The sequence below is a fragment of the Mustela lutreola genome, chromosome 2 (genome assembly GCF_030435805.1).
Source record: "Mustela lutreola isolate mMusLut2 chromosome 2, mMusLut2.pri, whole genome shotgun sequence".
NCBI classification, from domain to species: Eukaryota; Metazoa; Chordata; class Mammalia; order Carnivora; family Mustelidae; genus Mustela; species Mustela lutreola.
This window is the reverse complement of record NC_081291.1, coordinates 142,956,443-143,028,531: the sequence shown is the minus strand read 5'-3', so window position 1 is coordinate 143,028,531 and position 72,089 is coordinate 142,956,443. Positions and strand designations below refer to the sequence as shown.

The window sequence follows — 72,089 nt, the reverse complement described above, 5'->3', positions numbered from 1 at the left end:
TTATTTGTGATTTATACCCTACCATTTTCTGAAAACATTTAACTTGTCTCATGCTGGCTAAATATTCTTTCCATATTTTGGTTACTTTCTTACTTAATGAGATGGTAGAATCCTGAAGGAAAAGGAAGACCAGTCTTAGATGTCTCTCTGAACTTCATTCTGTTTTTCTAACAGACATTTTCTGGCAAAGTAGGTGTTTTCACCTTGTCCTACTCATTGACCAAAGCGTGGTTGGAGGAATTTTCGGGTCAGATCCATTTGTGGCCCTATTTCAGCAAATGCATACTGACAGCCTACTGTGTGTCAATCCATGTACCTAATGTCAAGTGTAATTAGGTGAAGGGAATGCATATCAAAAGAGTAGGCAGACTGTTCAAGGTGAAGAAATAATTTATGCAAAAGGCATGAGGCAGGAAAGAGCTGGGCTGGTCTAGGGAAATGAAAGGACAGTAGGTTTAAGTTCTGTGCATGCAGGAGAGCATAGAATGAGATGAGCTTGGAGGGGCTAGTAAAAGTCAAAACATGCCTGGCTTTGTAGGTCATAGTAAGAAACTCTTAATTTACTCTCTGACTGTCCTGGGTGAAGAGCCTAGGACTGGGGCAAGGGTAGTAAGAAGTGTGTCAGAGAAATCAGTTTGGAGACCTGGTTTGGCTTAGACCAAAGTTGTAGAAGGGATATGAAGAGAAGTACATTGAGATTTATTGTGAAGGTAGGAAATAGGATTTATAGATGGATCAGATGTGGGAGAGGAGGGAAAGGGAGAAGTTTCTGGCTTGGGCAATTATATGAAATGAAACACCATTGCCTTGGAAGACTCTTAAGTTGGAAGACTGGGAAAGAACAGGTTGAGCTGGGAGGTCTTGAAAGGGAATCAAGAGTTTGGTTGGGGGTATGTTGTGTTTGAAATGCCTGAGAGATGTTGAAAGAGATGTCAAGTTAGTAGCTATATTTACAAGTCTGGAGCCTATTAGATATATGGTTGATCAGCATATACTGGTGGTTTTTAAAGATATAGTAGAGGAACTCCATATTTTAGAGATTGAAGAGGAAAATGTAAGGAGACAGAAACAGGGAAAGGGAGTAGAAAGGAAATCATAATGTGTAATATACCAGAGGTCAAGAGAGGAAAATGGTCAGCTGAGAAGTTTGCAGCTTGATGCTACTGAGAAGTGAGTAGGAGGAGAGTAAAGTGTCTATTAGACTGGATGCCACCAGGGTTACTAGAGGCCTTGAGTAGACAGTTTCAGGAATGTGAAGGATACTGAAGACAGACTGAAGAGCAGGTGAAATGGAACAAATGAGTTTGAGACAGTACAAGCAAATAACTCGGGGAGTTTAGGAAACTGTATAAAAAGGAAATTCAAGAATGACAGATTTGGGGGGGTGCAGATGGGGCTGAGATGAGCTAAATTTTTTGGTATGGTGGGCTGCAGGTGACCGCAGAGCATCCAAGTGAAAGGGTCTTGCAGAAAGCAGGATTATGACTGGAGAGAGAGTTTTGAAACCATCTATGTGTAAAGCTGGGACAAGAATCTCTGGCCCAGATGCCTTTTTAACGAACCCTATCCATGTTTAAGGTCCGACAGAAAAAATTCAGCATGTGATCCCTCTTCCAGACATTCATCTTGGACTACTCAGCTCAGCTAGTAATTACTCTAACCTCTCTCCAGAATCTATAAGCTACCTTAGTCCTTTACTTGGCCCTTTAGGGGTTTTCTGTAAATGAAATTTCTAGAGGTAGCATTTCTGGGTTGTGTTGTATGTCTTGAACCAAGATGTCGGAGGACAGCTGCCCCCTGTTAGGGACTATGGGGGGTTGTAGAAAAATTAATGAGATATGCTACCTCTCTCTGTTCCTTTTCTGAGTGGCATGTTCCTTCTGCTGGTTTCTGCAGCCTTTGCTAAATAAATCAGGAATTTAGACTCTTCTGGGTTCACCTAGTGTGATATCTGGGCCGTTCTTTCAATAATGGAAAAAAGAGAAGAGCTACGAAAATTAGAGGAGGAGGAGGGATTTTGGATGTGGAACCCATTACATATGACTGCCAAGAAGTTTCTTCAGCACTTTGATGAAGACATTTAAGATTCCTCATTGGAATGCTTTCTTATGAGAGTAGCACATAGATATATTTCATAGGTTTCTTTCCCTTTTTTCAAAATGACTTTAACATACACCTACTCTAAGTTATCATCTTATATGAACGGATTCATTTCTCAATAATAATTACAGAAGCCACTATGTGGGCTCACTACTCCAACAAGAACATAAAGTATGTGGAGAAACAGTGAACTTTTTCTTGTTCTAGTGACATCCATTGACTCACACATGGTTTCTCTGTGTCCTGACACTGTAAGTTCAGTGAAAAGGAGACAGGAACACAACATGGACACAATATAAGAGATGATTTGTAGTTCACCAAAAAAGGAATATCTTGTTACATTAGCTTCCTAGAGCTGCCATAACAGAGTGTCATAAACGGGTAGCTTAAAACAACAGAAATGTATTGTCTTCTAGTTCTGGAGTCCAGGAACCCAAAATCAAGGTGTCACTATGGCCTTGCTTCCTCTGTAACTTGTAAGGGATTCCTTCTTTGCCTCTTTATAGCTCCTGGTGGTTGGCCAGAAACCTTTGGCATTCCTTGGTTTACAGCTGTGTAACACCAATCACTGCTTTCCTTCTTAGATGGCATTCTCTGTGTCTGCAATGGCCTTTTTTTTTTTTTTTTTTTTTTAAGGACACCAATTATATTGGATTAGGGGCCTACTCCACTCTAGCATGACTTTATCTTAACTAATTACATCTATTTCCAAATTTTTGTGACACTATGTCCAAATAAGTTTATATCCTAAGGTGCTAAAGATTAGGACTGCAACATATCTTTTTCTGAAGAGACATTAAGTCAACACTTAACACTCACAACTTTTCTCAAGAGAGTGGTAGGGAAGGAAAGGAGGGAGAGAGGAAAAGTGGTAGTCACAGATAATGGCAGCTACTTGTCCCCATTCCTGTTTCCAGACCACTACTTTCTTACCTTTTTATAACTAAAAAGAGGGACCCCTGCTATTTGGCTAAACTACCCTCTCTTCCTTTTTTCTGGTAGGTGCTGTTATATACTGACAGTTACTTCTCTGCACTAAATATTGGGCAGTGGTTCTCAAACTTCATTGTATATTCCAGATCACCTGGAAACTTGGTAAAAATATATAGAAGCCCAGGCTCTATCCTACTTCAACAAGCCTGTCTCTGTATCTTTTAATGGCTCTCTAGGTGATTCTAATATACTCTGAAGTTTGAGAACCACTGGCCTTGGGCACATGGCCTGTAGTCTTTCTACCTCAACATTTGCCATCCACAAATGTGGATGTGACTCATCCAACACCAGGACTCTCATTTCTTGATCTCTTCCCCCTCAATGACCTTCTATTCCACTCCATCATAGCTTGCCCCTCCCACAGCTACACTCTGGATCTTGCCAGCATTATCTCACTAATCTGGAGTAATCAGTATTATAGGGAATAAGCTGCAATCCTTGAGGGCAGAATTATAAGGTAAGTTCTCTTTTTGCTTCCAATTGCCCTTTCAACTACCTCTCTAAACTAGTTCTTACTTTGTTTTCTTTGTTATTAGAGCAGAGTACTAGCTTTTCTGGCTTTCAGGTGATAAAAATTCTTCTCAGAACTCTCAGCCATAAGATAGTCTCAGTGCAATCATTAAAATGTTCAATAGAGTTTGAGACACATTCAAAGCTAAGGCTCCTCTCTCCCTTCATCTTATTACTGCTGCTTGCTGGAAAGCCTGTGGAGGGAGAAGGGAATACCTACGGTCAGTTCTTGTTCCTCTTCACCCTACTCCCAGTTCAGCTGCCTCTGTACACTCCAGGACTGGATCAAGAGGAGAGAGGAGAGGTTGTCAAAGTTTCACTTGGTTGTCATGGACACAATCCACCATGGGATGGCAAAATTCCATTGCTTACTCTTTCCTTCGATGGCCATTTTTGTGGGTTTTGAAGAGATGCTTCCTACTTGGAACACCCCAGTAAGCTCCCATGATGGAAGCAATGTCTCTCACCTCCTACTGGCTTCCTACAATTTCTTCCTCAGTCCCTGACCATCTAGTTCCCACTCCCTCAAGCTAGTCATGGAATCTGGGACAGCTCTAGACTGACTGGTTCCTGCCATAGGCCTGTATCTGGGCCGGGGGAAATACTCACCCACCCTTGCCTAGCTGCTGGTGGATATATAATCTGCTCCCAATACAGCCTTACATGCTTCCCACCTCATTCCCCTCACATACACCTAATTTGGTCAGAGCATCTCTTACCAGCCCTCACACTCTTCAAACTCAAGGAGGCACATTTGAAGGTCTTCAAATGTTTTCCTTAAAGTATCTTTCTCATGTCATTTGAGAGAGGAACACAATTCTCTTCACCTAGAAAAAAAAGAAAGAAAAAGCCCAGGTACTCCAAAAATTCTCCGAAGAACACTTGTCTTTCTATTTTTCAATTCCAATGTTTGCACACACTCCAGGAGGGTGATGGAGTAAGGGTCACAAGACTAATTTGACCATCTCTTTGCAGGTCTCACATAGGTGATATAATGCCTCATTATAGCACCTTTTGTTTTCTTCTGTCTTTAGGGCCTCAACCAAAACTAAAACATAAAGAACTCCAATTAAACATCCTGTTTACACAGAACACTGCTCCCTAATTTAGAAAATGGCTAGTTTGCTTGTTAAACAATTCTCACTAGGATCATTACTTGACCTCAAGGGGAACCTTCTCTGATTCATGGTCCCCTTTACTTTCTCTAATCACTAGCCTTCTCCTGCTTCCCTCACTGCCAGGTTAGATTTCATAGTCCATACTTTTAGTACTTCTTTTGCCAATACCATAGTTTCCTTTGTCTCTTTACCATTTCAAAACATCAGCCTTGAAGAACTTCAGTCTTGGATGAACTCAACAGCTCATATCCTCCATGCCTGCATCCAGGCAACTGTACACCATAACTGAGAAACATAAAAGGACACGTAGATATGACTATAATCTTCAGGTCACTAGCTCTGGCCTCTCAACTCAACACTGCCAACAATTCTATTATATTTCTTTGGCCAATTGGCTTTCTTGCTCTCAGGAAGGGTCACTTCATGTGTTTCCCACTGTTCTCAACCTTTAATCCCCTACTCTAGTTCTTACTCTCAGAAAATATCTCACCTTTTATTTCTTGGAGAATACAGAAGTCATTATCTTGTAACACCTTCTCCCTAGCAAACTTACTACCCAACCCACACCTGTACCCATCCTATTCTCTTCCCCTGCTATTAAAATAGAGATGCTCTTTAGTCTAAGAACAATTATTCTGTTCCTTTGGACCTTATTTCCTTCCACCTTTTTTGGAACTATACACCATTAATTATCCCTTCTTACAACTTCAATATCCCTCTTCTGGATTCTTATCAATATCTAAACATATTAAAAGTCTACCCCATCTTAACAAACCTGTAACAGCTTATACTGAAAAGTAACTATATACCACTATTGTTCTAAATATTTCATATATGCAAATTATTTAATCATGTTGTCCTATGAAATAGGTAGCATTTTTAATCTCCATTTGAATCCACACAGATTCAGAAAGATTACATAATTTGCCCAAGGTCACACAGCTGATGGATAAAGTGGGATTCAAACATAGGCAGTTTGGTTCCATAGCTTTTTCTACTCACTGGATACCCTGCTGGTCTGTTTTTATTGTCTGTTGTTTCTCCAGGTTTTTATTGCATTGTCTTATCTCCTCAGGAACTATTTCCTTCCCCCCTCCAACTTTTATTATGGTAATTTAAAAATTTACAGAAAAGCTGCAAGAATAGTATAATGGGTACCTCTATATCCTTTATGGAGATCCACACACATATCTAAGTATACAAACACATACACAGGTAGTTACATATGGCATGATTCATATTTCTGTTACCATAGTATACTCACTATAATTTTAGTATATGTGCTGCCGAAGCAAGCACAGCTCACTATAATTGCATAAAGTACAGCTTCACTGCTGGAGCTTCAATCTTCAAATCACCTTATAATTAACAGATGCCCATCATGATCGTTGACAGTGTCAAATCACAATACTTCTTTCAAAATTTGTCAGTGATTGGTCACTGCACATCTGTTATTCAGTTCAAGCACAGACAACAAAGCATGCAATTGTGTTGTTTCTTTTTCTCCCAGTGATAAATTCACATGACACTTTTTAAAAAAAGATTTATTTATTATTTCATAGAGAGAGAAAGAGAGAATGCAAGCAGGGTGGGAGAGAGAGGGAGAGAATCTCGAGCAGACTCCATGCTGAGAGCAGAACCCCATGGGGGGACTCGATTTCATGACCACAAGATCATGGCCTGAGCCAAAATCAAGAGTCAGACACTTAACAGACGGAGTCTCACATGACACTTTATGAAATAATATTTGAAAGAGTAATTGGCCAGAAAAGATGAAAGTGCAGGAAAGAAAAGTGATAATACTGAAAGTGAAATTTGAATCAAGCACAAATGGAGTTATAGAAGAGATAACTGGGAATACTGACACTGCTACTATTAGAAACACTCTAGATATACAGCCAGAGGAACTTACTGAATGCAGAGTTATCGAGATTAAGGAAGAAAGTGATTTTGATGAAAAGCTTAAAAATGTCTTGGAGGAAGTGACATTGGCAAAAACTTCACACTAAAAGAACTTTGAAGATTTCACAAATTTTAAATGCAAATGATAAAATGATTCAAGCTGATCCAAACTAGGATTATGACAATTTGCAAAGGTACAGAGAAGATGCTTGATCCAGAGTTTTATAATCAGAAAAACTGTTCAAACTATCCTAAGTTTTTCACAAAGAAATATAATACTTCAATTCTCAACATTTCTAATGCTTTAAATTCTAGTGTATCAAATAAAAATTAGTTTTACTAGTTTTTAAATTTTCCTACATTTATAACTGAATGTCATAATGTTTTGACAAAAATATTTATACAGGTCATGGAACAATGGTAATTTTTCCCACTGGTTATGAAAATAATTTTTCACAACTTCATTTTACACAGTCATTTGAATGCTGCACTACTAGAAAAGTGAAGATTGCATATAATTATAAGTATTTTTTCTTCCTGAACCATATGAAAGGACTCTAATATGATGCTTCACCCTTTAAATAGATCAACATGTATCTTTTTCCTAAGAACAGGGACATTCTTCTACACAATCACATTACCTCTTATTCTCAAAAAATTAAACATTGATACCATAATATATCTAATAGTCAGTGCATATTAAAATTCCCCAATTATCTTATTGATATCCTTTATAGGATTTTCTTAATATCCAGTATCTATATAAAGATCAGACACAGCCTTTAATTTCCTTTAATCTAGAACAGTTCTGCTTTTTTTTTTCTTTTCCTCTCATGACATTGATACTTTTTAAAGAGTTCTGTAAAATGTCCCACTATTTGTATTTGTCTGATTATTCCCTCAGGCTTAGATTAAAAATTGATGTTCTAGAACTTGTTCTTTCACCTGCCCTGCTCCTACTCCTCAGACAGGGATGAGGTAGTTAGCTATTGTGAAATTTCTGTAATGCTCTTCTCTCCATCTTATTCTTTTTTCTATCTCCTTAACCAACCAAAAAGTAACCAACAAATCCTCTTCTTTGCAAAAAACAAAACCAAATAACTTCACAACCAAATTCCTCAACCTTCCCATACTTGCTTAGGAATGACCAAAATTCGTCATCCATTTCTTCATTTGTTTGTTTCAAGGAGAGTCCCTCTTTTTATCTCTTGGTTACTCAAATGTCCATGTGATCTCAACTGCAATCAAAATCTATTATCAAGACTGAAAATTCTTAAACTAAAATTGAAATGATTACCATCAGTTTAAAGGGACACATCTCCCAGAGGATGATTTTGCCTTTTAGCAAAGTTCTGTGAAGAGGTATACCCAGGGCCTATCCAGTTCCCAAGGCATAACAGACACTGACATTTTGTTGAAGTGAATATATAGCACAGTGGGCAAAATGTCCAAAGATTTCCAAATCAAACTGTCTTAATTAAAGCACTTATTTCAGACTTATAACTGTTTCTATTGATAATAGTTTATACAAGAGAGTCTTGGATGACCAGGTAGGCATTTGAAAAAAATCTTTGAAATGCTCTTGCTTTAATCTTGGCCAATAAAATAACTCTCATAATATAATTATCACAGATGGCTTATCTCACCAACTAGTCTGTAAACTTGAACTCAAGGAAGGCATTATTACACATCTTAAGGTCTTGTTCTCCACAACTCCTAAAACATGCCTTATCTGCAAGTAGAATTCAGTAGAAGCTTGCTAAACTCAAAAACATTTATACGTATATATATTTTATAGGAATACTACATGGCTGATGATTTGTTATTTTAAGCGTGATCATTTGGTTAAGTTGGTGTGTGTCAGATTTCTCTATTGTCAAATCACCTCTTTCCTTTTGTTACTAATAATGTATAAGGAGATACTCAGAGACTGTGAATATCCTATTTTCTAATCATTGACCCAGTGGTGTTAATATCCATTAATAATTATTTTCCTTATCAATTACTATTTTGGTGGTTACAAACTGATTTGTTTAAAAGATTTTATTTGTTTATTTGACAGGGAGAGACACAGAGAAAGAGGGACGACAAGCAGGGGGAGGGGGAGAGGGAGAAGCAGGCTTCCCACTGAGCAGGGAGCCTAATGCAGGGCTTGATCCCAGGACTCTGGGTTCATGACCTGAGCTGAAGGCAGACACTTAATGACTAAGCCACTCAGGTGCCCCCAGAAAATGATTTTTTAAAGATTTATTTATTGTAAAGAAAAAGAGTACATGGATGAAGGGGCAGAGGGAGAGAGGACCTCAAGCAGTCTCCCCACTGAGCACAGAGCCTGATGCAAGGCTCCATCTCAGGACCCTGAGATCATGACTGGAGTGGAAATCAACAGTCTGATGCTTAACTGACTGAGCAATTCTGGTGCCCCACAAAGTGATGTTTTAACGTTATCAATCTATCTACATTTATTAATTGGCATGCCTCTGTAAAGATGAGTTTTCCCTCCGCTTGTTGTACCCTTGCCCTTTGCGTATTTTATCAACTCACAGATTCTTTTTCATTCAATATGTTATAATAAATTGCATTCCTTATTTTTATCATTCAAATTGCCCTATTTGGTCCCTCAGAAGAACCTTTAATCTGGCCTCTGTGTCCTTTGACATTTTCCATTGGTTTGTGAATGCTTATCTGGTTATTTTTAATTGAGTGTCAGATATTGCATTTAGATAACTGTAAAAATAGTTTGAGGCCTAGAATTATATTATCTGTCTCCAAGGAGGATTTATATTTGCTTCTGGCAAGAGGTTAAGGCCACTAGCAATTCTAGATCACCTTAATCCAGTTGGAGGACACGAGAGGATTCGAAGCTAGGAGGGTTAGCCTATTACTGGTTTACCATTATTTCCAGTGTATCCTTTGGATCCCACCTTATAGCCTATTGTCACTCCCCTCTGACCTTACTCAAACTTCAAATTTATATCCCTCCCTCTGTTAGTCTGTCGAAAGTTCTGCTTAGCTTCTCAACCACCTCTTTGGGAAAAGTGCCACTAAACGTTCTGCTCACCTCCATGGATTTGTTAACTTCATTCTTCATTTTAGCTCCTAGAATGATTTTAAAAATACTTTGTTAAAAAAAGAAAAACAAAAACAAAAGACAAACAAAAATATTTTGTTCAACTTTTGTGGGTTTTCTCAGTAAGAATGTAAGCCTGAATTACCAAATCAATTACTGGAAGTGAAAGTTCCCGTTACCACAGAGTTGACTTTTAAAAATAAAAATTTTGTCATGTCATTTTTCTAATTAAAACATTTCAGTGACTGCCTGTTTTTGGTTTAGACTCACAATCCCAAGTTCAAGAGTCACATGCTCCCCCAACTGAGCCAGTCAGGTGTCCTCTGCCTACTTTTCTTTAGAATCGTTTATTAGGCCTGAAGGTCTATATCCTCAAATCATCTCCAGCCACTCTTCCTCTTGCTTTCTACTTTCCAGACCCACTGGCTCTCTTCTGCATGCCACACTTTCACAATTCTGGTTTTGCACACACGGTTCCCATCCCCTGACCATTGTTAATTGTTCCCACCCATCTCTCTCTGATCAAGTTAATGCTTAATCATCAGAGCTCAGCCAAATGTTTCTTCACTAAAGAAGCCCTTCCTGGCTCCCCCAGCCTAGATTCATCTTTGTCCTGGAACCCTGCTCTTCTTCATCAGAGCATTTACTGAAGTTTGTAATTATATGTTGATTTGAGTAAAATTTATTTTCTTCCATATGCTAAATGCGGGTGTGGATCCTGTTCATTTTGCTAACCAGTGCCTGCCCAGCAACTACGCATAGCAAGTGTTCAATAAAATAGTGGAATGAATAAAAATGATCATCAATCAACAAGTCCTTTTCTCAGCCATTTATCTATGCAATTAGCCCATTTATTTCCACCACCAGGACTATGCTTCAGGTTTTGATGATGCAGCTGACATTTCCTGGTTTTTAACTTTGAAGTCCGATTTTTTAAAAAGTTTCAGTTTTCATTTTTCTTATGGTCTCATTCATTTCATGTCAAAAGAGCATTATTTTTAATCAAAGAAACATTATTTTTTGGTGACTTCCAAAACTTTAAAACCAAGAGATTACCTTGGTTTCAGTGTAAACATACTTAGCATTGAGAACAAGTCCTTCAGATTCTTGATTCTCAATTTAGCTAACTCATCAGAAAGTAAAAAATAAGAATTTCAGGCAGGTGATGAAATAAAAATGACATATCACATAATATTGTAAATATTTTCTTTTGCTTAATATAGATTTTCCTGGTAAATACCATCAGTTTTGCATTTGAAGATTAAAAAAAGTTGCTTCTTTGGAGTCTGTAGGCAAGAAGTCAATAAATAATGGGAACTGTAATTGATAATATGAGATTTTGTTTCAAAACCAAATTTATGCTTACATTACTAGAAACTTATAAGAGCCTTCACTGATTTTTTATTTTCATATTTTACTATGCTTGACTTGGAGTTGGCTATGTTTTCTCCCTCTAAACCCATAGAACATACAAATGTCAACTGTTTCATTTCTTTAGCCTCGGAGTAATTTCTTATTCAGTCAACTTCCTTGAATGGAATCTTCACTAACAAAGTTAGGTAAAGGAAACTGTAAGTTAGCTTAGGTTAAAGGAATTACAGTTTACCTCTGCTGAAGAAATGAGTAGACACACCAACATTGGACAACACCTTACTTCCAAGCTTTGTGAAAATAAAATTCCCTCTTCTGCAAATGCAGAATACAATCCAATACTTTTTTTATTTTATTTTATTTATTATTTGACAGAGCAAGACACAGCAAGATAGGTAACACAAGCAGGGGGAATGGGAGAGGGAGAAGCAGGCTTCCTGCTGAGCAGAGAGCCCAATGCGAGGCTTGATCCCAAGACTCTACTAGGATCATGACTTGAGTCGAAGGCAGACCCAAGTCTGAGCCACCCAGGCGCCTCAGTCCAGTACTCTTTAAAAAGATATACTTTCAAGATTCCTAACTAACTTTCATGTCAATTGAAGGAATCAAGTGGGGATATCCTTAGATATAGCAGCAAGCAGTGCTAGCTTCTCCCCTACCTTTAATCTTCATTATCCAACCATCTACTAACCATCTCCACTTAGATATCTATTACATCTCAATCTTAACATGTCCAAAATTACAGTTTCCCCTTGCTCCCAAAAGCCTGCTTCCCACAATCTGCACCATCTTAAAGATTGACAACTACATTCTTTTAATTGCTCAAGCTACAAAGTGACAGGTCATTCCTAGCTCTTCAGTTTCCCCTGTACCCCAAATCCAATTCAGCAGCAAATCCTCTCAGCTCTACCTTCAACATGTGTCCAGAATTTAATCACAACATCACTGCCATGGTTACCACACTTGTTCATTCCCTAGACTATTAACTGATCTTGCTTTTGCTCTTGCCATCCTACAAGTTCTGCTACACATAGCAGCCAGAATTAATCTTTTAAAATGTAAATTATATAGATTTTTATGTCACAGTTGAATCCACAGTCCCTACCATGGGCCTAAAAGGTATGTAATCTGGCTGCTTCTTTGACCTCTTCAGCAGAACTCTTTTGTTCATTCCACTCCAATCAAACTGGCTTTTCTGATTTTCCTCTAATATGCCAAATTTACCTCTACCTCAGAGCATTTGCATAGACTGTTCTGTTTACCTGGAATGTTCTTTCTCTAAATATCCTCATGGCTAGCTGCTATATCTTCTTCAGGCTTCTGCTTAAATATTTCCATTTAGGAAATGCCTTTCCTGCATGGCACATCATTTTAAAAATTCACCTCATTCCCTTATTCACAGCTTAACACCTTAGCCAGAGTGACTATATATCTCAGTTAATCCAGGGCAGTCCTTTTTTCATCTGCATTGTCTTGACATAATTACAGATGATTATTCTCAAAGTGTTCTTATTTGATAAATTATGTGGTTGTATACCCTTAGCATGTCTTATTTGTACAGCTTTCATCATCACCTGATACCACTTCTATCTCTTCCCATTAGAATGTTGATAAGAGTTGACCATTTTCTTCTCTGCTATATCCCTAGCCCTTGGAAATGCCTAGAACACATACTCAAATATGTGATAAATGAATGAATGAACAAATGAATGAATGAGTTGGGGTCATTAACTACCTGATTATCTTAAGTGTTCTCCTGGGAAGTAGGGAGGAAGAGATAAATAAAACATAGCTCCTATTCAATGTATAAGCTCCACCTGAGAGATTCTGTTTGAGTGGTCTTGTGTAGAGACTAGAAATATTTATTTTTAAAGTGGCTCAAGTAATTTTCAGGTATAGGTCAACCTGAAAACCCATGGCTCAGGAGTTATCTGCATAGTGGAGGAGTCAAATGAAAGGCAGGAATGCATCAAAACCATTCCTCTTCAGTGAATGGCAAGGGTAATCCAGTACCCAAATCACCACTTAAAGTTTGGACATCAATATGAAAACTTATACTATGTACATGATACTTCACAGTGTGGCTGGCCAGGACTACTGATGAGTTAAATTCCTAAATTCCATTGTTGTTACCAAGAAAAGTCTTGAGTATTGGCTTTGCAGAGCCTGAATGGCAAAAAGAGAAACTATTATGAGCAAGAATGTCTCATGATAATATAAATGAGGACAGGGAAGTTTCCCCACAGAGAACTGATTCTGGGACCTGATGAAATGAGCACTTGGATACAAATTATTTGCAATGAACAGCTTTGGAACCAAACCAATTAGGGTACATACCCTAATTATATCCTTAAGATAAACTCACACCAGTATAAATGCTGTTAACTCAGATGAATCTCTGAACATAATTTTCATCATCTTTAATTAATTGGGAATTCACTTTTTCAAAAAGTAAATGGCTTTTTCCCCTTATTAAATGTAGATATGGGGCGCCTTGGTGGCTCAGTGGGTTAAAGCCTCTACCTTCAGCTCAGATCATGGTTCCAGGGTCCTGGGATCAAGCCCTGCATCAGGCTTTCTGCTCAGCATGGGGCCTGCTTCCTCCTCTCTCTCTCTGCCTGCCTCTCTCCCTACTTGTGATCTCTGTCTGTCAAATAAATAAATAAATAAATCTTTAAAAATAAATGTAGATATACTCCAAATAGAAACAGCTGTGTTTCTTAACATGCTAAAGAATAATAACTCTAGATACTTCAAGAAATCTGCTACTGGTAATTCTCTCCTCTGACAATATGCAGTTAGGCTTAACTCCTCATTATATATTCTTAGCATTTTGCCTGTATACCTCTATTTTAGCACTATCACCATAGTGTTTGTTTATTTTTCTATTTGGCCACACCCTGGAAGTCTCCTTCCCTCCCTGTCTCCCAGCCCATCTCAAGTGTTTTAAAAGACTATGAGCTCACAGACACATGAAAAAATACTCAACATTATTCGGCATCAGGGAAATACAAATCAAAACCACAGTGAAATACCACCTCACACAAGTCAAAAAGGATGAAATTAACCAGTCAGGAAACCACAGGTGTTGGCAAGGATGTGGAGAAAGGGGAACCCTTCTACACTGTTGGTGGGAATGCAAGCTGGTGCAGCCACTCTGGAAAACAGCATGGAGGTTCCTCAAAAAGTTGAAAATAGAGCTACCTTATGACCCAGCAATTGCACTACTGGGTATTTACCCTAAAGATACAAACGTAGTGGTCCGAAGGGCCACGTGCACCCGAATGTTTATAGCAGCAATGTCCACAATAGCCAAACTATGGAAAGAGCCCAGATGTCCATCAACAGATGAATGAATAAAGAAGATGTGGTGTATGTGTGTGTGTATACATAAATAAATAAATACATATACACACATGTATATACATACACACACATACATACATACATGCACACAATGGAATACTATGTAGGCATAAAAAAAACAACATGAAATCTTGCCATTTGCAACAATGCAGATAGAACTAGAGGGTATTATGCTAAGCGAAACAAGTGAATCAGAGAAAGAAATTACTATATGATCTCTCTGATATGAGAATTTGAGAGGCAGGGCGGGGGGGTTGTGAGGGGAAAGGAGGGAAAAATGAAACAAAATGGGACTGGGGAGGGAGACAAACTGTTAAGAGACTCTTAATCTCAGGAAACAAACTGAGAGTTGCTGGAGGAGGGGGATAGGGATACAGTGGCTGGGTGATGGTCACTGGGGAGGGTATGTGCTATCGTGAGTGCTGTGAATTATGTAAGACTGATGATTCACAGACTTGTACCCCTGAAAAAATTAATACATTATATGTTGATTTTTTTAAAAAGACTGTGAACTCTTAAAGCTTACCTAGGGAATATCTTCAAAGTGAAGAATCCCTTGCTCTCTGAGATTCAGATTCAGAAAGTCTAGGATGGGGCTGGAGAATCTGCAGCAGACTTTCACAGGCCATCTGGATGGTCAGTTCACAGACTCTACTATAAGAAACAGACAGAAAGTAAGAACTATCTAAGTCATCATTGCATAACTAGTACCCGGCACACATACACCCAATAAATGTATTCTAAATCAACTGAATGAATGATCCAGAAAACATCTGCAGACTTCTCTGAGGGAATCATTTTGTATAGACCCAAAACCAGTTAAATCAAACAGCACTTTGTGTGCTATAGGAATTACTCAACAGGCCCAAAACTGAAGGGGAATTGAAGAGCATACTTGATTGTCATGCATCCTGTGACAGGAACAGTCCAGCAGATGATTAGGGAGTTGACAAATGCAAATCTTAGATAAACAGAATAGTTTATGATCTGGCATAAACATTTTAGAACTTATGCTATTCATATTTCATCTATTTAATTTTCTGCTAGGCCAGATATCCTCATCTTTCCCAGACAGAGGTGCCTTACTGCTTCATCAGAGGTGGAGAAAGATGAGTTTCAAGAAAGAGGACATTACAAAGAAGAAATATTTTTAAAACCTGAAATTGGTCCTTAAAGTGAATATTCTATCATTTTATGAAAATATGAATCTTAAGTGCACATTTATCAAAGCATGTTCATGTCTGAGTCTGAATGGGCCTATCTCTGAGCTTTGAATTAATTCACCTTTAATTTGTGCTGATTAAATTTCTTACCTTCAGTTGCTCTGACATATTCTCTAGCAGCATTTTCCAATCTTTTCCCATCAACATCATATTCAAAACCCACTTTAGGTAGATAAATTCCAGCCAAAATCTTTTCTTGTTCTAGAATCCTAAGAGTGCAGCACTCCCTCCAAGGGAAATAGGAAATCTTTCTTAAGTAAGTTCCAGGGGTTAACCCATTAATAAAAACATCAACACAAAATTTTCAATAATAGATTTTATGTTTAAAAACAGTAGTAATTCAGTTGCCTAGATAATAAGTTTCACTTTTCTTTCACTTTGACTATAATAGATACATGCAGTTATGAACTTCCTTTGAGTCAAAGAATTAAGTTGTCTTTATATAAACGTAGTCAGAAAACATTATAGCCTGGACTTACCACTCACAGAGAAGGAATTGCTAGTCTACCATTTATGCACATTAGCTGCATTCTCCATGTAATTTCACTATAGCATTGCTAAGAACTAAGGTGTCTGTTTTCAAATCTCAGTCTTTCATTGTGCTGAGTCACATTAGTCACTGTTTCCTTCTTGATGTGGCAACCAGAAATGATTATCCTTCTATCAGAAGGATGTTGGAAAATTAACTAATTAACTATTACTAATAGTTGTGAAAATAGAAAATAACATATTGATACTTATACTTCATAGCATGTATTATGCTAATGAAAATGGGAAGTCTGGGGTCACTTGAAATTTCAAGGGAGTAGTTCTGGCTTTTATATGAAAAAACTGTTCATTGAAAGTACTCTACCAAACTGATCAGCCATGCCAAGGCAAATGCAACAGACAAGGAAAAGAAATTACCGATAAAAGGAATAAATGGAAAGGAAATTAAAATATTTTAATGCTATAAATATATTTAAAAAGAATTAAATGGCTTAGGGCCATATATAAAAAGTATACACCTACATATGGCATTTATTTATTTACTTATGTATTCTTAAATTTTTGTTTTTAATTTGACACAGAGAGATCACAAGTAAGGAGAGAGGCAGGCAGAGAGAGAGGGGGGAAGCAGGCTCTTCGCTGAGCAAAGAGCCTGATATGGGGCTTGATCCCAGGACCCTGAGATCATGACCTGAGCTGAAGGCAGAGGCTTAACCCTCTGAGCCACCCAGGTGCCCCAGCATTTATGTTGCCAGGTATAAGTTTGTGCCTTTTGTAGTTTGAAAGAGTATTCAAAGAGGAGCCACTTATTCATGTACGTTTTCTTACAATATTTAATTCAGGAACTTGAATGTGATATATACTCAGTAAATACTTTTTTAAAATTAATTTATTTATTTTTAAGATTTTATTTATTTCACAGAAAGAGACACAGCAAGAGAGGGAACATAAGCATGGGGAGTGGGAAAGGGAGAAGCAAGCTTTCTGCTAAGCGGGGAGCCCTCTGCAGGGTTCAATCCCAGGACTCTAGGATTATGACCTGAGCCAAAGGCAGATGCTTAAGGACTGAGCCACCCAGGAGCCCGTAAATTTTTTTAAAGTGAATTGACAAGTTCTATGACAAAGAACCAGTGAGGTAAAACATCATAGTTACTTGGAATATTTGATGACTATTCGTTTAAAAGATTGTGCTAACATGGAAAGCTGCTTATAATATAGGGTTTAAAATATGAATATACAATAATCTTATAACAATAAGGGAAAAAAAACCCTTTTGAATAAAATAAGACCAAACACAACTGTAGCAAAGTGTTAAAATGGGACTTTAGAAGGTTCAACTATGGGTAATTTTTTTTCTGAGTAGCATGTATATATATTTTTTATTAACATATAATGTACTATTTGCCCCAGGGGTAGAGATCTGTGAATCATCAGGCTTACACAATTCACAGCACTCACCATATCACATACCCTCCCAATGTCCATAACCCAGCCACTCTATCCCTAACCCCCTCACGCCCCAGCAACCCTCTGTTTGTTTTGTGAGATTAAGAGTCTCTTATGGTTTTGGGCGCCTGGGTGGCTCAGTGGGTTAAGCCGCTGCCTTCGGCTCAGGTCATGATCTCAGGATCCTGGGATCGAGTCCCGCATCGGGCTCTCTGCTCAGCGGGGAGCCTGCTTCCTCCTCTCTCTCTCTGCCTGCCTCTCTGCCTACTTGTGATCTCTCTCTGTCAAATAAATAAATAAAATCTTTAAAAAAAAAAAAAAGATTAAAAAAATAAAAAGAGTCTCTTATGGTTTGTCTCCCTCCTGATCCCATCTTATTTCATTTTTTCATTCCCTACCCTCCACAATCCCCCCACCCTGCCGCTCAAATTCCTCATATCAGAGAGATCATATGAAAATGGTCTTTCTCTGATTGACTTATTTCACTCAGCATAATACCCTCTAGTTCCATCCATGTAGTTGCAAATGGCAAGATTTCATTTCTTTTGATGGCTGCAAAAGATTCTTTTGTCTTATGTCTTATGTCTCTTATGTCTTCTCTGTACTTCTTTTTTCTTTAATAGACCTATATTTCTTAATCATAGCATTTGGTATACCTGTGAAATTGGCAGGAAATGTTATAGGACTTGATGCATTACTTTGACAGCTCATATTTCTGACATATGGTTATGTTGCTATCTAACTGGTGGAGTTTGCATGCAAGAAAACCAGTTAGAAGATAACTATTATAGTTTATGTATTAGTTTATTAGCTAAGAACATGTCTAGCTACACATAACAGAAAACAGAAAAACTAAATTGGGGTTACAATGAGTTCCAGGGTAGACAGTCTAGGACTACCATAGCAGCTTCAAGATGTCATGAATGACACAGACTCCTATCTTTCTGTTCCAGAATCCCTAGCTTGTGGATCCCATCTTTATATTTCCCACATTATGTTCACTTTTGTTTTTGTCATGAGGCTCCATCTCCACCCCATGGTAGTATTCTAGAAGGAAGAAGAAGAAACGCAAGGTGTGTCTATGTATGTTAAGGAAAATAAATGCTTTTCTAGAAATCTTCATCATATGTCCAGAACTATATGCTATGGCTACTCATAAGTGTATGGGATCTTGGAAAATGAGTTTTTTGGTTAGGCACATTGCTAGCCCTCTGCCCGCCCACTCCCAAAGTATCAGGCTCTTTCTGAGAAGAAAGGGGAATAAGTAGTATCGGCTGCCCCTTCTCATACAAGGAATACATTCATCTCCTCCCTAAGAGGAACAATCTCAGAGTCTCGCATCCAGTTACGATAATGAGCTCAGAGGCCAGGATCTAGAAGTTCCAATGATATGGAGTACTCCCAACAACTGTGTGGCTCTTCATGCTCTGGCAACCAACTTTTAAAGAAGAGTTTTTTGCCTCAACACCCCTAAAATAATGGTAGATAGGCAAAGTACAGGATATTGGTAAAAGTCCCATTCAGGAAAGGGGAAAATGAGAAACACATGGTGGTCACTGGTCCATAAAACATCTCCAATCCTGTTGGATAATTAGAAATCTATGCCCTTGGTCAGTTAATCTGTCAGTTCCTGATTCTGTTCTATAGGAGGACCTTCCAATTCCATTTTTCCAGGGGTCACATTTGAAGTGGACCTTGTAGAAAATACCTTCTCTGGAGTAGTAAAACATTAACAGTCTGGGCAGCCTAGATCCAAAAGTCGTGAGTCCAGAAAGTGCCATTTTTCTCTTTGGGGCAATTGACATTCTGAAAGTCATAGTGGAAAAACTAAGAACTAGCTAGAGTTTTCAACTGCCTCAAGAGACATGGGTAGGGAATGGAAGGTGAAAAATTTGTGTTCAGGGCCTAAGGAAGAAAGACTTTAAACTGGAATTCCAAAGGGCTAAACTCTGGAAGTAATTTTAACTAGTAACTTTTAACTATTAATCCATGGAATAAGGTGGTCTACCCTTAATCCAAGTGACCCCCAATGAACCACACCTTCTTATATTTGTATTCATGGTCTCCTGTGGGTCCCTCCCATGTAGATGCTGATCTTGTCATATGCCTTGTTCTGGTGACAGACACATTAACAACATGATGCAAGCAAAAGCTTGCATATTGAGGCTTGTCCTCTTGGACTGCTTTCTCTTGGAACCCTAAGATTATCATGCTGTGAGGAAGCCCAAATGAATCCTGAAGACAAGGCTTACAGAGAAAAACTAAGGAATCCAGCTAATAGCCAGAACAGAGGCCCAAGACATATAGCCCTAGATGAGCCAGGCCCAGCTATTTGAACCATCCCAGTTGAGACCCTAGGCATCACCAAGCAGAACTGAGCCACATGCACTATGCACTCTCTGAATTCCTAAGCCAGAGAATCCAGAATCATGGGCAAATAAGAACTGTTATTCTAAATCACTAAGTTTTGGGGTGGTTTGTACACAGCAATAAATAACTGAACTACTACGAAAATAAAAATAATGTATAACTTACTGGTGGGAGAGAATAGAATTAAAAATATTTAATCCAAAAGAAGGCATGAAATCTAAGGACCATGGAACAGATTGAGACAAAGACCAAATAGTAAAAATGGTAGATTTAAACTTAGATACTTGCTTCTAGGTAACTCTATGTAGGGGTAGGCACAGACCAAGACACTGTCTTAATACAGCTGTTAAGCCTGAAAATTCTATCTTACCTATTAGTGTCTGAATTCTGTCCATATCATTACTATCTTAGTTGAATGGCCATGACTTGATGCAATTTGAAATAAGCCGCTGGGGAGGTACTACCCTTAATCTATTTTTTGCTGGTGTTTCACCCAATCTGGTTTTGAAGAGTTTAAGAAAGCTCAAAACCATTATCTCTACTACTACTGCTGCTTAGCTATTATTTTTACAGGCTTTCATGTTTTGTAAGGGAATAGTTGGCTTTTTCAACCCAGAAACTCTCCGAATTATGGAATTCAGTCGGTTTAGATTTCAGGCCACCGGCAGAGAGCATCTCTTCGCAAGCAGTGTTCCCTTCCCCTTTTCTGCCAGCTACTGGGGGATATAGCCATAATTAACTTTTTTTTTAAAGATTTTATTTATTTATTTGACAGAGAGAGATCACAAGTAGGCAGAGAGGCAGGCAGAGAGAGAGATAGGGAAGCAGGCTCCCGGCTGAGCAGAGAGCCGGATGCGGGACTCGGTCCGAGGACCCTGAGATCATGACCTGAGCCGAAGGCAGCGGCTTAACCCACTGAGCCACCCAGGCACCCAGCCATAATTAACTTAGAGCAAAAGGGTCTTTCTTCTCCGATATATAGTGATTATATGAATCTAACGTAGTGCCTCTACTTCCATCACTGAAATTCAATATAGGAAGGGCATTTTATAGTCCAGAAACTATAGCAAATTCACATGCAGTGTATATTTTAAACACGAATACATGGTGTTCTGCAAGTTCCATGAAAAGAGGCATGGCGTCCGAGTTGATCAGGGCTGTAGCCTAAACCTAGCTGCATGCCTGGCACGGAACAGACACTCGACAAACATTTGTTGAATGAATAAATTAGTCATTACGGTACTTAAAAGCTTTCTAGAACAGATTCGCGCTTCTACTGTCAAAGCCCCAAAGCCGAGTTTCCTTTCTGTCAGGCTACGTTCCCCCTGAAACAGTCGCGCTAGCGACGGCGGCAGACCGGCTGCCAACTCGGGTGCACGGCTGGGCCACCCGTCAGGCTTGGGGCGGGCGACCCCGTCTGGCCACAGCGGCTGTAGCAGCCGTTTGCCTCCTGTCGGGGTCCCGCGGCGTCAAGGGCAAGAGGCGTTTTGTGAGGAGGCAAATAAAGCCAACCGCACAGAAACGGCTCGTTCTGTCTCACATCCTCTCTCGGGTGCCCGGGTTTCCTCGGAACCCAGTGACCCTCCGTGTGTCTGCGGGTAGGTAGAGCCTGCCCCACGCGGCCCACCCTTCCCCTCCTCACAGCCGCGCGCTCCCCAACGCGCGCAGACCTGGACTCGCCGGTACCCAGCCGGCGCGCGGAAGGACACGCCCCCTCGCGGGAACACGCGGCCATCGCACGCACACTTCGCGCGCCTCCCTGCAAGCGAGCGCGCACGCGCACGTGGGGCGGGCCTCCTGCGCGGCACCCACTGAGCGCCCGGCCCTCTCACCCCACCCCTCTTCCCCCGCTGCTCAGGCTCCGCCTCCGCGACGGGACAGCCGAGAGGAGGCGACCGGAAGCCACTTTAAAGCAGAGCTCCCGGTGACAGGCGAGAGAGCTGGTTCGGCAGTGCGGTCGCGGCTTTCTGCACTCCCGGCGGCGGAATGGCCCGTGCGCTGCTCGTCGCGTCTCCGGCCTGCGACCCTTAGACGCCCAAGCCCGCTCTCCGCGCCAATCCTCCCGCCGGACGCTACCAGCGAGCCGGCGGTGCGGCGGCGACTCGGCTCCTGCGGTCGCTTCTCTCAGGCTGCTCGATCAGGTGAAGGGCTCCGGGTGGGCTCTGAGGGGCGGGCGAGAGACCCTAGCTGGGATGGCGGGCGCGGACGGTGGCGCCGGCCTCGCAGCCTTTCGGGGGATCTAGGGTGATTGATATTTAGACTGTGCGTTTTCTTCCTGCCGAATTCATTCGGATCCAGTCAGTATCGGGATGGGATTGGCTTACACTTACTAATCACTTACGACCTCGGGCAGGTGTATAAATCGGAGGGAGACACTGAAGGGTTTAGTCGCGGTCGCCGGCGTCTCCGGGTTCCCACTTGGTCTGGGTGGGCGCGGGGGGCGCGTCTATGCGGCCTCCCCCGCCGGGCGGACCCCGAGCGCTCTGAGGCGGAGGAGCAGTTCGCAGATCGAGGGGCCGGGCACGGCAGCTGAGGGGAGCCTTCCGGCAGACCCGCATTCCGGCTGCAGCCCAGAAGTTTGCAGGCTGTTTTCAGATCAACTTTGAAGGCGCAGAAGTGTTCGCCTGTTTCCTCGCCGCCACCCCGGGAGCCGCCGACCGCGTTTCCCCTTGCACCTCTCGGCTCCTTTCTGCGAGCCTCCGAGACTGGCAGGACGATCCTGTCGGGAAGGTCTGTTGAGGAGGCGAGGAAGAAATTAACTGTGGAAGGCGCCGTGAGGGGCTTCTGGGATGGAGGGAAGCCTGGGCGGGGCGGGGGGCGCTCGTTGGGACCAGGCTGCAGAGAGGGTTCGGGGGCGCCCGGGTGCCTGCCGAGGGGCATTGAGGGGGTGGGATGCTCGGGAACGCCGGGAATTGGCCGAGCCGGGCGGCGCCTCAGCTGCGCTGCGCTGAGCTGAGCGGAGTTGGCCCGGCCCGGGGGGCGGAGCTGCGAAAACCGCCGCGGCCGGCAGGAGGCGTCTGTCGGACCCGGGCTCCGCGTCCCGGAGTCGCGTCGCGGCTGGTCGACGAGGAGTCCTGAGTTTGCAGATGGTGGTGTCCGCGCTCGGTGCCAGGGGCCGGGAGTCCCGGAGGACTGGGGACATCACGAGGCGAGGGGTGGAGCGGTAGGTCGCCTGCAGCGGGGGACCGGAGGAAGTGTCCTTCCAGTCTATTTTTCTGTTATGCAAACTAATTGAGGAACTAGGTTCTAGTGACTTCCCCACTCCAGCCACTCCTCAGTTCTCTTTCTTTCAGAGCCTGGCGGAGGGCAATAACAAGAAAAGTTATAGTGTGTGTGTATGTGTGTGTGTATATACACCTCCAGTGTCTCTTTTCCCTTGATTGGTGGTGAGAGGAATGGCGTGTGTGTGTGACCGCGCGCGTGCGCGCGTGCGTGCATAGACACGCGAGGGAAGACACAAGCGGATTTAGTGTGGTGGAGAGGGAATACCACAATCTGTGCCAATTGTGCCTTGAGGCAAGATCACCAAGTGATGAATAATAACGCCTGGCTTGGCTGCTTTCCAGTTGATTTATGTCTTATGTCAAGTCCCTCCTTGTGAAGCTTTCCCTAACAATGCCAGCTCACACTGAACTCTTTCTGCCTTTTTCTTTTGTACTTACCGTGTGCACTAACACCTGGTTATATACAGTTGAGCATTGAAGAACAGGGATTTGAACTTTCCAGGGTCGCCTATATGCGGAATTTGTACAGTACTATGAACATGTTTTCTCTTTCCTGCAATATTCTCAATAACATTTTCTTTAGCTTACTTTGTTGTAAGAATACAGTATATAATACATATAACACAGAACGTGTTAATCAACTGTTAATTCTGGTCGGCAGTAGGCTGTTAGTAGTTAAGTTTTTCGAGAGGCAAAAGGTTAAAAGCGGATTTTTCCAGGGGTGAGTTCCCTGAACCGTCCCCACTCCGGCCTAGTTCAAGGGTTAACTGCACTGTGTTTTTGTTTATTTCTGAGTTTGTTCATTATGAATGTTCTATACATAGATTCATGAATCTCTCCAATGAGATCTTTAATACTTGTTATTCTGGGTAGTCAGTTTTATCATTCTGTTGTTGACCTATAAAGGCTAACAGAACTACTCATTTAACAGGTGCATTTTCTTCAGTGATTCGGTTAAAAAATATTATAGAGCACCCACCGTGTGCATTGTACTCACATGGTACTGATCACTTGGGAGGAGTATTTGATGAAGTCATGGGCCCTAACATCAATGATCTCTTATTCTTTTGGTCAGTTGGCCAAGAGAGAAGATTAATTGCTCATCACCATCTCGTACAATGCTTAGTAAATATTTTCAGAATTGGTTAATGAATGTTAGACTGTGGAGAGAACTGTCATTTTACAAACTTTTCTTTGCTTTTTACTTTAGGTTTTAGTTTTCTGATTCTTTGAAAACAGCACTTTTTTTGGTCTCAGGAGTTCATTAGGAAACACACATTTGGTGTGTGTTTTTTATTCTTGTATTATTTTTCTATAACATGCCTTCATTTGTTTTAATAGATAAAATCATATATGTAACTTTTCTGAAGACAAGGATAAGGAGGCCCTTTCTAAATTATGAAGTTGTGTTTTGGTTTCTAAGACAGCGTGTAGTGTTTGCTGCTGATATAGCTTCTGTTGCTAAACAATCAACTGGTATTCCTCCAATATGGTAATGTTTGGGGGATTGTAAAAGTAGACCCTTAACATCCTTGGGGAATATATTGGAATTTAGAAACACTTCAACATGCTCCTGGCTTTCTCCTGTATAACATTTCAATTGAGAGCCCCTGTTTCTTGACTATATCCTCATGCTTTTAAATTCACTCACTATTTAACTTTGAATTTTATCCTTCATTTGGTGAACTTTTTTTAAAAAAAAAAAAAAAAAACAAAGAAACAGGTTTTGTCACCTCCTGGGATTGGTGATAAAGAAACAACTGTGAAGAGAACCACAAAGTAGATATGTGGTTTCCCTGTTGTCATCTGTTAGCCTCACTTATTTTTACCCCTCACCCCCCCACCACACTCTAGACTTACAGTAAAAATTCATACCCCAGCAGAATTACCAATTGTATATTGTCCACAAATAAATGTCAAGAGCCTGTTGGAAGGTTTACCTTTACCTGCTCTGGGTTTTTGAATAGCCTTAGCTTCTTTGGAGCCTTAATTTCTCAATAAAATTTAAAATTAACTCATAAAGATGAAATATGGTATAAGACAAGTGACCTCACGGACTTAGTCACAGACTGAAACAAAACATTTTGATGAATGAATGGGAACCAGTTGTTGTCAGCTTGTAAATGATCATCTTCTTTTCTTTCCTGGTAGGATTTTTAGACTCTGAGGAACAATTGGAGCTAATCCACACCATGGAAATGGAAACCACCGAACCTGAGCCAGACTGTGTAGTGCAGCCTCCCTCTCCTCCTGATGATTTTTCATGCCAAATGAGACTGTCTGAGAAGATCACTCCATTGAAGACTTGTTTTAAGAAAAAGGAGCAAAAGAGATTGGGAACTGGAACCCTGAGGTCTTTGAGGCCCATTTTAAATACTTTGCTAGAATCTGGATCACTTGATGGTGTTTTCAGATCTAGAAACCAGAGTGCAGATGAGAGCAGCTTACATGAACCTATTGTGAAAAAACCCCTGGAAATCAGTCCATCATGTCCACCAGCAGAAAATAGTATGTCTGTTCTGATTCCTGATGGGACAAGTGTTGGGGGCCAAATACCAGAAGCCCATCCTTCCACTGATGCTCCAGAACAAGTGGTTCCAATCCAGGATCACAGCTTTCCACCTGAAACTCTTAGTGGGACGGTGGCAGATTCTACAGCAGGGCACTTCCAGACTGACCTTTTGCATTCAGTTTCAAGTGATGTTCCTGCTAGTCCTGACTGCATAGACAAAGTTATGGATTACATTCCAGGGGTTTTCCAAGACAATAGTTTTACAATCCAATACATTTTGGACACCAGTGATAAGTTGAGTACTGAGCTCTTTCAGGACAAAAGTGAAGAGGCTTCCCTTGACCTTGTGTTTGAGCTGGTAAACCAGCTACAGTACCATACTCACCAGGAGAACGGAATTGAAATTTGCATGGACTTTTTGCAAGGCACTTGTATTTATGGCAGGGATTGTTTGAAGCACCACACGGTCTTGCCATATCATTGGCAGATCAAGAGGACAACTACTCAAAAGTGGCAGAGTGTATCCACTGATTCCCAGGAGCACTTGGAAAGATTTTACTGTAATCCAGAGAATGATAGAATGAGAATGAAGTATGGGTATGTATTTATAACTACTTTAAAGCTGTTAAATTCTATAGAGAAGGTCAAGAGGCTAAATGCTTAGTAGGGTGGTTTCTTTAAGTAGTAATCTGACAGGTTTTATTCTTTTGGCTATTTACTACCCTGATTTTTCATGCTGGTTGAATGCAGACTATTTACCTAATCAGAAAATGAAGGTTTTATGATTTGAACAATTCATATGTCACCCTGTGCAATATGTATATGCCTGAGAAGTTGCATATACATTGAATACTGTGAATCAGATACTGTTAATTGCACAAGAGAGTTGGCTTTTGAAAGAAAGTCTAAGGTTAATCTTATAATAGCATAAATGATGAGTATCAAATTTGTCTGTTTTAAATATTTGCATATTGAGTAGCTTCTGTTTTTTAAAGGGAAATAGTATTGTTTGGAGATTATTATGGCACTCTTTCCATTTTGAATGGCACAATTTTTCTGGGAACTTCTTCCCAAACTTCTGAATCATGTCCAAACATGTTAACATTTCTTTTAGTTTCCTTAAGCCTTTTTACCGTTAAGTTTATTGTTCTATTTATCTTACAGATAAAATTTTTCTGCAATTCAGGCTGTTTTCTTAGACCTGAATAATGAGTTGAAGGGAAAATTTGTTAATAGATACGTTTATCATTTAAATAAAAAAGTTATCCTCAAGTTTTTGTATGCAAGGCATGTACATAAATAATCTACTTCTTTTAAGTGTGGATGCCCAAGCAGTAGTCACTTATAGGGAATTGAAATTTCCACATCTCAGTTTGTATTTAATTGAACATAAAAATGAAGAGGAAAATGATAGTTGCCACTTGTGAAGTTGCTAGTGTAATAATTGAGGTATAGTAAGCATTAATTTTTATTTCTAGTTGTTTCCCCTGTAGTATAGGAGTTAAAATATGTGATATTAATGGCTATTTGTCTATGACCAAGAGAGAGGGTTAAAATTATATGATAGGAGAAGAATACATCTGTCTGTGCTACCTGACTTGGGAGACAATGAGGGCGACCTGACAACTTCACAGATGATGAATGGCCTAATGATGATGAATGGCCTGATGCAGTATGGGAAGGCATGACCCATAGGAAGGAAAAATACGCTGGTATCGTAACCCACAAGTCCAAGAGAAACCCTTTTTCCCTCTTTTAATTATCTCTTTGAGAGAGCAAGCATGCGAATGGGTGTGGGGGGTTGTGGGGGAAGAGGGAGAGAGAGTCTTCAGCAGACTCCATGCTGAGCAGGTAAGGTCTGGAACTCGTGACCCCACGATCATGACCTGAGCCTAAACCAGGAATAGAGCATTTAACCGACTGCACCAGCCAGATGCCCCCAAGAGAAACACTTTCTTCACAGTCCTCTTTGTCACTGTTCACAGATAACTTGAGTTACACTAACCCAGGTGTCTGTGTCTGGAGAGTTAGCAATCAAATGGTGTCAGTAAACCATTTCTAAGTTGTTTAATTTTGTTAGTCTTGATGTTAACCCGTGTTCAACATAGTACCCGGGCATTGCTGACATTGTAGAAATGAGTTTTGTGTTTTATTTTTTAAACTTGCTCCCTTTTAATATTAGGTAAGTGGTTTTCTCTTAATATTACATTATTTCGGTTGTATAGTACACAGGATCTTTGTGTGTCTTTAGCAACTTAATTATCATGAAACTAGAACTCTGCATCTTGTGTTTCAAAAGGAATGCATGGAATAAGATAAGAGACAATATAAGATCCAGTTTTAAGGCATTATTATATAGGAGCCATTGGGATAAAAGTAAGATAATATCAAGAATGTAGCTTAAATCATGGGTAGCTCAGTTGGTTAAGGATCCAACTCTTGGTTTCAGCTTAGGTCAAGCTCTCATGGTTGTGGGATGGAGCCCCCGCATTGCGCTCTGTACTCAGTGTGGAATCCACTTCAGAGTTTCTATTCCTCCCTCTTTCCCTCTCCATTCCTTTCCTCCCCTGCCCCCCAGTAAGTAAGTAAGTAAATAAGTAAATAAATAAATGAATAAATAAAATCTTATTTAAAAATGTAGCTTTCTAATCATTAATGTATTATTTTGATAATATCAGGTAGTCAAGATTCTGTCTTGCTTGGGTCACAAAATTCTTATGTCCTGTAATAAAACTAAGTACTTTTAATTTTTTTTTTTTTTTTAAAGCAAGCATTGGAGAAGAGAAAGATGTTTTCCATTTTATCTCAAAAATCTTTTAAATAAGGTATTGTCCAAAATCTGTGTTGCCCATGAGCAATTCTAATTGGTATATCAGGGTAATTAATTTTATATATACTTTCAAAGCCACTGTAATCCTTCCATCTCCAGATTGCAAAACTGCAGAATAGTGGCCTCCCACTTCACTCTTATGAAGCAAATTTCCAGTCCACTGAGTACTTCAGCATCTTGGTACATAAAGTTACTTTCTGAATTGGTCTGGAAGAAACTAGCTGGATTATTGTCCAACACATTATGTTCTGTTGCCATGAGCAAGGCAAGACAGGTATTTCGATCTCAAAAGAACTCTTAGGTCAGCAGCATGTTGGGTATTTTATTCTTTAGTAAAATTACTAGGCTAAAGAATTAGGCCTAGATATAGGCCTATCAGTCAGTGTACGTTGTTGGATCAGTAATAAAGTAGTTTGGAGTGAGTGCTTGATTTCCAAATCTGTTTTAACGAAACTAATGTTCATTTGACACTTGAGAGGAAAAGTGTGAGTGAATTATTGTAATTACTAATGCTGCTGCCACATTGTTAGTGGTAGTGGTCCTGCTCTGATAAAAATAGCAAAAAGTATTAACAGTTAATTATTAGTAAAGTGAAGTTCTCAGAGACAACAGTAAGAAATACAAGATTGTAGATAGCTAAGTGTCAAAAATTAGGCTTTTGGGAAGTTGACCTGTGGTCATTGCAACCTGGTTTTCCTTGTATTCCAAAGCGATGTTGTGTTTCCTGGCAACAAGATGCAGATAACGGCATGTTGAGCCTTGCTGAGAGATTCACAAACAAGCTGGAGCAGCCCAGGTTCACATGGTTACCACATTATTTGGCTAAAGCTATTAATCTCTGTGGTCAGGCCTGTAAAGCTGGTCTATCTGTACTGATTGCACATAACCAGGAAGTGTGTGTTCAGCTGTGTATATGCCCAAGTCTGGCCCAGCAGTCTTTGGATTCAGAAATAATGAATGGCAATTGTTTATCCCATTTGTTTTCAACAGTTTATATGACTTGGAAAATGATTATATACCATATCCCTGTCACTTCATTGTGTGGAACTTGGGGAAAGTTCAAAGTTCTGGGTCTCTAGCAGAGACAGAAGTTCATAGTTTCAAACTGTACAGATAAAATCCTTTGTTTTGCAAATGTATTGGGTTTAACATCTAAATTAATCCAAATTAGATCTGCAATATTCATTTCACTCCCAAGAATGAAATTAGGAAGTTGAGCTACGTGAGTTCACAGGTCTCTTCCAACTCTTTAAGATTCTTGGGTACTAAAAACCTTAAAAAAAAATAAAAAAGGATTTCAATAGTAAATGCTTATTTGGTTCGTTGTAATGAAATAATTTTAATTATTCTTTGCAATTTTGTCTTTAGCCCAAAGTATGATACAATCCCACTGTCCTTTCTCACTCTGCCCTTATATATCTCCAGATGTTTATTGCTGACATCAACTGGAAACTAGTTGTATGTATGAACTCCCCATATTCAGATGCCAAGGCTTCTTTTGCTCACGGGATGGGCTTTGGAGAACTTCCAAATTCCAAATACACAGTTAAGAAAACAACATTGGATGTTGTGTTTTCGATTAAGAAAACATAGTCTCTGACAATTTAGGCAACTCATCCTTAGTAGAAAATGATACTAAATGGCAGGACTAAGCAGTTTTGAAAGAGCTTTACTAACTGTGTAGAATACTGTTGTGGATAATTGAAATTGTGAAGGATGTGCATATTTCTCTTGAGCAACTGAGATCACCACTGCTTTTCATATTACATTCATGTTAAAGTGTGCCTGAATACAGAACATTCTTCTAGTTATTACCACCCATGAAGGAAAGGCACTCTGCAAACTTCATTTGTAGGTAATCTGTAGGTGAAAATAAGTCCCAAGTTAAGTGATTATTTCTAATCCTGAATTCCTAAAAGAGGGGGAGGGTGAAGAAGAAAGTACAAACTAGATACCATAGTTAATTTTGCTTGGAGGCCAGTGTTCTTTTTCTCCTCTTTGGGAATTAAAGCTTATCAATCAATATGAGAGGGAGTTTTACTAGGCTATATGGTGTTACAGTCTTACTTTGGAGTTCTTTTGATTGTTAATTGCTCTTAGAAGGTTGTTGATTTTTTTTTTTTTTTAATCTATCCAAGAGACAATACCATTAGATGCCTTCACAGGAACTTAGTGAAAGAAGACAGAAGTGTTATTAATGGTAATATAGAGCATATGCTGCTATTTTCTGTTTGACTTGCAGAGTGGATTATCTAAAGTAGAGCAAGCTCCTGACTGAACTATACTGGAATAGTTAAATTAGCCAAGTTCGCTCTGGCCTGCACAGCTGTGATGATATAGGAACTAACTCATTATGTGTTATTGATAACACTGGAGAGAGGAGAACAGCTGAAACTTACTATGCCGTGTGACTTTTTGGTATTTCTTGAATATACACAGCTGGATGAGTTTGAATTTATTTTAAAAATTCCTGCCTAAGAGAAAGAGAGAGCTCCATAAGCAAGAACTGTGTTTGAAGTGACTTTCAAAATGTGTGCCTTCTGCTTTAGGATAAAGCAATCCAATGAATTATTTTTTGTACCTCTTTGTGCTCTATTTACATATGAAATAAAACTAATTGGCTTCTGTCTGTACTAATCCAGCGAAGTTACTGGGTCTGTGTAGAGCTATCGTGGGGATCAATAGCAATCATCCATTTATTCCCTTTCTGGGTGTTTTTTGTTTGTTTGTTTGTTTGTTTTTTGTCTTTTTGTCAATAAGCAGATTAGACTTTTTGAAGCAGCTGTCACCTGACTTCAGGTTGGGGTCAGTCTGTCTCTGAAGTATTTACTAGAATTAAAATGAACCTTCAAAATGTCAAAGATGTATAACTTTTAAATCAAATAGTTGAAGGAAATAGCTTAAGGTTACCTGGCCATCCCTAAAAATAATTACATGATACAGTATGCATTTTCTTGAGTTGACTCTAGAGTTTTTATGTTTTATTATAAATGGAAAAAATAAGTGTGCTCCATTCATCATTTAAGATTTCATTCTGTGCATATGGACATGCAAACACTACGATTTGATTAACTCTACTATGTTCCTATAAATCTGTTTCCTATTGTTACACTAGAATTTCTAGATTCTGGATTCGCATTCTGCCATAAAGCAGGTAAATTTATAAATTCCACCGGTGTATCTCTGATCTTAGTTGGTGATCCCTTAGTTTTATATTGGGCTTGGAGGCTCTTTCTAAAGGGTTAAACAGTACGTAGCTCATACAAACCTGGGATACTCAAGAAATGCTACTAAAATCCAGCCATTTGAGATTATGACTGATTTCCTCTGACCTCTTTTTTTCTTATCCTCTGATTGGAGACCACTAGATTTTGCATCCTTTGATTGTAATAATTTTTATCACATTAGAACCTGAGGTCCTCTTAATGTAGATCAGTAACCTTTAATAATTACTAGTGTCTTGTTTGAGAGTTACGCTTTTCTTTTTGTGGCAGGAAAACTTCAGTATATGTATCATTTTTGCAAAGGAAAAAACATATTTTGAACTATAAGATGATTCTTGATTATTCCAGCACAACTTTATAAGGCTGGTTCTGGTAATTAGATACTGGTAAGTTTTACAAGAAATTCCCTTCATAAAAGCAGCAGAATTTCTCTTTTAAAATAAAACTGGGAGTCTTAAACTGAAGTGAAGTGAATATGAGTGATTTTATATCTTTTTGGAAGATAACAAAGTGCAGAGGATTTAGTTATGTTCTGTTTCATTCTGGGTTTGAAATTTTTGAGTAATAGCCTAAGGTCTTCGGTTGAACCATACTTTGCAACACCATAAGCACAAACTATACAAAAGAATAAAATACTTCTGAAGTTTACCATTTCTAGGAGCAAACAAATTACATTTTAGATATGAAGAACCTCTTTAATAAAATGTATTATTATATTTATAGGTTACTTATGATAGTGCTTTCTAGGGGCCAGGAATTATACTGCACAGACTTGTGTCTGTTTAAAATCCCTGTAAGTGTTAAACCTAGTCCAGCCCAGTCCCTGACACTTGAACTATAAGCCTTGATAATTCCTTGTTAATGGGGGAATTAGAAATTGCAGTAAGTTCTGAAATACATTTTGAAATCTGGGGGAAAAAAGGATTTTGTGCATAATAAATTCCATTTATTCAACTTGCTAGTTTATAAGGTTTATATTTGATTTGTGCAAAATTATAGTTGCAGTCGTATGCTAACTATAGCCACTTCTGTGATCAATAACTTAAATTTTAGAAGTTGATGATATTAATGAACCTCTAATTGTGAAATTTAAACAATTCTCCTTGCTTACCTAACCTGTTACTGTTGCTAAGACAAGCATAGAAGGGAGTTAACTAAGCATTCCTATTTGCTGTGTCCACACAGCAAAATGGTGTCTGTCTCCTTGATCTTTCTCTGCTATATGCTGTATACTTTTAACACCCGCTTGGCCAGTAAAGAACCTTTACATGGTCATCACAATGAAAGGGTATGCTCTTAGTGAGAATGCCAGTGACTCTTCCCTTTCACATTTTACAGAAACCAGTGATTTGCAAGTATGTGTGCCACAGAATGTGCCAGGAGTATATTAGAATCTCCCATGACTAAGTTATTTGAGAAGGAGTTCAGGAAATTTATACTATTTATGCAAATGGATGTCCTTTATTTTGGCTCTATTGCTTCTAGGAAGGATTTGTTAATTCTCTTTATGTGAAACATAGCACTTCTCATATGACTGGAAAATATGTTTAGGGCAAGCTTAGAGGAATTTCTCTTTGTTAACAATTTTTTTTCTTTTGGGGGGTGTCTGGGTGGCTCAGTCAGTTAAGTTTCTGCTTTTGACTCAGGTCATGATCTCAGGGGCCTGGGGTCAAGCCCAGCATCAGGCTCTCTGCTCAGTGGGGAGCTTGCTTCTCCTTCTCCCTCTGCTCTGCTGCTCCCCCTGCTTGTTCATTCTCTCTCTTTTTCTCTGTGTCAAATAAATAAATAAAATTAAAAAAAAAAATTTTCTTTTTGGACTGAGATTTTTTTTTTTAACTGTCCCTTCTCATTTAACATATAGCCATAGAGTTTGGGTGACCTTTGCTTGAAATTTTTATCAGCACTGAAGAGTGGGGGAAGAATGGCAGGGATAGAGGCCCAAGGGTGAATTTGCTTGCACTGTGTATGCTCTCAGGATCTTGCCTGCACCTTGTGATCTTCACAGCTCCTGCAGCTGATCAGGGCGTAGAGAGGGCAAACGGCACAAAATACTCTAAATAATTTCCTGCTGCGGTTGGTCTTTGGTTTCTGACTGCCACCTGGCTTTGCTCTTTCATTTCCAGGCGTTGAGAGAATAAAAATAAGCACAGGAGAAATAGATTTGCCTTCTGAGGTAATAAAAAGAAAGATATCCTTGAATGGGGGTAGAATTTATGAAACACAAGGCACTTTGCTTGCTTAAGACGTTTGATTGTCCAAATGCTGCCACACATCAGAAGCCTTGTATAAAGGATTCTACAATTGATTTGTTACCAAAAATTTAGGCTATCTTAACTATTGATAAAACTGAATCTGTCAGAGAAACAGATTGGCTTCATAGATTCTTCTCCCCCAGAAAAAGTTACTGGTTTAAAGCCATATTGAAAGGTTTTGTGGTCACAGTTTATGATATGTACACAAGAAAAAAGGTATCTCCTAATATGTTTTCTGTAGGAAGCCTTTTTTTTTTTTTTTTCTTTAAGAAATTTGCTTAAAACTCTCAGGAAGTGTTGAATTCTCTGTATGGTTAGTTTGCATATATTCAAATCTCTAGTCTTGAGAGCTTCTTAGTCATCTCTGGGTTTCATAATAAGCCATCGAAGTGTATATTTTTAATTTGCTCATTTCAATTAGTTTATCTGTACTAAGTGGGGAAAAAGATAAGGCTAAGTTGAGAAAATTCTGAATAAAACCCTTTTATAAAGAGTTTGTAGTTTCAAAAGTTGATCTATAAATTAATAGCCTGTATTTTCTCCTGGTGGTTATTAGAGGATTTATTTTATGATAGTTGTTTATAATTATAATTTCATTTATGTGTAAATGAGTTCTGAGTTATTTGTGGTTATTTGAAAGCAATTATTTTAAGGTAATTTGAGCATTTACATACAATTGACTTTGTAATCAAGGAGGAAAACTGTATAAGCAAATATATTTTAGCCCTCTTCCAATGCTGTTTAATTCTATATTCACAAAATTTAATCAATCAGTATGGTGCCCTGAGTACATGGCAGTTTATATTGGCTACTTTGAGGTAAGATAGAAACTTCACAGTTCTAAAAATATTTCACTTAACAAATGGGATATTCACTCATCTTCATAAAAGGCAGTAACTGCATAATTTAAGGCAGTATAAGGTATGATACACATTTAAAAAAAAATCTGTTGTGTGCTTTCTATCCCAGCTATTGTAGAAATTAAGTTTCAGTTCCTCTTCAGGCCATGGTTGAGAAGTATGTCTCACTTAAGTTACCTTCTAGGAGCCTCAGGACATGTGACTGAACTTGGCTAAAAGTTAAGGCTGTATGACATTTCTGATGTCTTCAGAGTGCAAAATTTAATCCCATGCCTCTGTAAATAGATAGCAGTGAGATTTTCTGATCTCTTAGGTGTAATTTTTATTTATGAAAGATTTTTAGGCTTACCACATCTTATTAGAAGGTTCTTTTGTGTTCTTTCCTTTGATCTGGTAGTTTTGTAGTAAAAGCAAACAAAAAGCCCAACATAACAAAATTTAGTAGGTTCTTTTCCTCAAGTAGATATTATAATTTGCTTTTAGTGGTTGCATAGGGCAGAGGGGACTTCAGTGTATGGTATTTTTTAGGGTTTAGGAAGCACTTAGGTGTACTCAAATGTGTCTTGGTATAAAGGTTTTTGAGAATAAACTATGTTATGTGTTTGTTTAGTTCTTCTCATGCTTTTGGGGAATATAGAATTACAAAAGCTTAAAAATGATATTCGTTCATGTAGGGAATCTGCCTTCCTTTTGTCTCCTCTTATTTATCCTCTCATTTTTATTTCACAGTGTTCATTTCTATAATGACTTTAAGACTACAGTTAGGGGGTGCCTGGGTGGCTCAGTGGGTGAAGCCTCTGCTTTCGGCTCAGGTCATGATCTCAGGGTCCTGGGATCAAGTCTCGCATCGGGCTCTCTGCTCAGCGGGGAGCCTGCTTCCCCCTCTCTTTCTGCCTGCTTCTCTTCCTAGTTGTAATCTCTCTCTCTCTCTCTGTCAAATAAATGAATAAATAAAAATTTTTTAAAAGTAAGACCACAGTTAGATGTCTCACAATTTGTAAATTAGCCATGGCATTTAACACACAACACAGATCAATGTGATGCTAGACAGCATCCACTCACTAACTTGGTGCCTTCCCATTCACCTGTTTCCAAGATGTCTCAGGAGGCACCAAGGGAGCAGTCAGAATTTTGTCTTAAAATGATCACCGTTTTAAGAATTGATTCCTGGAAACTCATTGTATCTTAAAGTGAAGAATATTTTTGCAGGGGGCCTGGGTGGCTCAGTGGGTTAAGCCTCTACCTTCAGCGCAGGTCATGATCTCAGGGTCCTGGGATGGAGCCCCGCATCAGCTCTCTGTTCAGTGGGGAGCCTGCTCCCCCCCACCCACCGCCTGCCTCTCTGCCTACTTGTGATCTCACTCTCTGTCAAATAAATAAATAAAATCTTAAAAAATATATATATATTTGCCTACCCAAAATTGTTTGAGATATTTAGAACGATGAGCTAAATCCATGATCCAAGTTTGATGTTAATTGTTTTACAGAGTGAGCTAAGCCTCAGCAATCCTGTCTTGATTTGGTCAGGGTCTCTTTAGAGGTGGACCAATTTAATTGTCAACATTTGATTCTTAGCCCACGCACAACTACTGAGGGTCATATGTGTAATAATGGAAACTTCTAATTTTGATCTGTAGGCATGTCTGTATTTATAGCTACTTCTGGATACAAAGAGGGAAAATCCAGTTGGTACTAAGACCCATGTCATAGTGTAGAAGTTAAATATAGATAGAATTTTAACCTCTGCTACATATTGAAAGATGTTGCTTATATAAGCATTTATAGAAAATTTTTTATTGCCCCAGTAACTCTGTATTTGAGTCGGTATTAGCAAAAATCTTAATAACAGAATGAATGACAGTTTACTATGCTTCTGAAGCATAAAGTTAGAATACGTAGTCCTCTGAAGTTAAATAACTACACTGCTCTCACAAAATACGTTGGTATTCTATATGCCATGGCTTGATTCTCATCATCTTGTAACATATTTGAAGGGATATATAAACTGCTAGATATTCCAACATTGCTAAATGAGTTCTGGAAACATCAAAGCCAGGTATCAAAAGCCAGCTATATTTTGTGTGCCTGTGAAATTTCTTTAGCAGCAGCAAACATGTCCCATCTGTCATGCCTGTCTCAAGTCCATAGCAGAAGAGCTTAAATACTCTATATACTTCATTTGATCTTTATCCTACTATTGTTAATGACCCTCAGTTTTGGGAGAAATTTTCACTCTACATCACAGTAATAAAATGAGAGGACCTATTAATTGTGTCTAGTTAGTCGGCTGATTAGAGCAGGTGTGAATTAGCTTGACATCACAGATTTATCCTTGTAGGAAAATAGTTAACTCTTAGAGGATGGAAGACAAATTTCTGAAATCTAGCCCCTCTGGTTAAAACTGCTCAGAGTAGGGTCAAAAAATTTAATTGACCATTGCTAAAGACTGACTTCTGTATTTTAGTTCCATCATCTTCCCACTTAAACGTGTTCCACCTCCTATAATTCCTGTCTCCTATAATGGCACCTTACCCAGTCATCCAGATCAGAAAAATGGGACACATCCTAGACTCTACATTCCCTTCGGCCTCACATGTAATCCCTATCTTGTGCAGTCAGATTTTGACTCTTTAATAACTTTCAGAGTCTCCCTGCTATTGCCTCCTTAGTTCTCTATCATCATTTGTCTTGAATAGTTCTAATAGTTACAGATGGCTAAGTCTAAGAATAATAAGTAATAATAATAATGAAAAACATGCTGATAAATATTTAGCAAGTAAGTGCCTGTCTCCACCCTTTTCCTCCTTTTCCCCACCGTGTCCTACCTAAGATAAACAAATCAGTCCTCCACACCATCATTGTTGGAGTAGCTTTTTAAAAGGCGAGTCTGAACTTTCTTGAAAACAGCCCAGTGATTCCTACTGCCCACAGAATCAAGTCCTGACCTCTTAACTCAGCATACAAAGCTTTTCATTATCTGGCCCCAGCCAACATATCCAGTCCAGTCTTATCTCTTATCATCCCCCTCACACACATAACACTCTGACCTCTCACATGAACTGTATGTACTGCCCACTCTTGGGTCTCTTGTGCCTTGTTTGGTTGGCTTCAGCACATGTCAGTCACTCTGCATGTGATGTCCTGCCTCCCATTGTCTGCGTGGTGGCCTGCCAGACTTGATTCTCATTTCATCTACTCTAGGATACCTCCCATGAATACCTTTCCTGACCCCATTTCCAGTAGAGGTAGGCCCTCTGCCTTTGAATCGTTCCCAGAGCACCTTTGTGCCATATTTCACACCATACCACTGGGTTTGCTTGTGTGTGTGTGTGTCTCTCTCTCTCTCAACTTACTGACTCTGGCCCATTTCATCTTATCCCCAGCATACAGTCCAGTGCTTAGTCAGTGTGTCTACTTAGGATTTTTTTGTTTTTCACATTTCTTTATTGGTTTCAAACAACTTATAAATACAGAAAAATTGTCTAAAATGGTTATATTCCTTACTGGGCTCCCAAATGCATAATCCCAAGAACTATTTATCTAACAAAGAGATCATGTTCTTACTAATTTCTGTTTCATTAAACTTAAAAATAGTTTTGGGTTTTCATTATGGTTCTGTTATTTACATCATGGTCCCCGCTTACTTTCTTTTGTATTTGAAGTGTACACAGAAGAAATGATGGTTGTGGGACATTTCTTTCTGACTTAGGTAGGTGTAGGTGCTCCATGCATAGATAATAAATAATTGAAAAATGTCTTACTTGGTATGTCAAGTTATTTGTTGAGTAGGGGGAGAATCATTGTTAAAAAGCATCTAAATTATGAGAATGGGTGTTATTTTCCGAATTTTAGATTAGTTTTGTATCTGGATTCTTACATCGGTATGTGTGGTAGTGTGTTTGTTGGTGAAGCATACAGAAGCAGAATTGTTAATATTTCAGCAGTCCTAGTTCATTCTTTTGTAGCAAAAATCATCAATCTGTTTATAAGATTTTTTTCCTGATTCATCTTGATAGGGTTATATCTTGGGGAAGTCAGTACTGATTAATTTAGCCACATGATATATTTAGTTAAATCTAAATCCTATATAGTGGCCATCTCCCATACTCTCTCTTTTCTGGCCATCCCTCGGTGGGGGATGTCTTTAGGCCTTATAGAGTTCTCATCTACCAGGATTATTGCACCCTGCTTTACAGAGCTTCCCTCTACCTCCGAATCTCTAGCATTGTCTGTTTTGCTCAATCTTCACACATCCAGTATTTATTGCTTCGACCCTTTATCACCTCAATACTCTAAATTTGTACTCTTAAATTTGAGGCTCTGAGATCCTGGGCTTACTTCCTCAGTTCATGGCCTGACATCTTTCATGTTGCCTATTTTACGCTAGTTCACGTGTCCTTATCTGCTTTGTACCCCTGTTTAATAGAGTTCCTTTTCCAGCTACTTGCATTTCTCCTGTCCCTCCCTGTCCCTACCCTTCTTCAAAAGCAAAATGCTTGAATTATTTTTTTCTTGTTCTTTTACACAATCCTGGTATTTATTTTCTTTCTTTACCGGTATTTTTTCCTATTATTTAAACTATTCCTAAAATCCTTTCTCTTAGAAAAAGCTGTGTTTGATACAGTAAAGCCTCTTAACTTTTCCTGACTTGATCCATTCCTAGACACCAGTAACCACCTCTTGTTCCATAATGCTGCATGCTAATTCTTTATCCTCTCATTCCCAGGATGTACTTGCCACTGATGAGTTTAGTAGGCAGATTGTACGGACTCTGGTTTTATGTTTTGTTAGTTATTTCTCTCTTGAAGCCCCTGTAAGCCAGGAACTACATCTGTTTAATTCTTTGTGTATTGCCTAATACAGCCCACCATCACCATTACCATACATACATGACTCATAAATGCTTTCTCATAATAGGAGACAATGGTTTGATAAAGAAGAGTGGTGTATGTTGAACATTTGGCATCTGTATCGCATGCATTTTTTACTGATGCAGATGGAGGAGAAAAGAAATTCTTGGCTTTGGATTTTTTAAGCATTCCCTGTTTAAGGGAGAGCAGGTGGTAAAATTAATCTTATAAAAAGATAATTTAATGTTTTTCAAATTTGTTGTTTTGTCTCTGCAAAGTCTAGAAAAGCATATTGAAAATCAAATAGAGCTAAAACAGTACTTTGATACATCAATCCAAAGAACAGTTGATTGTAGTAAATTAGGATTTGTCATAGAAATTTCATAATACCCAATGGACTGAAATGCACAGAGGATGTGGCAAAAGCTGCAGTTTTAGATGTCTTTCTCATGCAAATCATTATCTATGAAGTCTTAATAATACAGGCTTAAACAGAAATTGCTAGAGTGGTGTCCAGAATAAAATCTGGTACTTTAACAACAAAAAGCATTGGCTGTTTATAATGCATATTAACATAATAACTGCTGTTCTACGAATTCCTTAAAGAAAATACTGAGGATTTAACTCATAATTGGGAACACTTACTGGGAAATGAACTTAAAGCAAGAAAATCTGTTTAGATCTGGAAATTATGTTAAGAGGGAGAAACAGGTTAATATCTCTTGGCTCAATATCAGATTCTCCTAAAATTAAGTGAAAAACGTTTAAGCAACTTGATGTGAGGTTTAGTTTAGGTATAGGAGTTCCGGTTTTCAGCATTTGTTCTACTTTTTTAAAGAGTTTTCCAGAAACACTTTTTCCTTTTGAATTAAGTCCCCTTATTTAACATAAATAATTTTAAACCAAGAAGTGTCCAAATGTAACTTTAAACTACATTTTATTGTCTTATTTCCATTTCACACTTAATTAAAAGTATATGGTACTTTTAAGATTATATCCTCCTTCCTTCTTCCTTCCATTCTTCCTTCCTTCCTGTCTGTTCTCCTAAGCAGGAAATTAGGGTTTGGGGAAATGCCTTAGGAATTTTTAAAGGAACATACTGCTTTTATTAAGTTACATGCTTCATTGGCACCATTAGTTGGATATATGACTTGAGGTGGTTTTTTTCCCCCCCAAATAGAATCTGTTTCAAAAATTATGAACACGAGGATAGAGGATGGTAGATTTGCCAGGGGTGTTTATTGAGAAATGTTAATAGGCATACATGGAAAAAAAGGAAGAGAGCGTTGTGACAATTTTGGAAGGATACTTTATAGCCCTCATCATGGTGCTTCAGTATTTACCTAGTATATTAAAGGGGCTGAAGAGTGGCTGCAATAAGTAAATTGTTTAATTTTGTGTAACCAAGTTTTTTTCAAACATTTGACCACAAAATGCTTTTTACACAGAATACCTATTAACAGTCCTTGAAACAAGTGTTCCTAGAGCAGAATTTGGAAAGTGTTGTACTAACCAACAAAACCCCTAGGTCAAAATTAATACCTTTTCAAAATTCTAATTTACAACAAGGAAATAAGTTGAATATTGGGAATATTTGTTCCAACACCTGGATTCACATGAACCAGTCATTTTGAGTACACTATATCTGGAGTATCCTGTGTATTATAGACCTCCATTTAGAAATCTGTGGTGGATGGGCTCCTGGGTGGCTTAGTTGGCAAAGCGTTTGTAGGTCATGATTTCAGGATCCTGGGATCAAGCCCATATCAGGCTCCCTACTGCAGGGAGCCTGCTTCTCCTTCTCTCCCCTGCCCCTGCTCATGCTGTCTCTCACTATCCCTCTCAAATAAATAAGTAAAATGTTTTTAAAAAAGAAAGAACTCCATTATGAAAAGGGTAGAAAGATGAAGGAATGTGTCTGGAAACTTTGTCACTCTGCTGATATCTATGATGTTACTTTATGATGTATTTTATTTTTCATATGTTCTTAGGGATATCTTGAAAAATACACAAAAAGAACAATACAATGAACATTTTTCCAGTTATTTAAAATAATGGTTAAGATATTTCAAACACTAGATGAAGTTCCATTAGAAAAGAGATTTTAAATGGACCACCCATTAGAATTCCTTAAATGATATTGATTCATATAATGGGATTTTCCCCCCAAAGTATTGAGATATTTATGAAGTGCTGATTCAGCAGCAGCAGACAAGAGATAACAAAATGACAAAAATATTCTCACAGCCAAACTTCATAATAATCCAAACTATCTTGCTCTTCATGTTTTGCCAACTTCTCCCCCTCCAACCCCCGGGACAAAAGATAGTATTGATATTGGGTAAAATAGCAATACTGGTCTCATCTGGGGTTTGGTGGGTTTTTTTGTTTTTCTTTTTTTCTCTTTTCATCAGGCAATATTGTGTATTTTGTATTGATAAGTAAACTGATAACTCTGGGGAAAAAGGCAAGCTTTAAGAGAAGTTTCTTTTGTTTCTCTGTCAGCTTCATCTTCAAACTGACTCCCTGATTGGCTGAAACCCGGGTTTGGGGGAGGGTGGGATTATGTTGATTGGTTTAGGTCTGTGATACTGTGATACTGTGGGATAAACATCAGTCAGTGTGGTACCATAACTCCATGGCCTGGAACCTTTGGTCTTGTTAAGAAAAGGCATGTAGGAGGGGCGCCTGGGTGGCTCTGTGGGTTAAAGCCTCTGCCTTCGGCTCAGGTCATGATCCCAGAGTTCTGGGATCGAGCCCCGAATGGAGCCCCGCATTGGGCTCTCTGCTCAGCAGGGAGCCTGCTTCCCTTCCTCTCTGCCTGCCTCTCTGCCTATTTGTGGTCTGTCTGCCAAATAAATAAATAAAATCTTTAAAAAAAAAAAAAAAAGGCATGTAGGAAATGGAGAAACAACCAGTAGTGTCCTTTTTACTCCAAATAAGTTTTGAAAATTCTACAGCATGCTATACTACATATTTTTAATGTCTTATGAGATGTTTAGATATTTCTATTTTGCAAATGTATTAACAGTTCTTGTTTTGGGGGGGTCTTTTTAGAGGACAAGAATTTTGGGCAGATTTGAATGCCATGAATGTGTATGAAACAACTGAATTTGACCAACTACGAAGGCTGTCCACACCACCCTCTAGCAATGTAAACTCTATTTACCACACAGTCTGGAAGTTCTTCTGTAGGGACCACTTTGGATGGAGAGAGTATCCTGAGGTATTTACAGGTTCTTTTCCCCAAAAGTGCATTTAAATTTTTCTTATCTTTCACTGTCCTTTCCTTCTAATCCTTTACAACAGTGACTAAACAGAACAACAAATATAAGAGCTTACTGATACAAAATGGAGTCTTGTTGATATAATTTACATTATTCTCAATTTTTCTGAGGATGTATTTCTTTTCACTGATCTGGAATCCATAAATACCACTGTTATCAGAGAGGTAAAATGCTTTCCTCAGTATCATAATACTGTAGAGACCAATATTTACATGGTAAGTACTCAGACATAGTGCTCCTTTAGAATAATTTTAATGAGATGAGCACTAGTATATTTCTAGCTGTTTCTGGCTCCTTGGCTCATGTTCACTGAATCATGTGTTATACTTAGCATCTCGGAAGTCTAATGGGAAACAAGCACTCTTAAGCCCCTGGAAGAAATACTTGAAAATGTTTATTGAGCTGTGGTCAGGCAAATCAGTCATTTAAAATTGTGTCATATGTGTACATGGATCCTTAGTGTGAGATGGTAAGAATAGCTTCTAAATCAAATCACAAAGTAAGGTTTTAAAATGATGATGGGTTTACTTTGCCTCTTAATGAGAATTCAGAGTCAAATTTTAAAACAATGAAATGGACTTTAGAGATTAATTTTACATTCCAAAGATCTGACTTCTTTGATTTGATTAAATTCATTTCCAGCATTACAAAAAGGGATAACTGACTTCTTTACCCTTTGGAATTTTCTTTTAAGGCAATAGCAAAAGAAAACTACCTAAGTATAATATTAATTGGTTAATAATACATAATGGAATTAAGATTTCTGAGACTCTTTTAAGTAATCACTAGTATCTAATACCTTCCAAGGAGAATAAAAGACTATTTAAAATGTATTCTCAGAATACATGTCCCTGTGTTTTTCCTCTGAAAGATTTCTTGGATTTGGAACTTAACTAGTTTCTTTGAACTATATACACTACTATCTTTAATCCTCTTCTGAAAATTCCCTTAAGAAATATAAACAAATTTCTAGGACATTGTTAAAGCCTCAAAATAGAGTTGATCCCTGGGCCTCACATGTTTCATAATAGAAATCCATGCTCTTCTGAAGAAGGAGCATCTTTCTATTCTGTTTCTTTCCCCCCTTGCCCCTCCCCAAAAATCCTGAGTGTAAAGGGAATTAATTTGACTCTCTGCACTTTATTGAACCTTTTCTGATGTTAACATCAAGGTTAACTATTTTTGCCTTTAGTTACAGTAACATTTTTTCATATTTCCTAGTGATTGTTTTTTTCTAACTTCTTTTTCCTTTACCTTCTATTTTCTACTCCAGTCTGTTATTCGACTGATTGAAGAAGCCAACTCTCGAGGTCTGAAAGAGGTCCGATTTATGATGTGGAACAACCACTACATTCTTCACAACTCATTCTTCAGGAGAGAAATAAAAAGGAGACCCCTCTTCCGCTCCTGTTTTACACTGCTTCCGTATTTACAGTAAGTGTCAGTGGAAAGCCTTATCTTTACTCTCATTTTATGTAAATATACAACTGAATGACAAAGAGTAAAAGATTTTAAATTAAGAGGCCAACTTGGTTAATACTTCTAGAATGTGAAATTTTGAGTTATTCTATGAGTTTAATTCTTCAGAATAGAGTTCAGATAAGCTACAATTAACCTAACTAAAAGAGTGATTATCCAGTTGATTTTTTTTGAACTGAAAAGCAAAGAGAAGTAACATTTTTGTACAACAAAAAGTAATTATATCGGGGATAAGGCAGTTTTTTGCATTTGCTTCCTGAAAGATTGAGTTTCCTGATGATAACCATCCATGTAATGGTGCTGCTTCCCAGAACAGGTAAACTGCAAGGTCAAGCAGGGAGAGCCCTTCAAGGTGGCATTCTCCAGTTCTTCTTCCTTGAGTGAATTTTAATAGGAAAGATTCTTCTCAAAGAATCTGCATTCTCATTTTCTATGTAAGGCCCACCTTCCTATAATACTCCCTAAAATTACCTGTCATACTTCTAGGTTGAAACTGATTTCAACCTTCTGAATTGTAGGTGAGCTCTTCCATTTTCTCAAGTCCTCTTCCCCACCCCAGATAGCCCATCAGTATATCTCCATAGATGCAAAAAGGTGGAGCCTGTTACCAGTAGCATGGCCATCTTTGAAAATTAGGAACTCTAGGGAAATCTTTGTGTACTCTCATCGGATCTACCATATTTAGAGGCTGCTTTTTAGAAATAATGCTAGATTTACTTGGTTTTATGAACTGGGGAGGTCTAGAGTAATACTGGTTTTTCTCTTCTACTTATCTTAGAGATGCTGTTTTTATATTCTGACTAGTTTGTTTGTTTGTTTGTTTTTTTGTTTTTCAGTCTCAAACTGTATTTTTCCCAGATCATTATGACAGAATTTTAATGATTCTAATTATGAGATTGCAAAAGGAACATTAAAAACAAAATACAAATGAATAAAAATCCCTGAAATGCTCAGTATCCAAAAGCAATTTTTAGTAAGGCTGGTTAAGAAATATATGCTGGCTTTGGGTAAATGTGTGCTTTCTTCCTAGTCCAAGTGTGAAAAATTTTACCTTGTAGGGTTTTTTTTTTTATTAGAAACTAATAAAAATGCCATTTCTGTGATTTCACTAGCACAGCTGGAGATAGTGTCAGCGTCCAGTAGTTAGGAACATATTGTCCTCCTAGTGAGATGGTAGAACTCATTAGTGAGACCAGCAGCTTGGCATGCTGAGCCAATCAAGCAAGATGGAGCTTCTGAGTGAGAGTAAGAATGCTCATTCGAGTGCTGCATTGATGGGGGACTTTTACAAAATGGTGAACATTGATTTGTTTCAACCCTAAGACAAGTAATTATGAAATAATCCCTCCCCCTCTTTTAAAATTTAGGCTTATTTTGTAAAAGTACGAACTATGAAAATACTATAAGCAGTATTAGAATTAGTGCCACAAATTTGGCACCTTACTATAAGGTAAGCCTATAACGTAGGCTTATAAGAGAACAAAGAAAGTCAGTCTGTTATTTCTTCCTTTTTCTTTCTAAAATCTCCTGTTTAGTCTTTTTGTCTAAAACAGCGTTAATCAGGTATAAAGTAAGAGCTTAGCAAATCAAAGAGATTACGCAGACACTTCAATGAGAAAAGAGCAGAGAAACAAGCAGCAAGTTCACCAGGATGGAATGGGTAAATGCAGCCCTTCAGTTCCTATCTGCCCTAGAGTCTGGGGCCCTGAGGCACTCAGACTGGCCTAGTGGAGAGTAGAGAGGGATTAGTTTTAAAAAGCAGGCTGCAAAACAGATTCCAGAGAGACTATGATTTTAATCTTAGCCAGGAAGAAAGTTTTGTTTTTAAATGTTAGTAAATGTAGAGGGTCAGATTAAAACGTAAGTGTCAAAAAAGGCTATAGTAATCATGAAATAAGAGATGCCTAGAAATTGGGAATGCCAGAATAAGGGAGCTGAGGAGAGGGGCTGGCTGACTTACTCTATGAATTTTGACTCCTCCTAAGTGAGAATTTCCCTGGTGCTTTTAATTCCTTCCAGTTTCATTGAGCTATAACTCACCTACAACTCTGTCAGTTTAGGGTGTACAGCTAATAATTTGACATACATATATTGCAAAATGATTACCACAATGGAGTTTAGTTAACATCTATCACTCATAGTTACAAAGAAAGTATTATTTCCTGGTGCTTGCTGCTTTTCAGTGAGGTTGATAAAAAAGCTTATTCTTTAATATTCTTAGAATATTTAAGCTGAGGCTGCATAAGCAAACAAATCTCAAATTTAGAGGTGTAGGAGTTCATTTCAGCCAAAAGGACATCTATCCTGTGCAGTCACTCTGTGGTCATGGGAAAGCCTGATAGGGTTTTACTTCTCCCCCCAGAAAAGATAAAATGAATTAATTTTTACTTTGTCACTGAAAGTGGGTTAGGAAACATCTTCTGAAATGGCAAGGAGAGGGAAGGAGAGTGTAAAAGATGACCTTGAATTCTGAAAATCCATTCTTCAGAGGTCCTTGAGTGCAAGTTCTAGACCCTTCAACTTTGCCTCTTTGGAGAAGGCTGGTACAGCACTGTGAAGCACATGGTATGTCATTGGAATACCCATGAGCTAAACACAAACTCAGCAGCCTCAGAAAATAAAGCCACATTTATAACTGTGCTTGTAATATGTATTTCTAATTCATGGCAAGTGTAGTGTGTAGAAGTTCATCAGACAGCTGTCTATATGCATTTTAATGTTTTAGCCCAATTAAGATACTGGCTTATTAAAAGTAAGCATCTATAGATGGGAATGTATGATAATTATGAATATAAAATCTAATCTTAATGTTTTAGGATGGTTAGGATTTACTTATACAGGCTCATCTTCAAGTATCTATGAATCTTTTTTGGTCAGTGCCAGGATTTCAGTACGGCTGTGACAGCAGCCTAAAACCTGTTTTGGGTAGAGTGGTTGGGAGAATTTTTATTTTCCTTCCCCAACTCAGAAAACTCTTTGGCAGACGCCTGGGGAACTTAGTAGGTTAAGCCTGTGTCTTTGGCTCAGATCATGATCCCAGGGTCCTGGGATTGAGTCAACACATCAGACTCCTTGCTCAGCAGAGAGCCTGCTTCTCCCTCTGCCTGCAACCCCCCCTGCTTGTGCAAGTGCGCGCGCCCTCTCTCTCGCTCTTTCTGACAAATAAATAAAATCTTTAAAAAAAAAAAAAAAAGAGAGAGAGAGAGAGAGAAACCTCTTTTGGTAACTTCAATTCCTAATAAACCTGGAAATCTGGTAGGCTGGAATTTACTCTTTTTGCAGAGCAGGACTAGAAGGAACAGCTAAAAATAGGGAACTTATACTCTGTATTTCCTGCCATTTCTCCAGAATAGTGATGGCTTTTGAAGGAGTTACCTTTCAGAATCTGATTAAAGCAGTGGGGCCTCTCTTCAGAAGAATGTGCCCGTGAATGAAGACTCCAGAGGAGTCTGTCAGGGCTTTATGAAAACGCCTCAGAGAACAGGAACTATTATGCCTCTTCCAGGAAGGTTAGAGAAGCCAGTGCCCCCTTTAAATTGACCCCTGAACTGTATGGATTCTGTAAGTCCTGGTTCCTCTCAGAACTCCTGTCTCTGTCTCCCAAGGGATCTTGAGGCATGCTAAATCGTAGGCACAACCACTTGAAGGGGGGCAGGTGTTAGAGAAGGCAGTTGTGCCTCTATAGCTTTTTAACTTCTTATCAAGCCATCTCTTAAAAGTCAAAAGACTGTGTGAGATGGAGGTGGTGGTAGTGGGAGTCAGGCAAACCTGCATTGCAGCCCTAATATACATCCATCACTTTCAAGCCTTGATGGGAAAGAGAGAGAGAGAGAGAGAGAGAGAGAGAGTGTGTGTGTGTGTGTGTGTGTGTATGAATTGTGAAGTATATAGCAGTGGAAAGAGTATGCATCTAGAAACTATGTAGATAGGCCTGGATTTAAGTCCTGTCTCTGTTCTTTGCTACTATGCTAGCAGTTTCTTTATTTGAAAAGTACAGATATCCAAGCCTTATTGCTGGGTTGTTAGGACAGTAACTGATAATGTATGTAAAATGCCTGTCCATAGTATGTGCTTACTGTAAGGCAGCTTGATTAATGAGGAGGGTAATGGTAAGATATGCTCTTGCAGATGAGATGCACAGTCACTTACGGTTGTAACTTCTGTGTTACAAAACTCTTTTTGAAAATTTTTAGTTTAATCCATTTCACAGACTTACTGCTTCCTTGTGACCATCACTCTATGCTGAAGAGTGTTTCGGTACCCTGGCCCTGAATCTGGGTCTCAGGGCCAGGAATTTCTCTCTCTGATCTTCCTTTTTGTTCTGTTTTGAAAATGGCCAAGAAATATAATTTAAATTTAAGCATTTAATTGAACATTAAATGCTTAATGTTCAGCTGCTACTTAATAGAAAGTCACCTGTCAAAGTGACTAAAACTAAATTTAAAGGTTCAAGGATATACATTCTGTTGTCTGAAGCTTAAAGTAATTCGTTTCATCTTAAGCACACCTAAGGCTATAGAATTTGGATACAATTGACGACCTTGTTGTTAACACATGACATTGAAAGATGAAGCAAATGCCAAATGTCAGCTTTCAGTGCCTACTCCAGTGATTTTTGTTTGTGTTATACAGAAAGTATAAGCTTTTTAATTTTTTTTTAAAGATTTAGAGAGAAAGAGAGCCATGTGTATGTATGCATGCAGGAGTGGGAGGCAGAAAGCAGAGGGAGAGAATCTTCAGGAAGACTCCCCCTGAGCATGGAGCCTCCATAACCCATAAGATCATGACATGAGCCTAAACCAAGAGTTGGACACTTAACCACTTGAGCCACGCAGGCACCTCTAAGCTTTTTTATTTTTAATATTTCATGTCATCTTCCTGTAAGCTCCTTCTTTCCTGCCTGCCTTTGTCTCCCCATCAATCTGCTCCCCGCCACCTATAGAGCCTTTAGTCATGGTAAATTTTCTGCTTAGTACAGCAAAGTTTGAAGAATACATATATTATCACTGCTCTCTTAGAATTTCTTTAACTGTATAGGCAAAAGAGGAGTCTACAGTTCAAAGTGAAGATATTTATAAATTGTCCCTTGCTTGCCTGCCTGCCTGTAGCAGTACATTCCAGAGTTTTCTCCACAAGGAGGAGGCTGGGAAGAAGCTAATAATAGGTTAACTGTGTATAGGCAATGTCACTTGGAGACTTTTTTTTTAAATACATAGCATATTCTATATTGTTTTTTAAAACAAGCACTTAAACTATACAAATTACAATTTTAGGTACTGCTTTAGAGTGCTATAATATGAGATGTACTTAAATGTTTTACATTGACATTTCTTCCTCTCCCTTCCAGGACACTTGGTGGTGTTCCTACACAGGCTCCTCCGCCTCTTGAAGCAACTTCATCATCACAGATCATCTGCCCTGATGGGGTCACCTCAGCAAACTTTTACCCTGAAACTTGGATTTATATGCATCCATCTCAGGACTTCATCCAAGTGCCTGTTTCTGTAGAGGACAAAAGTTATCGAATCATCTATAATCTTTTTCATAAGACTGTGCCTGAGTTTAAATATAGAATTTTGCAAATACTGAGAGTCCAAAACCAGTTTCTTTGGGAGAAATATAAAAGGTGAGTCAGCAGTACGACAAATTTAAGAGCTTTTCTTAACCCACTGAGCCACCCAGGCGCCCTAAGAGCTTTTCTTAATGTACTAATGATAGATGCAGAACATAATAGTAAAGACTTTCACAAAATCTATTATGTTTGTATTTTTTCATGTATTAACTCATATATACTCTTCATAACAGACCATGTAAGTTCAGTAACTTGCCACAGGACCTACAGCTAATCAGATAGATATGTGCTGGAGTTTGAACTTTGGCAGTCTAGCACCAGAGGCTTTGCTTTTAATTACTTGACTATGCTGCCTCTCAAATCAACAAAAAGCAAATGTAGTACAAAAGGAATACATGCAGGTTTGAGTAATCTCAGAATTAAGAGATACTCAGGTTGGTGGAATTCGACAAAGAAGTTATCCTGAGAAAGTAAGGTTGTGAACTAGATTTGAAATGGAAGAGATAGCAAGTGAATAAGTGTTGGGGTGGCGGGGGGGAAAGGGGCTCTTCTTGCCTGCAGTGGAAAAGATCATTTTAAACTTTTAATATGATCTCTGATGGCATTTTGCCCTTGAAAGCTACTTTAACATTTCCTCGTCATTGAAACCATAATGAGTTTATGACTACATCTTGCCTGTTAAATTGATCTATACCTTCCTTCTTCTGAATTCCCTGTCCACTCTTTTCATTAGGAAAAAGGAATATATGAACAGGAAAATGTTTGGCCGTGACAGGATAATCAATGAGAGACATTTATTTCATGGAACATCCCAGGATGTGGTAGATGGAATCTGCAAGCACAACTTTGACCCTCGAGTCTGTGGAAAGCATGCTACAATGTTTGGACAAGGCAGTTATTTTGCAAAGAAGGCAAGCTATTCTCATAACTTTTCTAAGAAGTCCTCCAAAGGAGTCCATTTCATGTTTCTGGCCAAAGTGCTAACTGGCAGATACACGATGGGCAGTCATGGCATGAGAAGACCCCCTCCTGTCAATCCAGGCAGTGTTACCAGTGACCTGTATGACTCTTGTGTGGATAATTTCTTTGAGCCTCAGATTTTTGTCATTTTTAATGATGATCAGAGTTACCCTTATTTTGTTATCCAATATGAAGAAGTCAGTAACACTGTTTCCATTTGAAAAATCTTGGTACTGCTAAATTGATACGAACTCAATCCAGCATTTGTAGCAGGTTTTGGATGGGTGGGACAGAGTGGGGAACAGCATTGGACATTAATAGGGCACTTTTAAGACCCATTTTTTAAGTGCTAGAAAGTGAAAAATTTTTTAAAGAAAAACACGAGTTTTAAAATGACCACTTATTCTTTAATTATTTACTAATTGTTGTTAGTGTACTCAGTGTGGAAAAGACTACAGATTGCCTACTCTTTTTATTCACACTTGTACATATAGGCAGCAATGGTATTAGAAACATTTTTAAAAAGAAACTGAACAGCCTAACCAATTAAATGTGACTTAAGCCTGGTAGAAGTTTGGCCAAATGAAATGGAGGCTGTGAGCAAAGTGAGGATTCTGTTATTTAAAATGATAAAACAACTGGAGCTAATACTACCATACTTATTCCCTGTCCAAAGCATCACTTACGGTGTAGGATAAGTTCATGAAATTCTGGTGGGTGGAAGGAAGTTTTTATCCTAGCAGCAGAACTGAAATATATCACCCAAGCAGAGAGCATTGGTGACTTTAACTGTTCTGCAGAATTTACCTGAGGATTCAGAGGAAGTAAAAAAAAAAGGAACCATTTGAAAAATTTTTGTCGCCAGGAAGATTTTTCACTAACTGGTTATATGAAACATGATTCTTATGTTGTTAAAACTGCAGACTTAGAAAACTCAGCCTCTTCCATTATCATCTACCCCAATCTGAAGGAGCTGGGCAGCTAATTTGGTTAAAGTCAGTCTTGAGGATTAGTAGTATTACTTTTAGAGTTTCCGACGTAGGCCCCGACTGAAGGTTTTAGAGAAAGGAAGTACATCTATAATTGAATTGTTAAGGCTTATTACCGTGCTTCGCACAAAGTAGACTCTCCAAAGTATTTGTTGGCTTGGAAATACTGTTAAAGGTGGTTATCCCACCCTTTGCCTGCTTTGCCAGATGCAGCTGGGTTCCCCGGCTGACTCTATTTTACACTACTTAATGGAAACACAAACTTGGAAATTGTGCCACTGACCCAGCTGGAGCAGTGTTCGGTGTGTATGCTAATACCTCAGTTCAGAGAGGTAGCAGCTAGGTATACTTTGCCTTAAGCAAAGCCAATACCTGGATTTACAAAAGTGGTAGTGGTCGTTCACAAAAGAATTCACTGTGGAATTCTTTCAGATACCAAGCTCTCCTAGTATGTTTGTGGCTATTTCATTTACACAAAACTTTTCAGGAACTCCTGTGTTGTTTGAAGCAAGATATATCTATCCTGATGTCTCAGTGAATCAGTCTGTTTAAGCACTTATCAGGGCTTCCACACAATTATTTATTTTGCCCTAGTTGATCTCGTTGTTTGCTGCCATTGGCATGAGACAGCCAACTGTGGCTGTTACAGTTGTACTTTCAGTCAATTATAACTTTGTAAACCAGTGATTCCCAATCTTTTTCAAGTTAAGACACCTTACCATTGCTTATTTGATTTTATGAAACTTGTTCCTTTTTTTTCTCCTTAAAGGAAAATAAAGCTTTATGACATATTTATTTTTTTAATAAAACTAAGCAAAAATAAAAGTTCCGGTAATTCTTTAAAACTTTTGTTGTTTTGGTTCCATTTAAGATAAGTGAATTCAGCACATAGTGGATGATCTGTCCTTAAATGCTTGTTGACTGGTTGAGTGAATATGTGACCGAGCGACTGAACAGACCCAATCAGAGCCTGCTGCTTAAACTTTTGTGCTCCAGGAGTCAGCAGAAACTATATTAGGTAGCAGTCACATGTAAGTTTCACAAGAGAAGACTGAATATTTTATTTTGCAGGTAAATATTTGAGGAAAAGGGAAAAGTTGTCATATCAGCAAACAGCTATAGTGAAAAATGAGCTGATTGTCCCCATCAACTGGTGCTGATGGAAACATGCGAAGGAATTTTAGAGATCTTGTCAGCACTTGAGCACCTTAGCTTTCAGCCAACTTAAAGTGATCTGATTTGGAAATGTGAGCATCTCTGACAGTACTTTCCCTCCAGTGTAATCATTTTTAAATTCCTGTATAGTACTGTATATTGTTTTAACTAAGCAAGAGCTGTGGAGTCAGCCTAAATTTTGTAATGGTTCCATGGCTTTAAAAACATACTGAAAAGCATTCAGTACATCTTTCTCCCTAGTGACACAACTGTAATTTAATTTACATCATTTCAGAAAGCTGGAGCTTAACTCTTTTAAACTATGGTTAAGATTGCTAGGGAGAGGCTGCAAACTCCTTGAGATATTCCGTTGTCATACAGTCTTGTAGACAGGAAGGCTTTTTTTATATGTGCAGAGTTTAGAAATACTGGATCCTTTATAATTATAAATTCTAAAACCCAACTCTGTGCTTTTTGCAACAAACCTGTTGATTTTGGTAAATGATTATTGAGATATTGAAGAGAATCATGAGGGCCCTGTTCTTTAAAGAAGAATTTTTATTATACTAGGTCTGAGACTGAAAAAGAATGTGTTCAACACCCAAACAGTGCTGTACAGTCAATTTAAATCAGAGGGGTTTTTCTTTCTTCATTTAAGGAAGGTAAGATGACTACAAAATGTTCCTGGTTTTTCTTACTTGGGATCAAATAATCAAAATGTATTTAGAAAATTCTGTATGATACTTCTAAAATCAAATCCATATTGTTTATGTTGTTGCTGTTGTGTGTGTGTGTGTTTAAATAACTTAAGCTCTTCAATTCTACCATAATTTTGGAAAAATCACCTTTTTTATGGTTAGTTTTCTCATATTTGAAACAAGTTTTTTTTTGTTTGTTTCATGGAGGTTTTTTTTTTTTTTTTTTTGAGAGACTACAAATAAGAATAATCCAACTTTGAGATCCTATAATGCAAAAATGTTTTGTAAAGTCCTGTACTAAACTGATAGTGTTTTCATCTTCAAATTAAAAGCCAGATACAGGTGTGCCTGAATGGCTCAATTAGTTAAGTACCTGCCTTTGGCTCAGGTCACCATCCCAGGGTTCCTGGGACTATTCCCTGCATCAGGCTCCTTGCTCAGGTTGGGGAGTCTGCTTTCCCTCTACACCTCCCCACTCCCATCCTCACTTGTGCTTTCTCTCAAATAAAATCTTTTTTTTTTTTTTTTTTAAGATTTTATTTATTTGACAGAGAGAGAGAAAGCCAGAGAGGGAACACAAGCAGGGGAAGTGGGAGAGGGAGAAGCAGACTCCCCACTGAGCATGGAGCCCAAAGTGGGGCTCGAGCCCAGGATCCTGGGATCTTGACTTGAGCCGAAGGCAGATGCTTAACTAAGTAAGCCACACAGGTGTATTTTCTTTAGATACCTTTTCTTTAGAGAAGAGAGTGTTGGGTTTTAAAATCTGACGTACCCAGTTAATTGATTTAGGAACTTAGTGCAGGTAAGTTAAAGAAATGAAACAGTGCTTTATACCTTTTGCTAACTTTTCTCATAAGCTATCATGATAGAAAAATTTCCAGTTGAAAGGTTTCATCAGCATTATTAGTTGGTCTTATTTGATATGTTATTATTTAATTCGTGTATCTTCTGGGAGCCTGTCAGATGGAGCTCTTCTAAAGCTTCAGTCTCAGGTGAATGGAAATGTTTGTGTGTTAGAAGTGTCCCATGGACACTTTGCTAAATTTTCCAAGCTAGAGCAGAAGTGTCCAACCACTCTAAGAATATCGGAATTTCATGAACTTAATGTCCGTTAAGCACCTAATGATTAATAAAAGGAAAAATGATCAAAAGTTCCTATGAATTCAGTAGTCTTTTAATGAAAATTTGTGTACTTATCCCAGCCATATCTGCGTTTGATATGTAGGTTATACTTAGTCTACCGACAACATTCGGTGCTCAAATGAATTAATGGGCTACTTACAATAACTCCCATATGCCTCTAGATAGAGCTTATAGCCAACAGGCTGGAAGCCACTGGGCTAAACTATTTCTATATTCAAGTTTTATGACTGTATATATCTCCTTAATTGTATCTCAACTTTAAAAAGCCTTAATCAAATCAGACCACTGAGGGGCTCAAACTAGTGTTCAATAGCCTCTAACCCTTCTAATGCCTAATAAGTTTTAGGTGCCGAATTATCATTTGGCAGGCCCTCTGTTTAAATGCATCAGCTGCACTTCTATAATGCTTCTCGCAGTGCAGTGAGGACTGCATGCAATATATGAGTGACAAACACACTAAACAGCTGCTTCTCAGCTCCATGATAACAAGGAACTCTTCAATGCTCATCAGTTTATAAATCGGTTTTGAGCAGCAGTGATGGGTTTGGGGCATTAACCCACACTTTTCTGATAAGGCCCTACTTGAAGGTCTGTATTTCCTAGTATCTTTGTCGAGAATTTAAGTCCTAATTCCCAAGCTGAGTGCAATGAAATGTCCCACTTAGGAGAAGCAACGGTAAATCTAATTAGCACTGGTCTCAAGGTTCTAAGCTAAATGAACCCAGTAACTACAACTTTAGTTCCAACCACTCATAAATGTAACTTTTTCTTTTTTTCTTTTTTTTTTTTTAATGTAACTTTTTCTTTAAGATTTTTTTTGTTTGAGAGAGAACACAGGCAGGGAGAGTGGCAGGCAGAGGAAGAGGGAGAAGTAGCTCCTGGCTGAGCAGGGAGTACCATGCAGGGCTCGATCCCAGGACTCTGGGATCATGACCTGAGCTGAAGGCAGAGGCTTAACTGAGCCACCCAGGTGCCCCAATGTGACTTATTTCTAAATGCAAGTTTCTACCCATATGACTTACATTCTTCTAAAAATACAAGTTCGTAGTCTTACTTTCATAGTTAACTTTGTAGACATATACAAGTCAGTGCTAGACAGGAGCGGGAATGCAGATTTTGTGAATCATGGTTATTCAATTTTGTGATGAATTGCTGTCATATATCAGAAAGCAATGACTTAGAAGCCTAAGAAAGTTACTCTACTCAATCTTAGTGTGTGGCTTGTGGACTAATTGAGATAAAAAAAATGTAAAGCAGTTAGCCCAGTGCCTAGCTCATAGTATACAATAAAATTTTGCCAGTGGTAGTAGTACAGTAGGCCAAGTAATAGCCCCCTAGGAACCTGTGACTGTGTTACATTATATAGCAAGAAGAGGCTTTGCAGTTGTGATTCAATTAAGGATTTTGAGATGGGGAGATTATCTTAGGGAGCCCAATATAATCACAAGGGTTCTTATAAGAAGAAAGCAGAAGATAAGAGATGGGGATAGGCTATGCTGCTCCTTTTGAAGATGAAGAATGAGACCATAAGCCAAGAACTGCTGGCAATTTCTACAAGCCAGAAAAGGTAAGGAAATTGTCTTCCTGGGAGCTCCCAGAAGTACTGCAGCTCTGCTGACATCTTGATTTTAGGACTTCTAACCACCAGAACTGTAAGATAAGAAATTTGTTTTAAGCCATCAATGTGTGGCATTTTGTAATAACAATAAGAAAGTAATACAAGTAGTAAATATAATAGAAATCTTAAAGAATTATCAAGAACCTCATAATTTAGAAAAGAGCACTACAAATAAGAAAAATTCCCACGTTTGTTGGAAATTTTAAAAGGTTGTGTGAAATTCCAAGAGAGTAAACCACCAGTGGCTTTCTTAGAGTGGTATATACACACACTAAAGACAAACCTCACTTAAAATAAGGCTTCTTCTAAAGAGGTATTTACTGAATAAAGACAAGCACTATAGTGAATCAGATAGCCCAGTCGTCTTGAAAGGGAGAAAGCAAACTGCTTTAAAGAATTGGTGAAAAGAGGGAGGGATGGCAAGTTTTAGTACCAAGATTTTCTAAAAATGGGTTTTATAAATTCAAGTCTCCTTTGAATGGTCTTTTGTTCATATAGGAAAAGAGCACACAATTATTTATTTTGTTGACTAGCTTCTAGTCTGGTAATTCTTCCTTGAAAGGACACTGTGCTCCATGATCTAGAGGGGCTTCCTTTGCCAAAAACAGGGTTTTTGTTTTTGTTGTTTTCCCCACCTCTTTTTGTTAAGGAATATCAGAAACTCTTGTCTTTGTAAAAGATTTCGTTGAAGTCTCAAATCTTAGTAAGAGTAACTCCACTCCTAAATGTCTTCTTTTCCTTTATTCAGGAACTACTTATCAAAAGCCTGCATTGAAATTTACTTTAAAGGAGGGGACATCTAGTTAGTCAGCTTTGCTTTTCTTTTCTCTGTTGTACGTTCTTCCAAAGAGTCTTGTGGAGAAGGTCAGGCTAATCAGATTGTTTGGTAAAAATGCATAAGGGTATCTTAAATCATAATGAATAAAAGGAATTCTTTGTCATAACAAATTCAGAACAGGTTATTTCAACACTGCTTAATTCAAAAGTGCAACATTTCCAAGGATTCTGTATAATTCCCTTGGTTCTCCCCTCATTGTTACTGCTCTGACCTCAAACACTACATCTCATTTGCAACATCCAAAAGTAGGAGAGGATGATCTTCATCTAGTGCCTTTTTTTTTTTTTTTTTTTTTTTTAATTTCAAAAGTTGGGAAAACCTTACAAAAGCACCCCAGTGTTCTGCCATGTTTGTATTATTGTTCTGGGTTGTATCATGTCCATCCCTAAACCAATCCTGGCAAGGAAGACAGAATCACTGTGAATGATTTGGACTAATCAACATTCACACCATAGGGCAAGTGAGTGATCCATTAAGCAAGTTGTCACCTGTATCTGAACAAGATTGGGATTTTATTAGGAAGAAGGAAGGCAGTTACTGGGGAGAAAAACCAATTATTTCTCACACTTATGGTTTTTCAAGGTTAAGTTGAGGGATTGCATTAAAGGGCACTCCTTAAGAGTGTTTTCCAGTTTATTTCACAAAAACCTTAAGTATCCATTTCCTTGAAGACCAAATGTTATGGAAGGAAAACCATTGTTTCAGGAAGGCTATAAGCTGACTTAATGCTGGATTTACCACTGTCTGGTCTTGGAAACTTCCAGATTCTAAATGGAGCTATTTTTAGTGTCAAACTTTGTCTTTCCTAATGGACTGACATTAAGAAGGCCTGTGCAGCATGAGGGGCAGGAACAAAAACCATTATGTTACTTAGGTTGGAAGCCTAGCATCATTATCTCCATGTGGGGTAACTTGGGCAGGTTAGCATCTCTAAAATTTCCTTATAATAAATAATGGCATGGCCTATATATAGATTAAGGAGAATTTATGTAGCACACATAGCACTGTATGCTGACTTCTTTTTACTTGAGTCCAAGGACTCAAATGAGGCCAAATTGAAGATATATATTTGGGAGTAGGGATAAGCCCCTGTAAAGTTAAAGCATACATTTTCTTTGGTTTTAGACTCATAAACTCCTACTTCCTAGTAAAAGAAGTATTTTATAATATATATTTTATTTGACATATATGTAATCAATATAGAAATTACTAGTGAGGGGCAGCCTGGGTGGCTCAGTGGGTTAAAGCCTCGGCCTTCGGCTCAGGTCATGATCCCAGGGTCCTGGGATCAAGTCCTGAATCAGGCTCTCTGCTCAGCAGGGAGCCTGCTTCCCCTTCTCTCTCTGCCTGCCTCTCTGCCTACTTGTGATCTCTGTCTGTCAAATAAATAAATAAAATCTTTAAAAAAAATTATTAGTGAGATAATTTATTCTTTTTTTTAAACTGGTCTTCAAAATCTGATGTATATTTTACTTTTTTCTTTTTTTTTGATGTGTGGCCAGTCTTTTTCCCAAGATTATCTCACATTATTCTATTAATTTTCTTTCTTTCTTTCTTTTTTTAAATAAACTCTACTTCTAATGTGGGCCTTGAACTACAACCCTGAGATCAAGAGTCATATGCTATATTGACAGGCAGCCAGGCACCTGCCCCTCTTTCTTAATTTTCTTAATTCTGTACATTTTATTTATTTATAATTTAAATTCAATTAATTAACATGTAATGTATTATTTGTTTCAGAGGTAGAGGTCTGTGATTCATCAGTCATATAATACCCAGTGCTCCTTATAACCCTAGTAAAAAATTTTAAAAGTATGAACTACAAAAATAAAATACAGGTAAGCAGAATATAATGAAAGCAATAAATTAACTGCCCACCTTATCCCTCAGCATCAAAGCCAATCCCCTGTCTTTAATGGAACTGCTATGAAAGTCTGGGTTCTCAGAATTTGGAAGGGAAGTGGGATTGGCAAGGGGCAGCATCAGAAAGGGACTCATCCTTCAGTTTTGCTAGGATCTCACAGGCTTGCGCTTATGATGGATGTTGAGATAAGCTTACTCAGATGAGAAATATAAACCATTATGAGCAAGCACACTAAACTAGCTTTCTGCATTAATGCAGAAAAACATCTGATGGCATTTAGGCATTACCAGGCAGTAATCTGACAAAAACCCAGAAAACCCAGTTATGGGTATGCCCAATTCTACCTTGGATCAGTCACTCTACTTTCCCGCAATATCTTTGAGGTGGTATTTGTCCAAAGGAAGCAAAACAAATAAACTCTTATTGGTTGGGGTCTTGGCTCCAGTCTCTAATACTGTAAACTAGACTGAAGGTTGGAAGGTCTATTATCAGTGAGAACTAAACGGTTTCGGATCCAGCAGGCTATGTAGGAGCCATGCCTCAACTCTTCCCTACTTCTGATGCCTTACCTGGGGTATGAGGCTTTACTTCTGTGACTCAATGAAAGGCCAGTTCAACTCACTTTCCTGCCAGCTCCTGGGAAAGAAAATTACTCATTATTTAAAGCAAAGGTTGATGAACGTTTTGTATAAAGAGGCTGACAGTAAATATGATAGACTTGGTGGGTCATACAAAATCTCATAGCTACTCTACTCAGCCACTATAGCACAAAAGCAGCCATAGACTCTATGTAAGTGAATGGCATGGCTGTTCCAATATGACCTTACTTCTGGCCTGCTGCCACCTATGCTATGTACCATTTTTGTTCAATCTAAATATTTGAACCAAAGTTAGCCGGGTACTGAATCAAATATTTGTTTCTAGCTCCTACTATAATTGTGCTCCTAATTACAGGGAAGTCTTATTATTACTTCCTAAAATCTGATTTCCCTCCCTGTCCTATATGAGGCCATATTCAACTCAAAAGGAAAACTGAAAGCCTTTAAGAAGGCTATGCCTTTGTGCTGATATTATTTGTGAAGGCATGCTGTAATGCTTCTATTTTCTCTGAGGGCAGCGGTGGTTATCCTGAGACCATTTTGAAAAGGGTTCCACCACTGATATACCCACCAGTTGAAAGGCAGTCTTCTCCTTTCTGTTCTGGTTTAACAGAAGCCTCCCATTCAGAGGGCAAAGTAGACAAGAGACCAACTGGCTCCAAGAGTAGCAGATAGTCTCTTATTGGAACGCCGGGTGGTAGAAAACTTCTCTGACTTTGGGGTTTTCTGCCATAGGATGACCAAGGGCATAAAGAAGCCCCTAAAGTCAAGGGGGTCACATAATTTTTACCCCTCTTTTTCAGGTTAGTGTTGTCAGGATTGTGGTAGCTCCACCCCCACCCCAGGGAAATAGAGAAGGGAGTTTTTCTGGAGATACAGGGAAACAATAGGATGGAAAGGGTAGAAACAATATTACCAGACTGCAACCGTATTTTTGACAAGACTCAGGATCAGCCCCAAGTCTGAAGAGACCAACGTCAGAGCCTGCAGTTGGGCTGTATGGAAGCTAGAGATCAGGACTGGGACATGAGTTTTGTTCTATCCTTCCCAGAAATGGGGGAAAGGGGATACTTGATAAGCAAAAAAAAAAAAAAGTGGGAAGAGATAGCTGACAGACATGCCTATAGGCTTTCCAAAAAAAGGGAATATAATATAATATAATAATAATATAATATAATATATAATATATATAATATATATAATATATATAATATAATATAATATAAAAGTTGTGGCAACTTTTCACAGAATTACCATGGAGCCTCAGGAAAGCCAATAAGGAGATAGTAATGTCTACAGTGGCGGTGATCACGATCACTGGGGTGATTATGGTGGTCCTTCATGTTGATGGTGACTGTGATGCTGGGCGTGGTAGCAATGGCGATACAGTGGTGATGCAGAAGAAACATGGTGAGGGTGTTGGTAGTAATAGTAATGGTGATATTCATGGTCAAGGTGGCCATGTACATCATGATGGTGGTGGTGGTGATGATAGTATTTTTGCTGTTTGTGCTGGTGGTGGTGGAAAGGAAAGAAATCAAGACTTCTAGGACCTGAGCTGAAAAGAAAGTGGGGATAATACATTTTTATTGCCCAACTCCACTATAAAAATTCCTAGAAGGGAAGTACACAATTTTTTTTTTTTAAAGATTTTATTTATTTATTTGACAGAGATCACAAGTAGGCAGGGTCAGGCAGAGAGAGAGAGGAGGAAGCAGGCTCCCTGCTGAGCTGAGAGCCCGACGTGGGACTTGGTCCAAGGATCCCGGGATCATGACCTGAGCCGAAGGCAGAGGCCTTAACCCACTGAGCCACCCAGGCGCCCCGGAAGTACACAATTTTTGACCTTGATCCCTGCCTCAGATAAATGGAGTCTGGAAAGACTGTTATCAGTCTGAAAAATGGAGTTAGGAAAGAAAAGCAACAAACTCATGCAAAAGTTAGAGACCTGAGGTGAATGGGTTTTTATTTCAATGGGCTTCTTAATTTTGAAAATAAAGTGGGTTTCTTTCTTTTCTTTTTTCTTTTCTTTTCTTTCTTTTTTTAATCTACCTCAGTGTTGATGGAAAGCATCAGGGCTGTCTTACTGTACGATTCCAGGGAGCATCCACTCATCAATGTGACTGGTACTCTTGGAGGACTTCAATGCCCAAAGGGAAGCCTTAAGGCCTGGGCCTAACAGAGAGCCTGAGGAACTAGGGCTGGACTCTGAAGGAAGTGCTAAGAAGGCAGAAAGTTCTCAAAAAGAAAAAAATAGGGCCAACAATAAAGAGGCCAGATCTAAGGCTGGACAGAATCAGTAGGACATTCCCAGCAGTGAGCAGTACATAAATTTAGGAAAGGCATAGTTTGATACCTGCATTTTTTTTTAAGATATTTATTTATTTGAGAGACAGCATGAGATGGGAGAAGGTCAGAGGGAGAAGCAAACTCCCCATGGAGCTGGGAGCCCGATGTGGGACTCGATCCTGGGACTCTGGGATCATGACCCGAGCCGAAAGCAGTCGTCCAACCAACTGAGCCACCCAGGTCTCCCTGATACTTGCATTTTGAGTTGTTTCCTATTCTGAACTCTCTTTACCTTGTGTTCTCCACAAGTTTTAAGTAAAGTCTTACAACAGCCTTGGGTCTTAAAGACTGCTCAAAGAAGCTGCTCTTAGAGTCATGTAAAGAAGGAACAGGACAGAGCCTCCAGGTGATAAACAACCAAGCCAAGGAGAGAGACATCAGGCAACCACTACTGGTTGTCACTACCAAAAAAAATGTAAGTCTCCTCTGTAGAAATTCAGGGGAATATATACTGAGCTTCTCATAAATAAGTGAGGTAGGAGGAGTGGAGTTATTTTGTTGGGTTATTAAAGAAGGCTGAAGAACTTGCAGATATTTAGGTACAGTAATATTTACTCATGTTTATTGAACACTCACTGATAATTACTGAACATTTACTATATGTTAGACTCTGTATTTAAGTGCCTGATGGGCCTTATCTCAATTTACAGTTGAGGAAATAAAGCCCATAACAAAAAATTATTTTGATCAAGAGAATGTAGACAGCAAGTGGCAGAGTCCTATTTAAATCTGTCTGCTAAATTCCAAATTTACAGTCAAAATCCGTCATCTCCAAATTTTTTTTTTTTAGATTTTATTTATTTATTTAACAGACAGAGATCACAAGTAGGCAGAGAGGCAGGCAGAGAGAGGAGGAAGCAGGCTCCCTGCTGAGCAGAGAGCCTGATGTGGGGCTCGATCCTAGGACCCTGAGATCATGACCTGAGCCGAAGGCAGAGGCTTTAACCCACTGAGCCACCCAGGCGCCCCATCTCCAAATTTTTTAATTTTTACATTCCAATCATTAAAAACTTGGGGGGCATACCCTATTGTATGTTTATTTATTTATTCATAAATTACATATATCTCCTTTTCTGCTAATAAACTATATATATAACACAGACATGAAAATAGAAATAAAACAAGAAAAAGATAACATAAATAATGTAAAACAAAAGATAGAAAACTTTAAATACAAGAAATGTAATGTTTTTATATTTATTAAATGTATACAAATGTTTTTGCTTTCACTAAAAAAGTACTAATAATAATAGTTGAAAAAAGTGTATCACAAAGGCACTTACAGCCAATAGATGTCCATAATGACCATACTTCAGCTAGTGAATATTCCTATTTCCAGATGTCAGTTATTCTTGCAAACTAATACAAAAATACCACATTTTTATATATTGCATATATTTATACGTACTGTATTTTTATATCTTGATCATACAACTTCAAATTCCATTGAAACTTTCATTTAGATGGTGTTTAAACAAGAAAATTCTACTTCTGTTTCTGAGTATGCATAGGTGAATATTTTTATGTGATATTTACATTTTCTTAAAGAACAGAATAATATAAAATGGAAACATATAAAAATATTCTTTTCCAAAATGCTCTTTCACAGGTTTCTTGTGAAATGTGTATTTCTCTCTCCTTGAAAAGTGGAAGTTTCACTTGAAAATATAGTTGAAATGTGTGGAGGTTTTTGGTTTGTGTGTGTGTGTGTGTGTGTGTGTGTGTGCATGTTTTCCAAAATACCTTCTAGGTCACTAGAATCAACTACTTGTCATCAAAAAACAAGGTCAGCAACTTTGAAACATTTGAGTTTTGTAAAATTAAAAATGTATAACTGATCTTTAATTGCACCTTCCTTTGAAGAACTTTGTCATGAGGTAACCAGTGAATCTAGTTGCAATATAAAGATTTTTATGACCACAACCCATCTCACAAATTTTAACAAAAAACAAACTATTTGGGACAAGTTTTGGCAAGTATTTTCTGTAAAGGGCTTGCTTGCAAATATTTTAGGTTTTTCAGGCCATGTGGTCTCTGTTGCAACTATTCAGCTCTGCCCTTGTTGTCTAAAAGCAGCCATAGACAATATGTAAACCAAGGAGTGTGACTGTATAAATAACACTTTATTTACAAAAAGAGGCATCATACTGGATTTGACTGCGGCCATAGTTTGCCAACCCTCGACTTAGGATGTTATCATCTTCAAACCCACTCAACCAAGCACAGATAATTTGTGATGTGTTGCAATACTCTGAAAGGGAAAAGAAGACAGATGCCTCCCTCTACTCAGGAAACCCCTTACTCTTGCCCAAGGGTACCAAGCCTACTGCATGTGACAGGTGCCTGTCCAATGGACAGGTCTCTTAGGGTACCAGTGTCAGAAAAGTGAAAAGTTGGAGGCCCTTAAGATTTTTCTTTAAAATTCTTTAGATAAAATGGATATAAGTGGTTATTTCAATATTTTTGTCCATCTCAATTGATCATTGTTTTTACCTCACTTTTGAGATGACTTCAAGCTTCTGCACATCCATCCACAAAAGTAGGTCATTGGGATAAGAATGGGAGGTGAAATGAATGACAGGGGTGTGTGGGATCTTTACCGTCTCTAACACTAGGCCTTTTTCAGATGGGGGAGGCACCAATGCAATGGCATGGTTGCTTCAAGGATGAAGGTCTAGAAGTACAGAGATGAAATAAGGGAAGAAGAAACAGAACAGGGCCTGTGGCCTTTGGAAAGACTTCCTAATGGCCATCTAGACCAAGTCTGTCGTGCCTTTGCCACACTACATTATTATTAGTTATTTAAAGGTAGACTAAGCTGTGAGCACTTTGTGTATCTTTGTATCTTCAGTACCTTTTTCAGAAACCAGGTGTTGTGAACACCCAATAAGAATGTTCAGTGAGTGGGTGAATGCAGATGTGCAGAAGAAAAGCCACAAGATTCTTGGTCCTGTTCTTAAGGCATAAGATTAATTTAAGATTAGCTAAGACAGACACATAAACATATAAGGCAGGATATGTCTCCAAAGTGTCACTGGGCATCACAGCCCCAACCCAAGTGAGAGAAGGAGGAAATCACTGTGACTCAGAATGGGACATTTCCCCATCACCAGAAGACAGGTTACAAGAAGATATGTAAGGTGAGGCACCAGGTTTTTATTTTATTTTATTTTATTTTATTTTATTTTATTTTATTTTATTTTATTTTAGACACACGGAGAGAACATGAATGGAAAAGAGGGGCAGAGAGAGGAAGAGCAAGAAGCACATTTTCTACTGAGCAGGGAGACCTATGTGGGGCTCAATCCCAGGACCCTGGGATCATGACCTGACCTGAAGGCAGCTGTTGAACCGACTGAGCCCTGAGGCACCAGGTTTTTATTTTTTTTTTATTTTTATTTATTTTTAAGATTTTATTTATTTATTTGACAAACAGAGATCACAAGTAAGCAGAGAGGCAGGCAGAGTGAGAGGGGGGGAAGCAGGCTCCCCGCCAAGCAGGGAGCCCAATGTGGGGCTCCATGTGAGGCTTGATCCCAGGACGCCAGGATCATGACCTGAGCTGAAGGCAGAGGCTTTAACCAACTGAACCACCCAGGTGCCCCAAGGCACCAGGTTTTTAAATTGTCTTTTCGCAGATAGCCAGCGTAGCAATAATTTTGTTTGTTGTTCAATATAGACAGCAGGACTGGGAAATTTTGGTAAAACACAATCTACCTAATGCCAAATTATGTGGTTTGTTTAGACCTACTAAACTGGAAAATGTCAAATTCCTTCTCCTTTGGTGCCACATGAATGTTACCTGCAACAATGAGGTGCAAAAATCCCAAACCACATCAAGACATCAGCCAGCATGGCTTCCCCTGAAGACAAGGATTAATCTTATCTTCTGTATGTCATATATGTGAGCTACTGTCAGTTTCTGAGCAAAGTGTTATTAAATCTGGACATTATTTGTCAATGAAGATTACCTTTGGTCACATTAAGCTTGGCGGTCCTTTATATAGATCTGCTGGCTTGCTCTCTCTCTCGCTCTCTTTTCTTCTTCCTCTCCCTCTCTCAGCTCAGCTTTCTGAAATTTTCTGCTGAATCAACATATTCACTTCTCTTTGGGGCAGGGAAATAGACCGCACAGTTGGAAAGAGAGTGAATAGAGGTGTGAGTAGAATGTGTAAGTAGAAAATTACTTTTTAAATGGCAAAGGACTCTGCTCAGAGAAAGAAAACATAAATTCAAGCCCCAGCTTTCTGGAGAGCTTTATCCAAGTTACTTAAGGTCTCAGTTTCCTCATCTGTAAAGTGAGTGACTTAGATCTCTACTGCCCCTTCCAACTCTATGATTCTACAACAAATTAACAAATAATAAATCTATAGCTTCAATCATTAGTACTAAGACCTTGACCTGAGAGACATATATATGTTTCATGAGGAAACTCATCTGATTCCAAGCAGAGTGACTCCCTAGAAGGATCTCACAAATGGAAGGTGGAAAATCCACATTGAAATCCAAGATTATTCCCACGTGTGACTCTGATCTCCAAAGATATATTTGCTGCCTATAATAGAGGAGCCCTTCCCTGGGACAGAGCCACTTTCAGTCTTCATTCTGGAGTCCCATCTGAATCATTCTCTCTCTTCCTCTCTCTCCATCTCCATTTGCCAGGTCCCACACGACAACGCTTTCCCTCCCTCCCCCAAGAACACCAGAGAAAGCCTGTCCTCAAGAGCCACAAAAGCCTTCCCTGAAACCTGATCGTGAGGGCGGGGGACCCTGATCCTTGGTTAGGCAGCCCTCTGCAGTGACCCAGTTTTTAATAACTTCCTCCCCAGTGATCAGGTTCTGTGCAAAGATAGCAGGGCTGCTGCGGGGAGGGGCCAGCTGCAGTATTGACTCTTTCTCTCCTGGGGCTCCTGCTGCCATCAAGACCAATGGCTTGCAAGCCAGTGTTCAGAAACACCTTTCAGCCTCAGCCCGCTTCACAGAGGGGAAGGCTCTGCCAAGAACTGGTGACCGTCACTGCTTGAGTGGTGCTTTCAAAGCTGCTGTCCACGTGTTGATGGTGAGCTGTTTCTGTCCTGTTTGCGCCTCCCTGGTCAGGTTGTGCTCTCTGACTCAGCTTCACATGCAACTGTTCTCTGGGTGTTACCAGGGCTTTTTCTAATGAGCCATTTCTCCTTTCTGCAGCCCCACCGAGACTCAAACCACAGGCCACTCTACCAAGTCCCCGGGCCCTGCCCCTGCCTGCATTCTCACATCCACCTTGTAGCTGATGGAAGTTTTGCCTACAAGCTAGTTAGCTCCTCGTGGTTTGACTTGCTACATATTTAATGCATTTTTAAAATAGATACTGAATGTCATTTCCATGGCTATTTCAGATTATTGATGGCACGTTTTCTTTTAAATAAAACTTTTATATGTATAAATGATTTATTTAACATGGGGCAGATTTTATTCCCAGGAGAGTAGAGGTTCTAAGTCTTATTTGCTGTTCTTCTCTGGCACAGCGTAGTAGGAAACCGCAGAAACTGTGCTTGGAATACAGACATCTGAAAAACATTTGATTTTCATCATATTTCTTAAAATTTTACTAGTAGCTGAAGACTCTTATCAGTCCATAATCATAAATGGACCAGAACATGAAATAGCTGTGAGAGCTAAGAAAAACATTCTAGTTGGAACAAGTTCATTCTTAGAAAACAACGTCTGTTCTAACTTGGAGGAAAATTAAAATATCTATAGACACTGGGAAATATTTTTAAAGACAAATCGTATTTTTTTCGGTTCTCTCTCTGAACACCAGTCAGGTCAGTTGTTCAGATATTTGAATGGATTCGAAATGAGTGCATGAGTCCTCTTTCCAAAAGGATGTTTGTCGCAAAAGAAAATGCCTTTTCTAAAACAATTCCTACACTCAGTCTCCTAGAGCCCCAACCAAGTCCAAGCTGGGAAGTGTCCTAACATCGAGCCCACCAGCAAGTTGACAGCACAACTGACTTTAGGAGCTTTGGCACTTTGAACATTTAAAATTCATTCTGGCTAGAACTGTGATGTAGAAGGACACATGGAAAGAATTTTGTGTGAATATTAGGTATTTGCTTATACTGTGAAGCTTTGATGGTCAAAACATGGTTATTAATTAGCTAAGACATGCAATACATAAAAAATGCAAATGTTACAAAAGAATATAGAGTCTCCCTGATTCTCCTCTAATACCGGCTAAGGCAAAAACTATCAATTTCTTGTATCCCTCTCCAAAGATAATATGTATGTGTATAGACATTTTAAAAGGTGGTAGTATATTGAACACGTGGTTTGTGCGCCTTGCTTTTCTTCACTTAGTTTGTCTTGGAGCTCAACATCATTCTTTTTAATGACTGCAAAACATTCTTTGCTATGGATATTCTAGAATTTGCTGATGAACTTTTGGGTTGTTTGCAGTCTTTTAAATTATAAGCTGTGCTGTGGTGAAATCCTTACACACACACACACACACACAAACATATGTGTATTCATGCATAAGTGCCATTATTCCTATAGACAAAAGTCCTAGAAGTGGGGTTGTTGGGCCAAAGGACAGTGCATTTTAAACTTTGGTAGATACTGCAATGTTGACCTCTTCAGACACAACCAATTTACCATCATTCCCTGTATATCTCCTCCCACTCAAAAACCAAAAACTATGAGAGGACAATGCTTTCCTGATCACTCTCTGCTCTATTTGAGTATTTGTCTTCATGGAATTGCTTTAAAAATAGAGAGGTATTGGGGTGCCTGGGTGGCTTAGTCAGTTGGGTATCTGATTCTTGATTCCAGCTCAGGTCATGATCTTGGGGTTGTGGGATTGAGCCCTGCACTGGGCAACTGGCTTGGTGGGGAGTCTGCTTGAGATTCTCTCCCTCTGCTCTCCTCTCCTGCTTGCACATGAGCATTCAGGTGTGTGCTCGCTTTCTCAAATAAATAAATAAAATCTTAAAAAAAAAAAAAAGAGAGAGAAGTAGATCAGACCGAACATGACACGATTAACATAAAATATTATCATTCAGGTCTCAACTAAACTGCTATTCCCTAAGCAAACCTTCCCTGACCAACCAGCACACACATCCCCAGTCACTCTCCAATGTTCTTTGTGTTGTCTTCCTACCACTTGTCACTATCAGAAAGGACTTCTTCGTTTATTTGTTTACTTTTCCCCCTATCCTGCTGCCCTCCACTAGAAGATGAACCTCAGGAGAGCAGGTAACATGACCATCTATGTTGTTTACCCAGGACTTTGAACAGTACTGGCATGGAATCAGCACCCCATACATGTGTGTTGACAGAAACTCTGGGTAAAAAGGTACCCATGGATGTGAGTTTGCTCTGGAGTAACTTTCCAGAGCCCTCCAAGAAATGTGGGGGTTGGGGGTGGTGGTAGCATGGCTCAGATGAGTTTCTAACCCATTCTGGAAATGGTACAGCCTTTGGAGAAAAAATAAGGCTCGCACCATTCAGGGAAAACAAACGGGGCTGGTGGGAACTAACTTGTCCTTTGACATGGGACTGAAGAAAATTGATCGCATTGTTCTTGGTTCTGGGCAAAATATGAGTCAAAGTGGAATACAAATTAATATTTGTAAAGTATTTGAAGACTATCAAGCACTATTGCTATGAGTCTTAGAGAACATAAAAGATATTCCTTAATGAAAAATAAAGCAGAGGTCTTTGACTTTTTTAGTTTATAAAGCACTGTTTTCAGGAAGTTCTGGAAGGCGGTATCTGATGTTGAGGTGATTCACTGAATACAGGTAGTAATAAATGAGTGTTTGCTAAAGGGGTGTTTCAGAATCCTCTAAGGTTCTTTGGCTGGGTCCTGGGTGTGGCTGGCAGGTTTGGCTGAGCTTAATTAATTAGATTCAGCCACGAGGAAAACTTTGGTAATGAGTCTTGGTATAAACATTTCTCGCCACCCATTTACTGGCATGACACCAGGAAGACATGAAAATGTCACTGGAGCTTTCTAGACGTTATATATTCCGGAAGATACAGGCGATGCATGTGACTTTTCCCACTGGAAAATCTTTCTCAGTCTTGATTCATTAAATACATTAAGTAGGTTCGTGTTCGTTGCCAAAGAAAGAGTGGGCATTTCTCAGAATTCTTAGAGAAATCTGCCACTCCGTTTCTCATATACAGTTGCATCTAGTGTTTTGCACATCAGTGCCATGCCAGGCAGGTGGATTTTGGGGTTGAGACCCCCACATACCCCATTACACTCACTTCTCCAATGCCTTCAATGAACAATTAATGTTTTCTCAAGCTGAAAGTGCTGTTTCAAAGACAAGTCTAGCTGGCCCCCACTTCTGGCAGGATGGCTGTGTGTGAACACCCCCACAGAGCAGTCTCCCAGTCACCCCAGGCAGGCATGGGCCTTCAGATCGGCAGATGCCCAAGGAAGCAGCCACTGGAGAGCGTCTGTCCCAATGAAGGCAGCCTCCGGTGGCCGCTCTCTACTTCTTCCTCTGCAGACTCACCACCTCCAGGGAACTCATTCTTGGTCGCCTTTCATAGCGTTCCCTCCTCTGATCTCAGCAAGCCCAGGGACCTAGTGAACTTCTGACTCTGTGGAAGAATGTGGCAGTACAGGGTTATCCCGTGTGGGACAGAACCAGCAGCACCAGGTTCAGGAGAAATTTCCCGAGTCTGCCAAGTGGTTTCTTTTCAGGCCCAGGCTCTACAGGTGCCTACTCCCAAAGATTGTAACACCTAGCAAAATCGCCTGCTGGTTACACAGTAGCCTCTGAGGGCTAGCAGAGCCCCTGCTAGCCTGAGCATTTGAACCAGTGCCCTCTCCAAAGTCAGAAGAAAGTATGATGCCAAGTTGGGCATGACTTGAGATAATCAGAGTTTCTTTGATGCTTAGGATTGCTAAGATATAAGGACCAAAATTGTTCCGAAGAGCTGAAGATGTGCTTCCTTTTCACAGTATGTATTTGCCAGACTGTCTGTGAAATCGCCTTCAAAGAAAAAATGAACCACATATCTGTGTATATAAAAATGTACAAGGTTTTTTTAAAAAGGTAATTTACGATTCTCTGTCACGTTTCTGTACAGGTCATCACTCATCCATCTGCCTACTTTAGATTTTCCACCCAGGAAATAAGGGTTTTCCCACAAATAACTTCGGTTGCCTAGTGGGAAGGCAGAGAGAAACACGTGCTTCCTAGCAAGTGGCATGGGGAGGAATGGGATGATTCCCATTCACAGGACCCACTGAGACTGTTTCTGAAACAAAATGCCCTCGAATTAGGAGAGCTTCCCCACACAAAGGCTTAATTTGCCAGGCCTGGCTCAGTGTTTTAACAGTGTATTCCCCTAAAAGGAATACCTAATAAGAACCTGTGTATCTGCTCGGTTTTCCAGAGCTGAAGTCACAATCGTGAGGACTTGGCCTTCTCTGTAAACCCTCTACATCACTGTTCTGCCCAGGAGCTCTGCCAGGATGACCAGCGTGCCTAGGACTGACACAAATCTACAGTAGGAAAGCCAGTTTGCAATTTTGTCTTAGTTAGCTCAGACTGTCATAACAGAATGCCACAGATCAGGTGGCTCGAATAACAGACATATATTTTCTCACTGTTCTGGAGGCTGGAAGTCTGAGATTAGGGTGCCAAGATGGCCAGATTCTGGGGAGAACCATCTCTCTGATTTGAAGATAGCCGCCTTGTCACTGTATCAGGGAGATAAATTGAGACAAGAGGAGAGAGAACACAGGGCACCTCTCCAGATACTCTCCTACTGGGGGTAAGGGGCTTCAGTGTATGAATTTGGGTGGGACATAATTCAGTTTAG

General features: G+C 39.1%; 1 protein-coding gene across 2 annotated transcripts; it reads left to right on the top strand.

Annotated features, from left to right (window-relative positions):
• Positions 1-21,834: 21,834 nt before the first annotated feature.
• TIPARP (TCDD inducible poly(ADP-ribose) polymerase) lies at positions 21,835-52,842 on the top strand. Of its 2 annotated transcripts, none has more exons than XM_059163680.1 (6): positions 21,835-22,099; positions 25,334-26,291; positions 42,768-42,936; positions 44,271-44,431; positions 49,824-50,102; positions 50,782-52,842. In XM_059163680.1, the coding sequence occupies exons 2-6, from the start codon at positions 25,375-25,377 to the stop codon at positions 51,227-51,229; spliced, it is 1,974 nt and encodes a 657-aa protein (XP_059019663.1). In that variant the 5' UTR covers positions 21,835-22,099; positions 25,334-25,374; the 3' UTR covers positions 51,230-52,842. The 2 variants fall into 2 exon arrangements, with proteins under 2 accessions (XP_059019663.1, XP_059019664.1); XM_059163681.1 differs by lacking the exon at positions 21,835-22,099 and adding an exon at positions 22,929-23,121.
• Positions 52,843-72,089: the final 19,247 nt, after the last annotated feature.

Coding starts and splice junctions, on each gene's coding strand:
- TIPARP (XM_059163680.1), top strand. CDS start 25,375: ATGGAAATGGAAACCACCGAACCTGAGCCAGACTGTGTAGTGCAGCCT. Junction 26,292..42,767: donor AGAATGAGAATGAAGTATGG/GTATGTATTTAT, acceptor GGGTCTTTTTAG/AGGACAAGAATTTTGGGCAG. Junction 42,937..44,270: donor GATGGAGAGAGTATCCTGAG/GTATTTACAGGT, acceptor TTTCTACTCCAG/TCTGTTATTCGACTGATTGA.